This window comes from Mustela nigripes, chromosome 3, assembly GCF_022355385.1.
Source record: "Mustela nigripes isolate SB6536 chromosome 3, MUSNIG.SB6536, whole genome shotgun sequence".
Lineage (NCBI taxonomy): Eukaryota > Metazoa > Chordata > Mammalia > Carnivora > Mustelidae > Mustela > Mustela nigripes.
In genome coordinates, this window is record NC_081559.1 from 126,567,999 (window position 1) to 126,640,087 (window position 72,089).

Below are 72,089 nucleotides of genomic sequence, written 5' to 3' on the forward strand. Positions count from 1 at the left end.
GATATAACCATTCTTGGCTGCATTATAATCTCCTTAGCTTTAATTATTGTTCCTTAGAATACTGTGTCTTCCTATTTTATGGGCTTTAAAATGTATTCCCATTTTCTATTCTAAAGCAGTTCCTTCTAGTTGAGAAAGAAAAGGGCACGAACATATATGCCACATTCTTTTGAAATTGTACTTTATCATTTCAATGGTCATTGTATCTAACCCATTAGGTATTGGAATATAATATTGTGCAATCATAAAAGAAACAGAATTTTAGAAAACCACAGAGCTTAACATAAATCATCAAGCAGGATGAATTTGGGATCAAACATTAAAAAGTGTATGGACTCTGAAATAGAGTTCTTCTTTTAAGTTTTGGATAATATAGAAATATTCAGCTCTAGAAAGACAAATGCCATAGATTTCACTTTTATGTGGAAAAACAAAACAAATGAATACACAAGCAACCAAAAAGGATCTGATCTACAAATACAGAGAACAAACTGGTAGTTGCCAAAGGAAAGAAGCCATAGAGGAAGGGCAAAATGGGTGAATGGTAGTGGAAAATACAGGCTTCCAGTTATGGAATGAATAAATCACAGAGATAAAGGTACAGCATGGAAAATACAGTCATTGGTGCTGTAATAACATTGTATGGTGACAGATGGTAGCTACCTTTTTGGAGAGCACAACATATCATATAGACTCCTTGAATCACTATGTCGTACACCTGAAACTAATGTAACATTGTATGTGATCTATACTCCAACAGAATTTTTAAAAAAGAAACAGTTCTGGGGTGCGTGGGTGGTTCAGTCTGCCAAGCACTGACTCTTGGTTTCAGTTCAGGTCATGATCTGTCCTGGGATTGAGCCGCATTTCCAGCTCCCTGCCCAGCCAGAGTCTGCTTGAAATTCTCTGTCTCACTATCCCTCTGCCTCTCTCCCCTCTCGCTCTCTCACACTCTCTCAAATAAATAAATAAAACTTTTAAAAAAATGATACATGAAAGAAATACTCAGTTCTGTTTGGAGCCCTTTCATATGAAAGAGATACAAATCACCTCCATGATTATTAGTGTCCCATGAAGAAACCACTTTGAGTTATTAACTGTTTGTGACTTTATATAATTATATTCTGCCAAATCAGAGATAGCAGATAGATATAAACTTTCCTGCCAACTCTCATCCCTTGACAAAATTGGGCTAGGAGTCTATTACAGGGTTCTGTAGTCATGCTTGGATATAGCAATACAGAGCTTCCTGGCATTGGGGATGCTATATCTACATCCTTGGATGGAGAGCACAGGAGGAGTCATGATAGAGTCTCAACCCAAGTCCTCACTCTCTCCTTAAATAGCTCATCATCATTTGCTCTCTCTGAGTTTCATTTTTCTGTTGCATTATGAGACCTACTTTCTGAAAAGTAGCTTTTCTAGAAAAGCTAAGTGAATGAAATTTTTGTGCCAAATACCTAATAAATGTTAGCAGAATATTAGTTTATTTATACAGGTTAGCAAGAGGGGGGGGGTGATTAGACCAAAACATATACATAAGGTGCTGGATTGACTGTGGAATTAGGAAAGGGTGATCATAAAAACCTGAATGTCCTGTAAGAGAAGAGATGGAGTCTTCTCTAGTAATTATTTTTAAAAGCTAGAAACTTTTTCTGACTCTGTCTAGGTGCAATATTAACCCGGGGTGTGGTGGGGAGAGGCAGTATGGGAAAAGTTAAAATAAGTAGTCTGTGATGTCAAAATATGAATTTGTACCTAATAGTGGATGAATCATGTGGTCATTAGAGAAACAAAAAGATAAATCAAACCATATAAATGCTTGTGTAAAAAAGCTTTTCTGAAGTGAATTATCTCAATCAGTTGGGGAATTCAGCAGTCCCACTGGAGATATAGCCTGTAACAGAGTTCTGAAGGGATAATTCTAAAGGGTGGTTTACACACCACCACCTCCAGCAAAATACGAAGGAAAAGGTAATCACCTCTAGTGTGGCCCTCAGCCCTACAACACTGGGTTTCTCCCATTTGTTTCTCAGATGGCCAGAGTGATTAGATGGTCAAAGAGAAACATTAGTTAAGGTGGCAAAGACAGACTTTAATCAGCTATATACTACTCCAACAGGAAAGAGCCCAGCATAGGCTGACCTTGACTTGGATTTGTACAGAGGTGACTGGGCCTTTAAAGGGAGAATGAGGAAGTGGGGAGGAAGGGCTCTGTGGAGTCTGGAAAGTGACAAACTACAAAAAGCAGGAAGGGCAGGCTGGTTCATGTGAAACCTGTCTGGGTTTGTTCACTGGCTCTTACCCAACTTCAACTTCTACCCTCCCAAGAAGTAGGAGACAAGGTGTATCTTCAGGTGTCCATGAGGACAAATAGCAAATTCTTCTGGCAGCTTGAGTTTTCTCAGGCAGGCACTTTAAGTGGGGCTCAGGTCATCCTTGGGAGGTAGCTTTGAGCTGTTGAAAACTATGTTAGTGTTTGTTCAAGTCTTTATAGTCCAGGTTGGAACTTAGTTGAAAAGAGGGCTCAAAGGAGCTCAGCTAAGTAAGGCTGGGTAGTGGAGAAATTTTCTTTCAATGTACACATACATGATTATCCACATACACACATACAAATAATAGTGTTACTTACCATCAACAAACACCACTTATGGTGTTGGAACCATAGTGTTAGAACGTTTGGTCATACAACAAACGTGTTAGAGCACTTTATATCCAATGTGTGTGTATGTGTGTGTGTGTATGCACACATGTATACACAAATACATTCCACATTATGTGGTTGAGGAACCTGAGAGTGGTCAAATAACTTACCTAAGATATCACTTATTAAGTTGTAGAAGCAGCATTTGGACCCATGTCAGTCTGTCTCCAGAGCTCAGTTGGAATTACTGTGTAAACTAACTCCTGTTACAGTTCATGGTACAAAGATACAAATCCCAAGGTACAAGTGCAGAAGTGGAATGTTGAAGAATGTTGAATAAGAACTGAATATCAAGGTGACGTAGGTCACAAGAAAGTTTATTGTTCCCTCCCAGTTTTACTGACATATAATTGACCAAAAAGAAAATTAAAGTACGCAACATGATTATGTGTGTGTGTGTATGATGTTGTGAAAAGATTTCCACCATCAGGTTAATTAGAACATTCATCACCTCACATATTTACTCATTTTTTTGGTGTAAGCTGTTAAGTTCTATTCTTTTAGCAAATTTTAATTATATAATATATTATTATCAACTATAGTCGACAAATACTAAGGTACAACATATAGATCTTCAGACGTTAGTCATCTTATAACTAGAAGCTTACACCTCTTACCAGACTCTTCCAATATTGCCTGCATCCCAGCTTTTGATAAACATCATTCTACTCTGTTACTATGAGTTTGACTTCTTTTTTATTCCACACAAAAGTGGTATCATGTAGAATTTGCCTTTCTCTATCCAGCTTATTTCACTTAGCAGAATGCTCTTTATTGCAAATGGTTGGATTTCCTTCTTTTTAAAAAGATTTTATTTATTTACTTCAGAGAGAAAGAGAACACAAGCAGAGGGAGCAGCAGAGGGAGAGGGAGAAGCAGACTCCTCTGCTGAGCAGGGACTGTGATGTGGGACTGGATCCCAGGACCTTGGGACCATGACCTGAGCTGAAGATAGATGCTTAACCGACTGAGCCATTCAGGTGCCCCAGGATTTCCTTCTTTTTTAAAGCTGACATATATATATCATTTTCTTTGTCCATTCATTCATCAATGGACACTTAGGCTATTTCCACACTTTAGTTGTCATAAATAATGCTGCAGTGGACATGGGAACAGAGATATATCTTCAGACAGAGACTTGGGGGTTTTTTGGACATGTATTATGATCCATATCTGGGATTGCTGGTTGAACTGGAGGTTCTATTTTTCATTTCTTATGGAACCTCCACACTATTTTCCATACCATCGATACCAGTTTACATTCACACCAAGAGTACATACAGAAGGGTTACCTTTAGTCCATACTTCATCTGCCTTTGCTTATACTTTTTTATATAACAGACATCTTAAAAAGGGTGAAATGGTGTCTAGTGGTTTGATTTACATTTCCCTGTTGATTAGTGATATTGAGGTCATTTTCATATACCTGTTGGATTTGTATACCATTTTTGTAGATTCCTTGCCTACTTTTAAATTGGGTTATTTGGGTTTTTTGCTAATTTGCTTATTTCTTAGTTGAATTATATGAGTTCCTTGTATATTTTGGATATTAACTAACCCCTTATCAGGTATGCGGTTTGCAAACATTTTTCTATCATTCCATGGGTAGCCTTTTCATTTTGCTGATAGTTTCTTTTGCTGTGTAGAAGTTTTCTGGTTTGATGTAGTCTTACTTGAATATTTTTGTTTTTGTTGACTTTGCTCTTGGTGTCAAATCCAAAAAAATCATTGTCAAGACCAATGTCAAAGCCAAAATCATTGTCAAGACCAATGTCAAGAGCTTATCCCTTGTGTTTTCTTCTCAGAGTTTTATTATTTCAGGTCTTACATTCAAGATTTTAATCCATTTCGGGTTCATTTTTGTATGGCGTAAGATAAGGGCCCAGTTTAATTTTTTAAATGTGGGTATCCAATTTTCTCAGCACCATTTTTTCTTTTTAAGAAATCATCCTTTCCCCCATTGCATATTCTTGGCTCCTTTGTCATAAATTAATAGATATATACACATAGGTTTATTTCTGAGCTCTCTTTTCTGTTTCATTAATCTGTGTATCTGGTTTTATACCAATACTGCTATGGTTTGGATTATAGTTTTGTAATATGGTTTGATTTGAAAGTGTGGTAAGTCCAGCTCTGTCCTTTTCTAAGATTGCTTTGGCTAGACAAATACCATATGATTTCACTCATATGTGGACACTAAAAAACAAACAAATAAAAAAACAAACAAAAAGCAGAATCAGACCTATAAATACAGGGAACAGACTGATGATTGCCAGAGGGGAGCAGGGTGGGGAGATGGGAAAAATGAGTAAAGGGGTGTTATGGAACGAATAAGTCATGGGAATAAAAGGCACAACATTAGGAATATAGTCAATTCATTTATGATGGCATTGTGTGGTGACAGATGGTAGCTACACTGGTGGTGAGTAGAGCATAATGTATAAACCTGTTGAATTACTATTTGTACCTGAAACTAATGTAACATTATGTCTCAACTATACTCAAATTAAAAAAAAAAAATTAAAGATTGCTTTTCTTTTGTGTTTCCATATAAATTTTTTAGATACTTTTTTCTATTTCTGTGAAAGATGTCATTGAAACTTCGATAGGGATTTCACTGAATCTGTAGATTGTTTTAAACACTATTGACATTTTAACAATTAATTCCTCCAGTCTATGAGCACAGAATATCTTTCCACTTATTTGTGTCTTCTTAACTTCTTTCATCATTATCTCATGGTTTTTATTGCACAGACTTTTAAAAATCTCTTCTATAAAATTTAGTCCTAAGTATTTTATTGTTTTTTTATGCTATCATATATTGAATTTTTTTTCTTAACTGCTCTTTAAATTAGTTCATTGTTAGCATATAGAAATACAACTTGATTTTTGTGTATTGATTTGTATCCTGCAACTTTACTGAACTTATTAGTTTTAACTATTTTTTGGTGGTCTTTATGGTTTCCTATATAAAATATCATGTCATCTGCAAACAGAAAATTACTTCTCCTTGTTCTATTTGGATGTCTTCTATTGCTTTTCTTGCCTAATTGCTCTAGAATCGGACTTCCAAACTATGTTAATTAAAAGTGGCAAATTGGGGTGCCTCAGTGGCTCAGTTGGTTAAGCAGTTGTCTTTGGCTCAGGTCATGATCCCGGGTCCTGGGTTCAAGCCCCACATCTGGCTTCCTGCTCAGCGAAGAGCCTGCTTCTCCCTCTGCCTCTGCCTTCCTCTCTGCCTACTTGTGTTCTCTATCTCTTTGTCAAATAAATAAGTAAAATCTTTTAAAAAAGTGGCAAGAGTGGACATCCTTGTCTGTTCCTAATCTTAGAGGAAATGCTTCCAGCTTTTCATCATTGAGTATACATGGCCTTTATTATGTGGAAGTACAAACTTCTACACCGAGTTTGTTGAAAGTTTTTATCATGAAAAAATGCTAAATTTTGTCAAATGTTTTTTTCTGTCTGTTGAAGTACCCATATGATTTTTGCCCTTTGGCTTATTAATGTGATGTATCATGTTTACTCATTTGCATGTGTTGAACCATCCCCCACCCTGAAACAAATCTCACTTGATCATGGCATGTGATCCTTTTAATTAGTTTGCTAATTGTTTTTTGAGGATTTTCACAGCCTGGCTCACCAGCATCTCCTGCTATGTCTCCAATTTCAAAAGACCTTGACTGGTGAGCTTGTACCTTTGATAACTAATCAAAAGTCACTTCCGGGTCCAGGGCACAGGCTCCTTTCAGCCTTACTCTAATCTGTGGGGAAAGGCTGCTTTTCCCATGGGATCCAGTTATACCCAAATACATTTTGTTTGTGATGACTTTGAAGCATCAGATTAGCTTGACCTCAGAGCTAGATAACTTTTTTCTACCTCAGGAAAATCCAAGTTTCTCTCTTCAACATGGAAGAGTCAACTCGACATCTGGTATAATTCTCCATAGTTTTCTCAGTCTATCATTTTCCTTTCTCTTTTTTAGAGAAATATATTTTCTTTCTAAAAAAAATATAAATGTATCTAATAAATACATAAATTATTTATACTTACCTAAAAACTACATGATGAATACACTTCATGAATATTTGCTGCAGCTTTAATGAAGGCAGAGTTACTGAGTGAAGAAATAAGAACTTCTGAAAGGTTTTTGAAATCTGGTGCCAAATCACTCTCTAGAAATGTATTTATTTACTTTGCTGGAGCAATGCCTAAGAACATTGCTTTAACATTAAGAAACATTAATTATTAATGTTTATTATGTTAATTAATAACATAGCATTAAGAAATCTTAAAATAATAAAATGAAATAGGTAAGTATTTTACTTAATAAATATATTATGATCATTAGAATATTATAAATTACATACACAATAAATGTAATACTTAGTTTGTCACTTATAAGATTTCTACATTGGTTTGTAATGCCCTGGTCACCTTGAATTTTTGAGAGACAGTCTTATCAGTATTTTTAAGTGTAATTTCTTCATTGTTTTGAAGGTATTTTGAAGGTCTTTTCCCATTCAGGCAGTAAATATTCATGTATACTTTCTTCTAGGTTTTTCTTTTCCTCTCAATTTTATTTTTAAATCTAATTGGCTGTAGGTTGTAAAGCAAAGATCTAATTTGATTCTTCCCCCAAATAGTCCATTTTACAAAAAACATTAAATGATGTTAATTCGCTGATCCTCATTGATACTGTAACTTTATCATTCTTAATACTATATTTCTGAATATATATGTATATATGTATACACACACACAACGCATTGATCGATATATTCTGATATCAACATTTTAATTATTGAAGCTTTTAGTGCACTTTAGTATTTTAAGCCTAAATTTACTTGAAAGAACTGTATCTTTTATGTGGTATAAAATTTTCTTTATAATTCAATGTCATTAATTTATAATTCGATTCATTGATATCCCTACTTTTGTCTTTGCACATTATCCATCAAAGCTAAAAGGAAGTGTAATGATCTCAAATACAATTTCTAAAAGATCTTGTCTTTTACTAGGTAATGTCACATTTATGCTCATTTCCAAAACAATATGTGCAGTCTTCAATCAGGCCACAAAAAACTAGAGTTCTCATTATATATCAGGCATGTTTCTGATAAATGCTGGCAGATAAGATGAACAAGAAATCTGCCTTTGGTAATTTATTTTTAAGATTTTATTTATTTGTTTGTGTTGGGGGAGAGAGAGAGAGAGAGAGTACGAGCAAGGGGAGAGGTAGAGGGGTGAGAGAGAATCCTAAACTGACTCCATGCTGAGTGCAGAGCCCAACACAGAGTTTGATCTCAAGACCCTGAGATCAGGGCTCTGATATCACAACCTGAGTCGAAACCAAGAGTCAGACATTGAACCAACTGAGCCACCCCGGAGCTCCTGGGAACCTCTGTTGTAGTCAGGAGAGTCAATATAGGCAACACACTGTTTTTAATACCCTTTTCTCTGTCTTTTATATTCTGTATGTATTCACTTAATTTTTTTTTACTTTAATTTACTTTTATTTTTTACAGGATATGGAAGGTATATTCTATTACTAATTTTAAAAGTTAAACAATAAAATTCCATGTTTTGACTTCTTTCATGTAAGACTATAAATAAAGTCACGTTTACACATTCTCTAAATTCAGTATTTGTTTTTGTTTTGTTTTGTTTTGTTTCAAAGATTTATTTATTTATTTGTCAAAGATAAAGAGAGCACAAGTCAGAGGAGCAGCAGGCAGAGCAAGCAAAAGGAGAAGCATCAGGGAGCCCAGTGTGGGACTCAGTCCTAGGACCCTGGGATCATGGCCTGAGCCAAACGCAGACGCTTAACTGACTGAGCCACCCAGGCATCCCAGTTTCAGTATTTGTTAATAAAATCTGAAATTTCCGTCAGTTGTGTTTGTTTAGCATTTTTTTTACATTCTTTGTTCTTTCAATAATAATTTTTACTATTTTCTTTCAATTTTATGATTGGATTGTATAAAATAATTACCTAAACAATTTAATTTAAAATAATTGTCTATACAGCTATATTTTAAATGGTTTCATATTAACACTATTCTTTTATGTTATACCTTGTTATACCTATATATACCTATATATATATATATATATACCTATGTTATACCTATACAGTTCTTGAGTTCTTAATTTTGATTCATATCTCCTTTAACTAGGATATTCTTTTCCGTAATTTTTTGTGACAATTTTTTTTTGGAATTCTTATATACCTATAAATACTTTTTGTGGACTCACTAAAGAGCTTTGCTATGTATAAAATTTTTTGAATAATAAAAAATACTATAGTTTAGCACCAAATATTGCAAAGAAAAAAAAATGTGATTTTTGTTTCTTTATATATATATCACACAAATGTCTCTTTTTAATAGACATTTTTAACTAGGAATGTTCACTTAGACAATCAGTATATCTATCCTTAACAGGATTTTTTTTTTTTTTTTTTTCATTAGAAATCACAATGAGGCAGGGGGTCTGGGTGTCTCAGTCAGTTAAGTGTTTAACTTCTGATTTTGGTTAAGTCCTGATCTCTGGGTCCTGGGATGGAGCCTGCTTAAGAATCTTTCTCTCTGGGGCACCTGGGTGGCCCAGTGGGTTAAGGCCTCTGCCTTTAGGGCAGGTCTTAATCCTGGGGTCCTGGGATCAAGCCCCACATCGGGCTCTCTGTTCAGCAGGGAGCCTGCTTCCTCCTCTCTCTCTGCCTGCCTCTCTGCCTACTTGTGATCTCTGTCTGTCAAATAAATAAATAAAATCTTTAAAAAAAAAAATTTTTCCCTCTCTCCCTCTCCCTCTGCTCCTCCCCACCTCTTAAAAAATGACTGTGAGGCATCTCAAAGTGCATACACTAGTCTCTGCCATTGGCTTTGAGAAGTCTTGTTCAATTCATTCCAAACTTGCTGTATTTTTAATAAGTTTCATGTTGCCTTTTTCTCCTCTTTCCAAACTTTAAGTAAGATCTAGCTAGAGATGGTGTTGACAACTAGAGATATGTGAGATGTGTCACTGTGGGCCTCCCCAGAAGTCCCTAGTCCAAAAATTCAAGAGAAAATGCTGCATATGTAGAGTACCTGGATGGTCTCAGTCGGTTAAGCATCTGCCTTTGGCCTGTGTCATGATCCTGGGGTCTTGGGAAGGAGCCCCACATCAGATACCTTGCTTCTCCCTCTTCTTCTTTCTCTCCTACTCACGTTCAGGCTCTCTCAGTCTCAATCTCAAAGAAATAAAATCAGAAAGAAAAAAAGAAAAGAAGAAAGAAAGAAAAGAAAGGAACGAAAGAAGGAAGAAAGAAAGGGAGGAAAGAAGGAAGGAAAGAAAGAAGGAAGGAAAAGAAAATTCTGTATATGACTGGTGAAGGAAGCACTAAATGCATTCCCATCGCAGGACCATGGTAGTGTCTCTGCCCAGCACAAAACAGTCACTCCCTATGGATTGTGTTCTAGCTTTTCCTGTACTAAATTGCCTCAAATGTATGTTTTCCTGGGTCAACCATTTTCTATTCTCAAATCAAAATAATTCTTTTTTTAAAAAAATATTTCATTTATTTCTTTGAGAGAGAGAGAGAAGAGCATGAGCAGGGGGAGGAGCAGAGGGAGAGGGACAAGCAGACTCCCTCGGAGTACAGGGCCTAACACTAGGCTCAATCTCAGGACACCAAGATCATGACCTAAGCAGAAATCGAGAGTCAGACACTCAACTGACTGAGCCAACCAGGTGCCCTCAAATCAAAATAATTATTGTTTGAGGGTTCACTGCCTGCCAGGCAGAGTTACATGGTTTGTATGACTCCTTAATTAAGTTCCATTATAATTTTCTAATGATATTCCTGTTACCATTTCCACTTTCCAGATGGAGAAACAGAGACTTAGAAATTAAGTAAACTATAGAACTGTCCTTGACCCAACAGTCTGCTCTAGGGCCATGATCTTCCCCACAGCTCCAGACTAATTTGCTGAGTTGAGGTGATATTCATTCTAACCCTCATCCCATTTCTCTGACACTCATAAATGGTGGCATGAAATAGCATTTTTGATCTATGTGCATAGCTTGTGAGGCTCTTGCTATCTCCTTCCAACTCCTGAGCCTTTCCCCCCTGTTACTCTATGGCTTCCAGTATACTGAGTCACTGTCAATTTTTCCCTCCCTGTTGCTTTATGAAAATTGCAAGATCCAAAATGAAAAATGAAAATAGGCACATCTTTGATGTGGAGGTGATATCAAAAGAAAGGGATGTTCCAATGATGAATATGCATGACAGAGACATAGCTAAGGATTGACAAGGCAGTGAACAGACATGGAGAAGCATTTGTGTTATATCTCCACTTTGAGAAGGGGTGTCATACACCATTACTGTCTTTCCACTGAGCAGGATGCTCTATTTTAGGTGTGGCTTCATACTTTATCTATTGTAATTCCACTTTATGCTTTGCCTTCTCAGACTCTAAGGACAGTCAGCCTTACATATATTTTATTGAAGTATAACAGACATACCATATCCCAATATTTCTGGGTATATATCATACAGCTTTGATTTTTTATGTATTAAGAAATAAACCCATGATAAGTCTTTTATCACCATATAGCGTTACTACAATATTGCTAACCATACTCTCCATACTGTATATCACATCTCCATGACTTATTTATTTTATACCTGGAAGTATGTAACTTTCAATCCCCTTCACCTATGCAACTCCCTCAACCCTTTCCCCCTTTGATAACCAACATTTTCTTTCCTGTGTCTGTTTCTGAATCTGTTTCTGTCTTGCTTTATTTGTTCATTTGTTTTGCTTTTCAGATTCCACATACAAGTAAGATCATATGATATCTGTTTTTCTCTCTCTGACTTATTTCACTTAGCATAATAGACTCTAGATACATCCATGTTGTTGCAAACAGCAGGATTTCATTCTTTTTTATGGCTAAGTAATATTCCTCTATGTGTGTGTGTGTGTGTGTGTGTGTGTGTGTGTGTGTGTGTGTGTATGAGAGAGAGAGAGATCTTTACCCATTCATCTAATGTTGGGTACTTTGGCTGTTTCCGTGTCTCAGCTATTCTAAATAATGCTGCAATGAACATAGGGATGCAAATATCTCTTTGGATCAGTGTTTTTGTTTTCTTCTGATACATACTCAGAAGTAAAACTGTTGGGTCTTATTTTAGTTCCATTTTTAATAAATTGGTACACCCATTACAGAAAACAGTATGTAGGTTCCTCAAAGAATTACAAATGGACAGCCCTATATTTTGGCATTGTGAATTGTCATGCTTTCATCCTATGTCTTCATTTCTTCACAAGCATTCTGTTGAGAAAATGGAAGAATTTATGATATGAAGGTGAGCCAGATACCACTTTAAATGAGTAGTCTTGTACTTCAAGGAACACTTCTCACCTTTTCCTGTCTCTCTTCTGTTTCATCTGCACATCAGGCCCAATTGCAAGGTTCCTTCCTCCTGGAGCCTTGAAAGACATTTTTTACTATCCTCATTCTGGAAACCAAAATATCTATTTGCATGTAAAAGCAATTTTTTCAAATCAGTACAAAAATCTTTTAATACTTGGGGTTAGGGGCACCTGGGTGGCTCAGTGGGAAGCCTCTGCCTTCGGCACAGGTCATGATCTCAGGGTCCTGGGATAGAGCCCCTCATTGGGCTCCCTGCTCAGTGGGGAGCGTGTTTGCCCGCTCTCTCTCTGCCTGCCTCTCTACCTACTTGTTCTCTCTCTCTGTCAAATAAATAAATAAATAATCTTTTTAAAAAAATACTTGGGGTCAAGTATCAGCCTTCAGCTCAGGTCATGATCCCAGGGTAGGACTAATCCCTGCATTGGGTTCCCTGCTCAGTGGGGAGTCTGCTTCTTCCTCTCCTTCTCCCTATGCCCCTCTCCCCACACTCATGCTCTCTCTCCCTCTCTCTCTTTTTATCTCAAATAAATAAATATAATGTTTAAAAAATTTTTTAATACTTAAAATTCCAGTTCACTCGTTTGGTAATGGAACAGCTATTAACATCATTTTGTGGGATGGGAATTATTATTTAAACTACTGACTGAATTAATCTGTTGTGGTTTTTTCCACCTCAAAATCTCTGTAGTGGGTGTAAATAAATAAACTAATAATTTAAGGTTATTTGACCCAGTCTCCTAAATCTACTTGTAAATCACTCTAGTGCTTCGACACTTTATGTGGTGCTTTAGTTAATGTCACATTTAAAAAATATATTTCTTGAACATCTTTCAGTTCTGTAATGTCATCTTTCAGTTCTGTATTTTTTCCATTAAGCTCTAAAGAATCATTGTCAATAGGTTTTTCCTATTTTAATATATTTTAAAGTCATGCTCATGTATTATAAAATAGAAATCCAAAAATGCATGAATCCACGTTTAACCATTTTGTAATTAAATATATTTTTCCCATATTTTTTAAAGTATTAAGACGGCATTGTTATCTATTGGTATTTAATTCACACCCAACATCCTCTGTAACTTAAATTAAATCCTTATTGGAGACATTTATTCGAACTGTAACTGTTTTCTCTAATGAACTACCAATTCATTTCCCCACACAGCATGTTCTAATTTGTGTTTGTGGTGGTTTCTAGAAACATATGGGGACCAACTGTGGTTATGTTTTGGGATCTTCCGTACAAAAACATGATAATTGCTTTTGTTTTGCTGATTACTCTCTAAGACAGTTTGAAACCTCTTCAACTTTTTCTTTATCCCTGAAGCCTTTAATTGCAAATCCCCGTCTGTTTTATCAGATGAATTCACATGATGAGCATACTGGATGAGCTCTCAGTTAATCTGTCCAGAGGTTCTATGATCTTTAGAAAAGATCAACCCCTTGCATATAATTTACAAATTGTTCCCAGATATCAGACATCATCAGGCTTGTTATTTCCATCGTGCCCTAAACACAAAAGCAGAAGAGACATAAAAGGTAAGAGGCTTTCTGCAACATAAAAGAGAAAGCAAGATTGGCGGATCCTTTGCTTATGTTTTTTGGGGGAGTGGGGGGAGGGTGCGCAGTGGCAAAAGATAAAATAATACAAGCATCTTCTTGATTGATTAAAGTAGTGAAGTGCATTCTTTGGTTCATAAATAATGCTCTATTACTTTTCTTCAAAGACAAGTAAACCTTGACAGAGTGACCTTTTCCAGGGCAGGAGTTGTTTCAGTGCCATAAATTATACTGTAAAACGGGTGGAAATGCTACTGAGAAGTGTGTGACAAAATAAGATTAAAGATTACTATACACAAAAGATTGTTGTTTTATTAATGGATTCCTGTCAATGGGATGAAAAATCCCCGGGTTCCTACTGGATGCTGAGATCATGTCAAGCCAAAAAATTAGGAGGACATTTTCTAAAAGGTAACTAAATGTGTCAAAATAACAATAGACTGATTAGTTTGTCGCTCCTGTATTGTATTTGCTCTCCAAGCAAATTTAGTTACCGTCCACTAAGCTACACCGTCCAGAGGCATTTGCTTGCAAAGGGAAGGCTGGTGCGGTGGGCGGGCTTCAGTGCCCACTGTGCAATTTCAGGAAGGTTCCAGCGAGACTCTGCGGAACAGAAACTTGGGCGGCAGTATCCCCACCAGGACACTGTGCCTCGCCAAGAGGGAAAAGCCTATGGTAATTCTCCACCCATTCATCTGCTGAACACTCAATCTGACAGAGCCATCCATGTCACTTTGAAGAAAAGGAAAATAATCGCCTACTGACTTATGCTGTAAGCGGCTCTGAATTCTTTTACAGCACTCTCGTTTCCAATTTTACCAATTAGTAAAACAACTTGAAATTATAGGCATTAAAATACAATGAAGCATTTAAGTCTGCTTGAATTACATGAGATGCATGAGAGTTCAGGGATTTTCTTTTTTTTTTTTTTTTTTTGAAACATCAATATCCTGTCCAAATACCACGTGTGCTTCCTTTTTAATGTTTTTACTGCAGTTTTGCTGTGGTGATTATCTCCTCCCAATTTCTCCTTAAAATCAAATAGATAATCTTAAATAAATAAACAAACAAAAACTAATCTAAAGAGAAAATGGTGACAAAAAGAAAGGAAAAGAAAGGAAACATTTACAAAGTATCAGATATTCTGAATGATTAATTTCAGTATTAAAATTCATTCAAGTTTTATGGCTCTTTATTTTGTGGCAGTAGCAGACATACAATTGAGCAAAACAGAAACGGAAACAAAATCATTCTATTGAATTTAAGTTTCCAAAACTTTCCTTGAAATTTGATCTAGCATGGTTCACTTAAATAATAACTACCCTTGTTAGATAGAGCATATGCTCAGCCTGGCATGTTGCTATAAATTACTCCTTGTCACAAAGAAGAATAGGTACACCGGCTCTTTACTGCTTCGTTATTCTTTATAACCAGACACACGGTATCAGTGTTCCCTTCATTATAGGAAGAACAGAAACCTGTGCCTTCATCCACACACACACACCAATTTCAAGATTGGTGTCAGAAAGCCAAATGATGAAACAGTGAGATTAGTGTTACAATGAGCATCCGTCTACTTCTGAGACAAACATAAAACTGTAGCGAGTGCATGTGGAGCTCATGTGATGAGTTGGGTAGATATTTTGCCAATGTATTCAATAGGTAAAACAGAAAGCCTTTTCCTACTTTTGCATAGGAAAGCCTTGCAAGGAAGCCTTCTTTATTTAGCTTATGAACTGTTCAAGGACAGACTGAACTGTTGAAATTTTACTTTGGTCTTAGCACAGATCAAAGAATATATTAAATCATACTGGTTTTCATCATATACCACACTTTCCTTTAGGAAAAAAAAAAAGTGTTTTAACTAAATAGGACCTTTGGATGTACATTCTTTCTCCTTGAGTGTACAGCAAGGCTATGCTCTTCTTTAGCCAATGAGAACTCAGGCAACACAGAAGTGAATAGCATATGTGAACAATCTTCAGAAGCCAGTGCAGTCTTAGAAAATATCGACAGTCTAAAACGAGAACAACAGCAGTGATTTCAAAGATTGACATGAAGCTTTGGGGGATCCCTAACCTTGGACCCTAAAGACGGGATGGGTTGGAGGTCAAAAAAAAAAAAAGTTGTTTTAATAGTTGGTCAAAAGACCTACCCCTTTCTTTTTATCGTCAAAAACAAACAAACAAAACTCTTTCATAATCTCTTCTCCAACAGAATGTGGAAAAACTATAAGAGTCTTAAATAAGCACCAGATATAATTCTTAAGTAAGCACCTGTGGGTGCTTTGGGTGAACCAGCCAAGGAGTCTCAGAGCCTCCATGATTTCTCTGGGCCACAAGAATTATTCCCTGAAGTAGCCTGCTGTTTCTGATACTGAACAGCTAACCCCTCCTACGGCTTTAGCCTTTTGCATAGGTAGAAAATTCTTCCCACTTCCAAATTCTAGGTATTTAAGCTCCAAATGTGACAAGATTAGGAGGAAGGTTCCTAATCTCACAAAAAGGGTATCAATTTAAAGTACAAAAACTATTTTGTCGGTATAATGCTGTAGAGATATGGATTCATGAGTATCTAACTCAGTATTTGCAATTGTGAGGCTGAATTCACTGGAGTTTCATAGAATAATATCCTAATAACACTGCTACAGAATGCTTCAGATTTCTCTTGGAAGCTATAACAAGTTATACAGAAACAATTTATATCTGCTTAAACATTTATACATATCTATATGCTTATACTCAGAACTACCTCAATTTTTGTCTTAGGGGAAATCTAAAACACTGCTACTATAAATATTGAACACATCTAAGGTAAATTCAGCTCAAGAATGGCCCCTCAATCATAATGTTCCTAGTGTTCTGGGAACAACTAGGCAAACAACACAGCCGGATTTTTTCACTTCTTGATAAAGAGTGAGTGTTTGCTAACAAAGCAAATCAAAAAGGGGTGCCACGTCTCTTTGCCACATTACTGTTAATGAACTTGTTTCTTTTTTTTTTTTTAAGATTTTATTTATTTGACAGAGACACAGCGAGAGAGGGAACAGAAGCAGGGGGAGTGGGAGAGGGGGAAGCAGGTTCTTGCTGAGCAGGATCAAATCAAGTCCTGATGTGGGGCTTGATCCTAGGACCCTAGGATTATGAGCCAAGCCAATGGCAGACGCCTAATGACTGAGCCACTCAGGCACCCCTGAACTTGTTTCTAATACATACTTCTGACTGGTCTGACCATATATATCACACTATTAGCCACTTACCAATCTATTTTAATCATCATGATAAAACCAAAACATAATAAAAAAGTAGTAACATAACCCCAACACCCGAGGGTCTCAAACACTAGGAAAAGACATCAGCCTTATGCCATAACATTCAGGAAACAAAACCAAGTTCCAGATGTAGTGAAAAAAACCTACATATGTTTACAGGTTTTTAACTATGATAGAAGAAAATACAACAAAGTAGTTTTACTTAGGGATAATTAAAATATCTTTCTGAATAGGACATGCAATTTAGTAGTCATAGAGAATTATATTGGCAAATTTGACTACATTGAAATTTTACATTTTATCAAACTGAAAGCACCATCAAGAAATTTAAAATAGGGGCGCCTGGGTGGCTCTGTCAGTAGAGCCTCTGACTCTTAATTTCAGCTCAGGTCATGATCTCAGAGTCCTGGGATAGAGTCCTGCATGGGACTCTGCAATCAGTGCAGAGTCTGCTTATCCCTCTCCATCTCCCTCTGCCTTTTCCTCCGCAAATAAACAAAATCTTTTCTAAAAAGAGAGTTAAAATAGAAGCCACAGACTATAAAGACACCTTCTTCATGTACATAGCATTAAAAAGTGGTATTCCTCATACATTAAAAACCATCTCAATTTAAGCCAGTAGCCCAAGAGAAAAATAGTTCAAAGTTTGAATGCCCAAATCACAGAATAAAATAGCAAATATTTATCAATTCATTGATCGGTAGGAAAACGTAAATTAAAGGAGACACTTCCACCCACCAAATTTGTAAATATATATAGGAAAATAGTAACTAATATTTGCTTCAGTTTAAGAAGACATTTAGCAAAGGCAGTTACAATTGATGAGAGGAAACTCTGGCCTAGACACTGAATGAACAGTGAAAATATCCACCAAGCCCCACAAAACCACAGAATGGGCGGGCCAGGAAACCCAGCTCAGAAATGCTAAGGGAGTCATCAAAGTCATGGAAATATTTGCTTATTTTTTTTAAGATTTTATTTATTTACTTACTTACTTGATTACTTACTATTTATTTATTTACTTGAAAGAGAGAGAGCACAAGCAGGAGGAGCAGCAACAGAGGGAGAGAGAGAAGCCAGCTCTCCCCTGAGGAGTCCAACGTGGGGCTCCATACCCGGACCCTGGGATCATGACCTAAGCCAAGGGCAGACCTGATTGAGCCACCCAGGCACCCCTCAGATAAATCTTATATTGGATAGCCTGGACGTACTTAACCTTTTGACTTCAGTCTTTCCGGAACTCTAAACTTCTTAGAATTTTCTCACCCCCTAACCTCCTTCTTAGGATTTAATTGGCACTTGAACATTTTTTTCTTCTTTACTTACGCTAGTTGTTTAACATTGGAAATCCTTTTTTTTCCCTTTTCAAACAATACTGTCGTTTCATGTTGCTTCAATTTCTGAAAATAGTGTGTTGCTAAATATTAGTTCTTCAGGCGGAAGTAAAGGATTTAGACTCAATGTTCTTTTTAGAACCCCTTACATCTCTAAAATGCTATGACTTTATTATTTTGTGGATATTTTTCAAAGCCCTCGCTGTGTGTAGATATGTGTGGGTGTGTGGGTGTGTGTCTGTGTGCATCTGTGTAAGTGTATCTTTCCCTATCCTCTCTTTCTTTTTCAAACACTAACAAGCATCCTAATTCCAACTTGTGAAACCAAAATTTAGGGACACCACTTCTAAGAGTTTTCATTATATTTTATTCTGCTTATATTTTATATTCATAAAATCTTTATCTCCAGGATTCACCACTGAAATACATTGGTGGAAATTCATTTCACTACTATATGATACTATAATTTCATTATATAACATTTAGTATACATTATACATTAAAAAAATAAAGAACCTGCTACTTTAAGGAACTACTAAGCAAGGATGATGTGTTCATCTTTACAATAAGATGCAGGTATTCTATAAGAAAAAAGACCTTCGTTTGGAAATATTTACCTAAGGTTATATTTAAAAGCAACTGATGTTAACTGCTGCAATTTAGAACATTACACTGGGAGATTTTATGCTGGGTTATGAATTGGATAATTTCTGATTCTTTTTAAAGTTTGACTATTTGAAGTTTATAATTAGCAAATTAAGCAAATGTAGATTGCCCAGTTGGGTAAAGTCAATAGTTACTTTCTTTCCTATGCAAATGACCTCATTCTCACAGTGTTGCCAGTTCAAAATGAAACTGTTCTTGCTGGCATATTTCATGATTACGCAATAAGCATTAGTATTTTCGTATGCTGTTCATATGTTTCTGTAATTAATACTAGCTTACTAATAATACAAAAAAATACAAAGTAAGTAACCCTAGTCCCTAAGCATACACATTCCATTTCTTCAAGGATCAGGAGCAGCTTTGCCGAAGTGAACATGGTGTTGATTAAGCATAATCCCTCTGAAAGGCCACAGAAATGTGATGCAAGCTTCTGGAATTTTCCTGTAGATCAAACATGAAGAACCACCTTGGTCCCAGCATGATAAGGTGAACCTGGTACTTGAAGGATTCATGCGAATTTCTTCTGTTTATTCAACTAGTTGCATAGTTATAGCTTACTTTCAAGTATAAATTTCATAGTACCAATTAGTGTCGATCTTGGGCTGCCAAGAGTCCATCTGCTGAGCAAAGTGTGAATGCAAAATTATTTCTCACCGTGTCCCATGATAGCCTCTGTATGGTGGGACTTTCTTCCAGTTCTCAAACTCCTGCTTGGATTTTTCTTTTTCACTTTGAGAACCTCCTTTCCTTTTGTTATTGCTGACCTTCTCTGGTTTGCAGTGAACAATAGCAGCGTATTTGGCTCTCAGAGCTCAAATAGGAATAATAAAGATTTGCTACTTTCTTTCTTCAAATGGGTTTCAAGTTTTGATTGATAGCATGTAGGCTTACTGACTGATAAACACTTTCAGGATTTTATCACTAAATAGGCATGGTTATAAAATACCTACTGTCATAAGCTAAATAATGTCTGCCCAAAGATGTCCACATCCTAATACGCACAATCTTGTGAGTGTGTTACTTTACATGGCAAAGGAGGGTTTGCTGGTATGATTAAGAATCAGGAGGTCAGAGCTTATCCTGGGTTACCCAGTGAACCCAGTATAATCACAAAGGTCTTTTAAGACAGAGGCAAGAGGGTTCCAGGCAGAGAAGGAAATGTGAGAACAGAATCAGAGATTTGAAGATGTTAAGCTACTGGATTTGAGATGGAGAAAAGGCCATGAGCCAAGGAGCGCAGTCAGTTTCTAGAAGCTGAGAAGGCTAGGAAATAAGTTCTGCCCTAAAACCTCCCGAAGGAACCCGCCCTGCCCATACCTTGACTTTAGGCCAGTGAGACTTAGTCTTTGTTCTGACCTCTAGAACTCTAAAACAAATTTGTGTTAAGCCACTAAGTTATAGCAGCAATTTGTTACAACAATGAGAAACTCCTATGCCTACTGAATACTTGTTGTTGGCCTTCCAGCCAATAAGGCCCCTCTAGCTAAAGAGTTAAACTTTGGGTTTGGGGCTGTTTTGCATATTTTTTACTTATAAGAGACATTCCACTGTCTTTCCAGATCAAGGCTTATCTCTTTAAAAGGTGAAGTGTATAAATTTAAGTGGTTTGACCTTTGAAAGACTCATAAAGACACCCTGAAAAAGGTGTAAAGGTGGAAATGGACCGTCTTTAAAGACTATTGTCTGGGGGCTCCTGGGTGGCTCAGTGGGTTAAAGCCTCTGCCTTCGGCTCAGGTCATGATCCCAGGGTCCTGGGATTGAGCCCCGCATTGTCCTCCCTGCTTAGCAGGGAGCCTGCTTCCTCCTCTCTCTCTGCCTGCTTCTCTGCCTACTTGTGATCTCTGTCAAGTAAATAAATAAAATCTTTAAAAAAAAAAAAAAAAGACTATTGTCTGACTTCAACCAAAAGAGGAACAAAGGCTCCATCCAACATCCCATGATTTGGTTACACCTAAAAATGTGAAAACGTTTTTTTTTTTTTCCACGGAAATGCCCCTGCCATGCTGGTAAGCACATTCTGGATTATCTAGGTATTTATTGGAAGCTCACAAATCACCTCTCTGGGAGAACACTGTAAAGCAAATAGCAAAAAACCTCTGAAGTTAAGTTTCAGTAGTATACAGAAACAAAATAATCAGCTTAATATTCAACACACAGTATAATGAAAAGTACAGAGTATTTAAAAATATTTGTGCCATTAATACATCAGCGCATTAACACTAATAAGGCTTCCAGTTACTTTTTACTTTTTCTTCCTATTTTGTTCTTCTGGTTAGAAACTCTCATTGTCTTTCAGATATCCCTAAAACAAGCCTCTGAAGGTTCTCCTGTCCCCTCCAATAATGTGATCACAGTTCCTCATCTCCAGGAGGTCACAATCTACTAGGAAAACAGACAAGTCAATTTTTAAGACTACAAAGAAATCACCAGTGAACAAAAATGTTTAACATTAGAGAAATGTAGATTTAAAGCAATGAGAACCATGTTTCCATGATAGTGGCCCTTGAGAAGCGCATCCCATGAGGGAAGTTATGGAGGCTGTTAGCAGAGGATGTCCCAAGCAGGGGCACTTGGAAAAACAGGAGAGAGCATTCGTTATAGGCACAAACAGAGAATGAACAGAGGCCAAGTGAGTACAGCAGTTCAAGGAAGTAAAAGGTTAGTTCTAGCATAGCTCAAATGGGACACGAGAGTCCTAAGACCCAAGATGGGAATTATAGCAGAAGTCAGATCCAGAAGAGCTTGGTAGGACATACCATGGAGCATAGGTTTTATCTTATTTCTCCAGAAAGGATGAATTTTTAGAAGAGAAATCAAATTGATGTATTTGAAATAAATAGGTTACCTTGCAGACAATGTGGAAAACAGATTGAAGGGCAGAAAACAAATATAAGTGTGGGTGCTATTAGAAGGTAGAGGTATTCCACACTGTTTACGTAAAATTTTATCAGGGCAACTTACTGACAAGGTGGTGGAGGGTGATGGGAGAAGGAGGCTGATGACCCAGGTACTACACAGTTACTCTCTGCCAAGTCCAGACCCTTCATCCCCAATTTTTATACAGCAATGGGTATTGTGATGAGGTCAAAGGCTAGTTATCAAAAGTGGTGCCATTTGTGGACCAGAAGGTCTCTACTAGTTAGCTAAACTGGGACCTGCTATGTGCAACTTTAGGCAGGATCAGAGCAAGCCTTCTTGCATCCAGTCAGGGTATACATTAACCTCCACAGATGAACATGTAGCATGAACAAGATAGAGGGCCAAAGATGGAGTTGGTATTGCCAGCTCTCCAACAGGTTCTTAGAAAAAGACCATTGCTCCAGTTAAGATGAAGTAAGATGGGACTAATATCTGCCCTAGGACCTTATCAGATCCACACAGAACTTTAAAGGATGAGATGGAATCAATATACTAGATAGGCAAAATCTACAGGATTAGGTTATTGATTGCTTACAAAGATTAAGAGGGAAGAAGAAATTAGGGATGACCTCCAGAATTCCTAGATGAACAATTGGAAGGATTGTATTATCCACAAAGCAAAGAAATGGAAAGGCATATTTAGGATGAGGGTGTTATTTCTGCTTTGGGCTTGTTGCCAGGGCAGTGGTTGTGGAACAAACAATTATAGACATCCAGAGCACCATGGGGCATGGAATCTAGGACACAATTGAAAAACCTTGAGAAGAAATCAACTTAAGATTCATCAGCCTATATAGAGGTCACATTTAAAGTATGGAACTTAAAGAAATCACCCAGAGAAGAGCACACAGGGCCATTTTAAAGAGTAAATTTGAAATAGCTATTGTGGGAAATTAGAAATGGGGATGTTTAGCAATTACTAAAAAGACTATTCCATTGTCAAGGTTTGTTCTTTGCCCAACTTGTATGTTTCTTGTTAAAAAAAATAAGCCATCTCCCTCAGATGAGACTCAATAAATACGGTAGATTTGACAACCGATTAATTCACTAGGTGGAAACTTATTGTGAACATCCATTAATTGTGGTGAGTTTTGCACCTTTTAACCTATTTATTTGGCTACAATGTCTCCTGGTTGTTAAGTGTTTATTCCATTGGTTATATTTTTAACACCGTAAAATCATTTTCATGTTTGGAGTTTCTCTAATTTTCCTATAGTCTTCTGTATTTCTTAAAGCAATCTTCTATTGGAACAAGGTGCTAAGATTTATATAAATATATAAATATCATATATGAATGATGTATATCATAGCTAAGATTTTATACATTTTGTTAATAAATTCTAAATTTTTATTTTTCAGTGTCGTCTTTGTACCAACTTTCTCCCACACTTAGTGATAGAGGTCTAAGGCCATAATCGCTATTATGTTTAGTGATTATAAAGGTTTGCCTTAAATAAAGTCACTCATTTTGGTCCCAATCAGTACTTGTACTTGTTCCTAAGGAAGAGGAAATTCTTACTCTGATTATATTTGAAAGAGAATATATTATGCTTAATATTTCCCCTTTAATTATACCTTTAATTATGTTGTCTTTGATTTGTTTTACAATTGGAACAAATGGGTTAATTAAGATAATTAAGATGAACCCTAGAAAGAATAGAATCTAAACTAGGTAGTAGATATGTCATCTGAATCCAAATGGTAAAAATGTCTCTTTAATAATTCTGTAGCAAAACATGTTTCTATGAACAAGGAAATTGTACTTTACATGGCAAGGGAGATTTTCATTCATTTTTGTTGATGTCATCTAATGGCCACATGGCCTAATTTCCAAGTTACTTTAGCTAAACTTTGTTATGCTAAATAGCTGAAGTAATTATAAATTAAATAATCAGCAGACTGCCTGTGCTCACAGAAAGCCTACTTTCTGACTTCCATTGGGAAGGTCTAAATTTGTGAACTAGAAGTTAAAAACATAGTTCCTATGAACCAGTCTTTAAATTTTAACATCCAGAATTCTATGAAAGGACCAGGATTTTAAAAAGAAAAAAGAAAATCAAAGTATAGGTCTATACTCAATCCTGATTCTAGTGGGAACCTCCTTAAAAATTTTCAAAATGTATTTTTCTTTCCCTTGAAGAGTCAAGTCATTTTTAGAGCTCTAAGAAATAACCACAAAAACTAAATGCATTGGTTAGTTTCTGACATGAAACAATGAGCGATTTATGAAATTTATTTAAGGTAATAATTTGGTGTTTATATATTTTCCCGTAATATGTAATTATAAGCATTTAATATTTGTCATAAAAACAATGATCCAACATGATTCACAGGCCTCTCCTCTCTAAGGAACTGCAAGAATGAGACCATGAAAACTCTAGCAATGAGGAAAAGTCAATGGTAAGGCAATCAGCAGTGATCAATAATAAGGAATTAGCATTATTCCTAGATGCTACTATATTACGACACATGTCTGCTTGTTGTATATTCATTGATTCAATGAAAATTCATGGAGCATCTATTCAGAACTCTACCCAAGATGTGAGCTAGATGAATATGATGCACTAGGTACAATAACAAGAGTACATTTAACTTGATGAGAAATAATTTTTCTCCTAAAGACTTGAGCAAAGCACTTGAAAAAAGGTGATCTTTGGCCAGATCTTGATGAGTGAGAGGGACTTGATCCTACATTTCCTCTGAGCTCCAGGCAGAGGGTGAAGAGGCATCAGTCTAGACCAAAGATCTAAATCTAACTCTGCTTCAGAAAAACGGAAGAAGTTTTAGAAACGTCAATTCCAGTGCTTTCCCAGAAAGTTCTGTTTCAGTAGATCTAGGGTGAGATCCAAGAATCTTTTTTTTTTCCCCAAAGCTCCCTAGGTGATATTATGTGAAGTTTATGTGCTGCTGATATAATGAATGAGTAGGAAGTTAAAGCAGCTAGGAAAAAAAAAAAAAATTGCTGTGAAGATGTGCTGGGCCTGGTTTGTTAAGACCTTTTCTCTAAAATATACCCTAAAGGAGTATTCCTCAACATTAATCCTAGTAAAGGCAAATTCTGGTTCAGTAGATGACACCTAAAATTCTGCATTTCTAACAAGTTCCCTACTTATACCGATGCTGCTGGCCTCTGTATCTATTATACTTTGTAATCTAATCTGATGAATTGATGAGTAAAAAGGCACAAATAAAAATCAAGAATTTGCAGGCAAAAGGGTAGAAGGAACTTTCTTCTGATCCCCAAGCTGATTGCTTAGTGCTAGTGAATGTTGAAAACTTTCTGTATTGTCTCTTTGGCAGATATCTTAGTCAGGAGGGAAACAAGCTTGCTTTTATTAACTCTACGAATTAAATGGGGAAGTAATATAGGGCAGTGGTTAAAAAAAAATAAAGAAAAAACAACACATAGATTTTGAAGACAGACTGGCTGAGTTCATATTCTACTTCTGTATTTCACCAGCTATGATAGTGTAGACCAAAAAAAGGTAACCTCTTTGCACATTTCCTTATGTGTAAAACAGAGCTAAGAAGAGGACTTCCTTCTCTGGAGTAAGAGCAAATTACTGAGTTAACACACAGAAACTACATAGAACAGGGCCCAGCATGAATCAAGTGATGGCAGCAGCATGAGCCACTTCCTTTAGTATTTTTGTTTGTTTTCACAGATATCAATATGAAGTCATATTTAAAAATGAAAACAGAGGCACCTGGTGGCTCAGTTGGTTAAGCACCTGCCTCATGATCTCAGGGTCCTAAAATCAAGCCCCACATCAAGCTCTCTGCTCAGCGGGGAGTCTGCTTCTTCTTCTCCCTCTGTCCTTCCCCCTGCTTGTGCTTGGCGTGTGCACGCTCTCTCTCTTAAATAAATAAACAAATAAATAAAATCTTTGTTAAAAAGTGAAAATAGATTTTTTTAAATTTGTTGTTTTTGTCCCTACCCTTCCAGCTTTCTGGCAAGCCTGGTTTCCAGCCTTGTTCCTTTCCCTAGCAGCATGATGAACATGCCTTCCTTTTATTCTTCGTCTGTCTATAGCCACCATATGTTTAAAAATTTTACCTTTGCAGATTTACGTTTCCTTCTCTCATTTCAGATTACCTTGTCATCTGTAAATCAGTGCAACTCTGCCACTCTCAATATTTGTTCAGAACTGTTCTTATCAAGATCAACAAGCATTTCCTCTGGGCAAATCTTTCTTTCTTTTTTTTTTTTTTTTTTTTTTTTACATTGTTAATCACATCCTTCTCAAAATTCTACAGCCATTTCAAAGTCCTAGAAACGAGTTTCTAATACAAATCATAATCCCAAATGCTATGAAAATTCTGAACAGAGTCTCTGTCCTCTGCGGTTCTATGGGTAACCTAAATTGGGGGGCAGGGATCCAGAATGGCAAAGAGAAGGTAGACTGGTATTTCAGATATATCAAATGGCATTAATAACACACATTCGTAAGGTGGTCAGATGACTATGAAATGAAGTAAGGAAAGCAGTTTGAAAGAAGATGAAAGGCTCTTGAGATTGGGAAATTAAGAGACAAGACTGACAGCACCGTGAGGTGTGGCAACAACACACTACATCAACTTGGCAAGACTGGAACTATGCTTCACAGAATCCCCCACTTCTAGAGTTTCAGATCAGAGCTGACCAAAAGAGAGATTAACATGAGTTTGAGAAAGTCCATAAGAGTCAGCAGCCACTACTCTCTGACAGTGGGAGATGGTGAGAGACAGAGATATCAGCCATTCCTTACTTTTCCTCCACTACGCAGCCTGTTCTCTCTACCTGTCAGCTCTGCTAACCAACAGTCACGTGAAACCCACAGCACAATGCAGAGTTGCAGCCTTTTCAAGACTTCTCCAGCCATCCTGCTCATATCCCCCATCCAGGAGGGAAGCGTCTGACTTCAGGAGGGCTCCTGAGGGCCTTCCCTCATGCTGCAACTCGTCTTTTGGACTTCCACTCCCTCAGCTTTTTTCACTAGTGTTTAGATCTTATTCCTAAAATGAATGCTTTAACTTGTAGTCCACACAATAGTTTTGTTTCACAAATATCAGATTTCAGAATTAAGGCTTCCTCTCTTGTGAAACAAGAGAATGTTAAAGGTTCTCAAGCAGGAAGTGACATGGTAAATGTTGTCTTCAGGAAGATGACTATTATGGTGGTCTTCATCCGGATTTGAACTTGCATTGTGAGAGTTAGCAACTGAAAATAGGGCTAGAACCAGAGGGGCTATCATAGCAATTCAAGCAGGAGATGTTTGGATCCCCAGAATGGGGATAGAAGTAAAGGAATAATCATCAGCTTTTCAAAGTCATCGACACTGGTGTTCCTCTGAGAGTCTTCAGGGTACAAAGCAGTCCTGGCACGTGATGGAAACATATCAAAAGTTTACAGGATCTGAGAATGAATGATACATCCATAAGAGATGAGTTATACCTTTTCTTCATTAATATAAATTAAAATAAAGGAAATACTCCTCAACTTCCATTGAAATGTAAGTTCCAAAAGGCCATGAAAGTTGGGGATTCACCTTTCCACTGCTCTATTTTCAATGCCTTAAAAAGGGCTTGGCAGACATTAATGTATGAATGTATATTTATTGAATGAATAAATTAATGATTGATGACAGTGAACATCACAAACCCTTATATAAACAGGTAAAATAGCATGTTCATTGGATTGAATTCTTTGTTTCAAAAGAAAGTTTCCCCAATCAGAGATTACAGATTGCTATTCAACCACATAAACATCTCCAAATACTTGATCTACCAATTAATCTTAACTCAGAATTTCAGAGTGCAGGATCCTATGGAAAATGATTTGATGGGAAAGTCTGTGTTCTTCGTCTACAAAGGAAAGTATACATAAAATATATTTCTGTCATAGGATTCTTCATTGTTGTTACTTTTTTTTTTTCCTAAGCAAGAGATGATATTGAGGGTTTTTTTTCCCCGCCATTCAGGAAAATCATTTTTTGGCTATAAATATTAATGGATTTAGTAATAAATTACACACTTGAATGGCATTTTATTACTTAAAACTAAAATATTAAAAACCTTATTTGAAATGCACAGAGAAATCATGTAATTTAAATCACCTTAGACTTGGAAATGGACTCCAAACCACTGCTTAGAAAGAAGTATAATTCTTAAAATATGTATTTTGGTAATGGGCCAACATATTCCACAGAATCATCTAAAAAGAAAGTGGATAGGTCCTCTGGTCCACTGTATTTTTCCTCAGATAAGCAAACTATTTTTATTTGCTTTCTTAGGCCATTCTTTAAAACTAATAACATAAGCACTGAAGTTAGAATTGATAAAGACTAATTTTTCTAACTATTAAAGTAAGATTTTCTCCTCTCAGAAAATGAATTCACTAACAATGTTATAAGCCAAGAGCATAATCTTCTCAAAAATAAATTGTGCAGATCAGCCACATGAAATATATACTCTCCAAATATGCCTCCAAATCATATTTCTTTGCTTTAAAAATTTGGAATTAATAATTTAAGCACTGATATTAATTTATTTCTTGACTGTATAATAGATGAATTCCTCAGATTAAGTCTAGCTGATCATTTTAGAGATAGAAATAATAATTTTATTCAGGAATCAATCATTATCAACATAACTTCAATCAGCATTTATCAGCATCAGAGCCCAAGTCTTTGACCTAAATTGTTTTGTCTAAAATTCCTTAATTCTAATCAGTTACAGAAATACCTACTAGCCATGTCGTTTGCTTCGAGATCCTGAGGGTAACAGTAAGTAGCCTATTTTTATGTAAAGTGAAATAGGTTTTAAATTTAGGTTTTAAATCTTCCTCAGTTTAGTAATCAGAGTTGTTTTCATGTCATTTCCCCATTAAGAACTTTCAGTTGCACCCTTCATTGCACACAAAAGCAACCCTGGTTTCCTTGGTTCATTGGTCAAGGACCTCTCTCATCTACCCCAGTCTTCGTTGTTTGCCCATTTCTCATTCGTTCTGAGCTGTCCCTCTGTATACCACTCACACCAGACCTTTCACTGTTCCTGAAGATGTCTGCACTCTACACCTCCCAGGTGTCTGTGTCATATGAAGGGGACAGCTGGATTATTCTCCTTTCTCACCACTAACTTCTCCCATTCTTGAAGACTACAGGTACCTGCCCTGAGTTGTACAAAGTGTTCACACCTCTTCCTCACCTGTCCACTCACTTAGAGTGTGTACCTCTTTGCTACCTTGTCGTAGAGTCTCTTCTCTATCCATCTGCATTACCTGCTGTGAGGCTGCCATGAGGAAGGGTCTTATCTTACTCATATTTACATTTATCATCCAAATAGATAGATGTCCCACCAACAGTTGTAAGTTGAGTTGAACTGAATCGAACTGAACAGAATTGAACCCAGCTGAACTGAAACTGTCACACAGCTAGTGAGTGGCAAGGTAAGGGTGCATACTTCCATTTCTTAGGTTCCGGCTTAATGCTCTCTCAACTACAATACAACCACAATCTCATAGCGAGTCTTGCTAGCCACACTTTTTCAAATGCCATTCCCATTTTTATAATTAAAAGGAAGTACATATTAGCTGCAGAATTGACTCATAAACCCAGAGATAACAAACATTTTTTTGTTGTCAGGCTTTTTGTCTGGGAATAAACAACATACATATGTGACATTTGTCTAATATTAAATCACTCTGTATATGTTACATGGTATACTAATTTTCACTTTATAACTCAACCCTTTCCATAGCATTCCAACACATGTGATTCCATATCATGGCTCAACATCTTTTTTGTGCTATTATAGTCCAATTACGTATCCACCATAATTAATGCTATCAATTTTGCATTGGTAGACTTGAAGTTGTTTTTCACCGTTTACTATTATAAAGAAAATTTTGATAAGCATCCTTGTGCTTAAATATTTTTGTGCATCTCTGATTTGGGGCTCAAATTCCAATAGGAGAGACCCCAATAAGTTAGGCTATAGGTGATTTCACACTTCTGGAAAGTAATGGATTCCTGATAGACTTCAGTGCAAATCTAAGACAGCATTTCTCAATCTCAAGCCCCGTTACCATTTTGGAGCAGATAACTCTTTGGGGAGGCGTTCCTGTGTGCTGGCCTTTATCCATAGATGCCAGCCGCTGTCTCCATCATGCATTCATAGCAATCAGAAATGTCTCTAGAAGTCACCGAATGTCCTGAGCGCGGGAGACACCCCTCCCGCAATGAAAGTCATTGATCTAACATAATAGACTCAGTGCTGTTATATCCATCAACATTTAGATAGACCCGATTTTGGAAGAGGGAAGAAAAAAAATGGACACAGACATGTATCTCATTTTCCCAAACTGGTGAAGATCCATAAAGGAGTGCAACAAATATTTCGCATTATAGAAAGCTATCAAAATATGCAGCTTCAAAGAAATGCAAGGAACATTCCCAAACACCCAAACTATATCCAAGCATGTATAGAAAATAAGTATGAGTTTTGCCAAGAATGACACAGCTGAATATATAAAAGACGGTCTTTTAATAGCTTGCAATATAAGACACTTCACAGTAACCAGTTGAAAAATGAAGATAAAACCTTGAATAGAGACAGATTGATATGTAAAGAAAAAGAAGGAGTAGAGGTTAATGAATTATTTCTAAATCAATATAATGTAATAAAATTCTCTCTTCTGTGAAAATGTGAAATTTGCATTTATGCCCAGTGAAATATAGATGAACAGTGATTGTGCTTATTACACCTGTCACAGAGAAAAAAATCAGGGCACATTATCTACTAGTTACATTTCTTCAAAACTGATTAACCTTAATACATTTTTTCCCTTCACTGATCTCACAGAGTTTACTGAATATAGCAAGTCTTGATTAAAATTGCCCACATCTTAATTTAAGTCTCCCCTTGCTCTAACTCCTAGATCTATGATCATTTCTTTAAATTAACTCTTTAACTAATGGGAATAATGCAATCTCTTAGTCATAATAGACTTAAAAACTCAAATAGGTAGCCCCCCTCAACAAAAGATATAAAGAACTGTGGTTTTGCCCATTCGTATAGGATAGAAATTTATTATGGGTAAGAGAGAATTCTTTACAAAGACTCAGAGACAAATTTTGCTGGTGTTCAGAAGTGCTGTGTGCTTGCACTTTGAGACTATTCCAACCTACTTTCTCTAACTCGGGCATTTGTGAGTTTCCATTAGTTGACACACAATCTTTGCACGGATATTTTTATTGCTGTGAACTGAGTGTGGGACTATGTTTTTGTTATTTGCCTATTAACAATTCACTGCATTTCCCTAACAGTTGGTCTGATATCAGCATTGAGAAAACTATAAACACCCTATTATCCATTTGTCAGTTCACAGCTTAGGAAGAAAATTGACAGCTATTGTCTTTTCCTTCGGATCAGATCTACTACTCTTGCAGCCAGATCAGCACATCTGAAATATCTGAGAATTCTTTTTCATGACAAATAGACAAGGTAGTATGAAGACTAGAAACATGAGACCAAGGAATCTCTCAATTGGGTTAGTTCACTAAAATAGTAATCTCTAAGCATGCCATTTCTTTGGGAATGGAAACTTCTAATTATTATGTCTGAAATGTATTTGTCTCAATTATCACTTTTGAAAAATTCTCCATCGGAGCTACTTGGTAATAATAATTATTGGTAATAATCCTGAGCTAGGATACCAGTGCTTGTGCTTTTAATTCATAACCTCTTGGACCTTCACTTTATAATATTTTTATAGGTTAAATTTATTTTCTGTTTGTGTACACATAAAATATAATATAAAAATAAAACTGGCCTGTGTCACGTTACATGATAACAGTTGGCTCATATTTAACTCCTATATACTCCTTGATACCTTGAACTGCAGACATAATCATTATAACTCTCCACTTTCACTTACACTCAGCCCTGACTCTAGTCCTGAGGTTAAACTACTTTCTTCCATGTGGTATGTACTTCAGAGAAGGGGAAAAATTAGTATATTGAAACAGAAGTGAAATTGCAAACATTCTTCTTAGATGAACAAATAGTAATTTGTCCTTGTTGGGTTCGTCAGATGTTACATGACAGATTAAACATAGTACACATACATTTTAGTTAGAAGAAAATTACTTCTGCAAAGTTTCTTTCCTTATATAGTAAAAAGAACACTCACTAGGATCACACACATACACATACACACAAAACAGAGCTTCAAACTATAGCATACGCTCCCCTTCAAAGCACACCAAAGCTTAACTGACTTCTTAAAATATTTTCTAAGTATATTTAATTAATTTTAAACATAGAGACTTATGAGGGGAATTCACTTTATAAAATGATAAATGCTTATGTCTGGTATAAGAGAAATTATAGTAGAAATAAGTAAGCATAAGCAGAAATCTACTTGTTTTTAGAACCTGCTGAGATTCAGTTCCTCTACCGCAGATCCAAGAAAAGTGTGAAACAGAATAAATGTACTATTTTCTTTCTTGTGCCTGGAGATTACTTTAGTTGAATAGGTGACGTCATCATTTTCTTGCACGTTTTGTAATTCTAGGACAATTGCCAATGACACATTTTTCTCAACTATTCTAAGGCATCAGTTCAAACCTTGTTTACATAAAAATTTCCAGGAAAAATATTTAGCTGAAATATAGGCCCTCTCTCACTTTCTGGAGAGTGCTACCCATCAAAACGTATTAAAGGTTGTTTTTTTTTTCCCCCCATGGCAATTAATACAGAATTACCAACATCCATCATTTTTAATGCAAGTCATATTCATACCCATCAGGGAAATATATGAGAGACAAATACTTGGATTGCTTAAGGTTGGTCTCAAGGTCAATCTCAACAATCCACCAGAAACATTTAGAGGCAGCTGAAATTGCTTGTAATTTGTCAGTCATCTTTTAAAGAACTCTTCAGTAGATAAGTTGTATCTCTGTGATTTGAAATAGCCAGCACAAGTTTTGACTCAAAGAGACAGCCTTGGCCTAGGTTAAATCAAAAAGAATGTATTTGTAGTAAGGCAGAAAGGTAAGTGGTAGACATCTCCCCCGGTGCTCTTCCCCCTAGAGGGATTGATATACCCCTTCGATTCAATACAAGATTACCTAGCAATAAAACTTGCACTTATTTTTGTTTATGGAAGGAATAAACAGTGTGAAGTTTAAAAAATATTTCACCACTGAATTTTTTTTATGGAAGATTTATCTATCAAACAAATCTAGAAGAAAGTAAATTGCAGGACCTTAGCAAATTTTTAAATTGGATATGCATCCAGTTTTACAACAGATTTCAAAGATGTCAGTATGTTTCTTACATGACTTGATGATCCCTCAGTCAAGAAACCTTGAGTAAAAAACAAAATAAAATCTAAAAACTGGGAAAAAATATAACCCTCTTATGAGAAAGTACTAAAACACACTGACAATTTAGCAGCACAGATGTAGAAGAAAAAGAAATGTTCTTGGGGGCAGCAGGTGGGGGTCTGCTAAAGCAAAGAGTGACCCTATTGATTAATCTCTGAGGAAGTCAATTAAAAGACAAGGGCAAGTAGTAACATTGTCATTCAATTTTGAAATGACACCAAATTTAAAAAGAACCAGCGAGTACTTTGATGCTTATTTTTTTTTTCCATGAAGAAAAGTTGTATCAGCTCTGGTGAAGCAAATCAGATGATTTTAGAAACCACATCCTCATTACTCAGAACCAGATTCCACCTTTCAGTATTTCAGTATTATTAGTTCTGTCCCTAATTTCTTCCTTTGAAACCACTGCATGTGTTCTCAGTGGTCCAGTGACCACTACTGATGCTAATCAGGCCCCTTATGTTCATAACCATAGTGACGTTTAACACGAAGTAGGTCAGGCGAGAGAAGGAAAGTTATAACCAGGGAGTGAGTCAACGTGTGCTAGAAATATTAAACACAGACACTGACCTTTCCATTTTTAAAAAATGGCCATTAAACAGAGTTTAAAATAACTGTCTGATTTCCCATTTCTGATTTTTTTTTTAAGATTTCATTTATTTATTTGAGAGGGAGAGAGAGTGATCACGAGTAGGGGGAAGGGGCCAAGGGAGAAGCAGACTCCCCGATGAGCAGGGGAGTCTGCTGTAGGGCTCGATCCCAGGACGGCAGGATCATGACCCAAGTCAAAGGCAGACACTTAACTGACTGTACCACCCAGGTGCCCCCCTTTTCTGATTTTTAAATGATACATATTCACTGCTGGTGAACACTTACCCCATTTTGACACTGATATAGCAGTTCACATCCCCAGAAGTACTCTTCTTGCTTATCTTTTTGCTTCTGTACTTCTCTCTCTCCATGATACAAGTGACTTATCTGATTCAAGATTGGAAAGAGCCCACAATCCACTTAGACATAATAATCAGGGCAAACTCATTTCATGGAAACAAGGATGCTCCCCTCCCCTCCTGTTTATCTCAAACATAGAATAATCTCCAACTCCTCTTTTTTTTTTTTTTTTAGATTTTTTAAATTTATTTATTTTCAGTGTAACAGTATCATTATTTTTTCACCACACCCAGTGCTCCATGTAGTCCATGCCCTGTATAATACCCACCACCTGGTACCCTGACGTCCCACCCCCCCGCCACTTCAAACCCCTCAGATTGTTTTTCAGAGTCCAGACTCTCATGATTCACCTCCCCTTCCAATTTACCCCAACTCCCTTCTCCTCTCTAACTCCCCTTGTCCTCCATGCTATTTGTTATGCTCCACAAATAAGTGAAACCATATGATAATTGACCCTCTCTGCTTGACTTATTTCACTCAGCATCATCTCTTCCAGTCCCGTCCATGTTGCTACAAAAGTTGGGTATTCGTCCTTTCTGATGGAGGCATAATACTCCATAGTGTATATGGACCACATCTTCCTTATCCATTCTTCCGTTGAAGGGCATCTTGGTTCTTTCCATAGTTTGGCGACCGTGGCCATTGCTGCTATAAACATTGGGGTACAGATGGCCCTTCTTTTCACAACATCTGTATCTTTGGGGTAAATACCCAGGAGTGCAATTGCAGGGTCATAGGGAAGTTCTATTTTTAATTTCTTGAGGAATCTCCACACTGTTCTCCAAAGAAGCTGCACCAACTTGCATTCCCACCAACAGTGTAAGAGGGTTCCCCTTTCTCCACATCCTCTCTAACACATGTTGTTTCCTGTCTTGCTAATTTTGTCCAACTCCTCTTTTATCCATGAGGAAAGCAAGTGAGTAGGAAAGAGCCCTTCAGTAGCTTCTTCACAGAGAGTAACTCAATTCAGAGTGTAATAAAGATACTGTCCTCTGTCTAATCTGATTTTACCAATGTGTTGGTTATCCCCCAAATAATACAATTGTCTTTTGTAATCTGCCACAGTTTCTGAAGGTCAGAAAGTCTGACTAGGCAGAGTGAGGTCAGCCCATCTCTGTTCCATAATGTCAGGGGTCTCCGCTGGAACTGTGGCTCTTGTCAACAAAAGGCTTGTTCCCCCATGTGTCTTTCAGTTCGTGCAGACTGAGACTTTGGCCTGGCTGTGGACTACAGTAGCGACACATGGCTCTCCATATGACCTGAGCTTGCTCCTAACATGATGCCTGGCTCCTGATGAATGACAAGTATCCTCAGATAAAGATAATAGGACAGAGACAGAGACTGAGAGACACAGAAAGACAGAGACAGAAAAACAGAAAGAGATAGAGAAGGGGGTTCGTATCCTTCTATTTGCCTCAGGTCAGAAGGCACATATCATCAGTTCCACCATCTTCATCAGTCAGGACAGTCACAAGGTGAAGGAACATAGACCCACCCTCCAGTGGGAGGAGAGTCAGCCACGTTATAAGAAGAGCATGTGGAATGGGATGTATTGTAAGGGATAGTTTTGAAGAACATTATCTGCCACTAGCAGAAATAGAATAATATTATGTGTTTAACCTCAGTTGACTTCTGGAGGAAGGAGGAATTATTAGGCTGTCTTCACCTCCAACTATTATAAACAATCATTTTAGTTTCTCAAGCCTGAATTGATTCCACAAACAAGGGAATCTGCTAGAATATTTGTTTAGAATAATGTAAGACTCTGCCTTCATAGACCTGATAATCTCTGATGTCTTATATTTCCACAGGGCTTTGTATTCTCAGAACTAATGCATATTGACTACCTTACTTTATTTCTCAAAGATTCTTACGAATGATTACATCTGTTTAGCATATGAGTAAACTGAAATCTAAAAGCATTCAGGGACTTACCCAGGGTCATAGATAATGGAAACAATACTCGCAGTACAGAGAAAACTATTATTTCTTGGTCTGGTGAAGTCCTTTTCTATTTATTTACTTATTTATTTATTTATGAATTTTATTTAAATTCAATTTGGTTACCATATAGTGTGTTATTAGCTTCAGGGGTAGAATTCAGTGACCCATCAATTGCATATAACACCTAGTGCACATTACATCCCATGCCCTCCTTAATGCCCATCACCCTCTTACCTCATTCCCCATCCATCTCCTCTCTAAGGCCCCTCAGTTTTTCCCCATAGTTAAGAGTCTCTTATGGTTTGCCTTCCTCTCTGTTTTTACCTTATTTTATTTTTATTCTCTCTCACTAGACTTAAGAGGTATAATTGATACAAAAAAGCAATTCTATTACATAAAAATACCAGTTCCAATAAAACTATCATAATCTTGTCTTTAGTATTCCTCAATGCACCCTCTGCTCCCCACACTGAAGAAGCCAACTGGGATAGTTAAGGCTAGAGACTGCCAGTAACGAGAGCCGGGCCAGATGTTCAACACTAAACCTGGACTTTTCTCTGTCCGTGGTTGGAATTGATTATGTGTAAGTCAAAAGTAACAGATATTTCACTTCATTCGATGCTTTGTAGACACACCCTAAAGGACTGATGCAGAGATTTTACTGATGTAGATTTTAAGAATGCCTGAAGCCTGGCAGCTAGGCAAAAAATAAAGGCTCAACATGGCGATGTAAAGAAAAAGTCATCTCATCTTTGTCTGGAGTTCATATTAGTCTTCTAGGATTGCCCTAACAAAACAAAACAGTCTGAGGAGCTTAAGAAACAGATTCATTGTCTTGCAGTTCTGGGAGCCAAAATTGCAAGATCAAAGGTTGGCAAGCTTGGTGCCTTCCCTTGGCTTATGCAGGGCAGAGCCGGGGGGGGGGGGGGGGTGTCACTTCTTGCTGTATCTTCACATTTTTCACTTCATGTTTTCCCTGTGTGGTCTCTTTCTCTTTACATGGTGTTCTTTTTATACGAACAACAGGTTATAACTGCATGAGGGCTCACCCTAACAATTTCATCTTAATTACAGAAGCCATCACTCTATTGCCCAATAAAGTCCCATTTTGAAGTATTGGGTTAAGACTTCAATATATGAATTTGAGGAGAAGGGGTACACAATTCAAGTCCTAACAGAGTTCCATCAACTTTACTGCATAAAAACAAATAGAAAAGTCTTACTAATAACATTTAAGATAGGTTCTCATTCAGTTGTACACTAATCAGGATGAAATAATTTCCACCATATAGAGCAGAGGAGTTGGCAGAACAAAAGGCAAAAGGGGAGCCTTGGTAATCTATAAATAAATGTGGGTGTGTTGGGTTATTAGAAAGGCAGATGGTATGCATTTTCACATTGGGGCAAGAGTAACACAGAAGCATTTTCCTATTACTTTTTAGCACATCTATCCACCACAATCTATTTGCTTAGGTTGTCTCCATAACACACTTTATGTCTGGGTCTCTGTGAATGATTCCAGTATATGGAAGAACAGGATCTACTCGGAAAGCTAGCTTCATAATGGTATTGCCGCCAAATGTGCAGACAGAATTCAGGGATTTATGAATAAATAAAGGCAAACCTTCAGATACCTTGCCAAGTGAATTCAAAAAACAATTCTGAAAGCATTGAGAGAAAGGAAAATAAATTTTGATTCCAGACTAATCCCAAGACTGTGGACTTCATGACAATGCAGATTTGACTTTTAAAATGTTAGAGGAGGATAACTTGAAAATCAGTCTAGATAGTATCTGTTTCAAGTACATTTATCATTTTATTGTTGAAGTCTCCTCCTATTAGAGATATGGAAGGAAAATAAGCATCCTGTTACATCATTCTTTTAGTCTTTACAAAGGCATTAAGAGCCTAAATATATTAAGTTTTGGCAGCAATGTGGAAAATCCCGTTCTAAAATGTTTTATTATGAAAAATTTTAAACATACGGAAAATAAAATAAGATAATAAATTTCTATATATAACTTATCACTAGACTCAATAATTATCAAGAATTTGCTTCATCTATGGCTCTCTTTCAATTCCTTCCTTTCTCTTTCCTCCCTCCTCTCTCTCTCCCTCAATTAATTTGAGCCCAGCCATCATTGTACTCCTACATACTTATGGATTTCTTTTAATTATAAAAATTCTTACAATCTGTAGTAGCTCATTAAACCTCACAGAATAACAAAATTCCCTAATATCGTCTAATACCCAGTACACATTCACATTCACCCAGTACACATTCACACCCAGATCATCTTCAAATCTGTTTGTAGTTGTTTTGTTTGAATCGGGATCTGAGTAAGTCTCTCACACCATAACCACTTGTTACATTCATTAAAATATTTTTAAAAGTATGAGTCAATGAGTCCATGAGGTTGACTTGAGCTTTTCCTTATTTATCCGGCTTAAAGAACTTCTCCACCCAGAACCGTTTTGACTCTGTTCCAACATATGTGCCCCAGAAAAGCTGACCCCAAGTTTGGACCTCAAGTTGCCCAGCTGAGAAAATCTCAAGCTGGCAGAGGGAGGAGAAAGACAAATCACAGCAGGACAGGAGAAGAAAGGGATAGTCTAGGACAGGATTCATGGACAGAAATTTTACTTTTTGGAGAGAAATTAGAATTTTTTAAAAGTAAGGCAAAGAAGAGATTGACAATTGTACTCCAACTGTACTTCCAAAGTTTTTTTCCCCCCTAGAATCTAATTTTAATTTGGAACAATTGGTTATTACTGGTAATCTGTTGTAGTAAATCACTTTATCTCCATGCTTGGAGTGCATAGTGCTTATTATACTAGGACAGAAGAAGTTCAGGTACTAAATGCAGAGAAAAGACTCTCTTTTTAGAAAAGCAAATCTGCATGGGCATATAATTATAATCACAAATCATGTTAATATTTTAGTAGGCAGAATACAAAATGGGCTCCAAGATTCCCACTCCCTGGTGTATATATCTTGTATAATTCCTTCCCCTTGGGTATCATGGGACTTGTGCATGTGAGGGGATAGTTGCTCCCTTGATTAGGTTATATTATGTAAGACTCCCTTGTTGCAGATTGGATACAGTTGGAATTCAGAGCCTTTTTGATGGCCTGGAGAAAAGCAAACATCCATTTGTGAATAATCTATGGAGACTACATGACAAGAACCTCTGGCAGTCCCTAAGAGCTGGGAACTGTCCCTAGCTGACAACCAGCAAGAAAAAGGGTGTCTCCTTACTATACCCACAAGGAACTCAATTCTGGGAATAAACTGAATCAACTTCAAAAAGGACCCTGAGTTGCAGTGTGGCCAACCCTTGAGTGTAGCCAAACGACACCCTGAGCCTGACCCGAGCAAGATCCAGTTTGCCTGGACTCCTAACCCATGAAAACTGCAAGGTAATAAATATGTATTATTTCAAGAGGCTAAATTTGTGGTGATTTGATGTGTAGCAATAGAAACTAATACATTCTCTACATATTACCTACATACAAATACCATTCTCTACATATTACCTTTGCATGTATTTATATAGCATAATTATGACAAGAAATATAACAAATAACTGTTTGAACTTCTTGATCAACTTCTTTCAGGCTAGCAAAGCTTTGATTTTATTCAACATGTAGCCATGTCCTTCAGAGAAGGAGGCAGGAAGCTCAGAGTGAGGGTTCGGGTTGGCCTGAACCAATCATGGCGGCTTCGTGGTCTTGGCAGTAATTGGTTTAGGTGTGGGTGAGGGGCAAAGTTCTGAACAGTGAGACTTGAGGAGAAACATTATGTAGAGTTCTCACTGTTGAAAATTAGCACACAGGAGGAAACATTCTTTTTTATAACACTTGATTACCTAGGTATGGTGGCTGCAATTGCACCAGCTATCTTGGGTTAATAAAGAAAGCCAGTGTAAGAAAACAATCCAAAATGCTGAACAAGGCAGAATAGAAAAATAGAAAATATGAAGCTATGACCTTGATGATGTCATTGAACTCTTAATTAAAAAAACATGAAGTCACCCTACCATAAAACCCTTTGTTATTTGCGTTAATAAATAATAAATTAAGCCACTTTAGCTGTATTTTTTGTTATTTGCTGCCAAGGAAAATTTAGTGTATGTGTTTGTGCAGTATTATACACTGTGTGTGCTTGTGTGTTTATGTAAAAAAAAAAAATGCTTAATTAATGCTTATTATCAAGAGGTCTATATAAGTTACCATACTAGAGTGAAGAGACTATAACATCTAACCATGCTCTAGGCCAGCCACTGTGCTTGATACTCCCCTGCATATTTTCTTACTTATTCCCAACAGTAGCTTTTCAGTGTAGATGTATATAAACTTGCAGTGTCTCCTGGAGTCTATGGTTCATCACAAAAGTATGACATATCCTCAAACTCTTCCTAAAGAGTCCTCTTTTCTTTGCATTAACTGAAACCTGATCTTTCCCCTTTATATGGTATTCCCCCTTCAGCCTTCTCAGGTGATACAGTTGGTCTCTCCCTCAGTCTCCCACCAATAAAGCCAGACATGAAATTGTTGTCCAGTTTGGCCTTACAAGTGCTTCCAGAACTTTCTCCCTGCTTAATATATCCCATGAGATTATATCACCCACCACTTGCTCCTATTGCTTACCAACATTCAGGTTCCATCTTTTCACTTCTTTTAATTTCTTCTTCTCACTTCTCATGACGCATTAACACTCCAAAAGTACTCCTGTCTTAATTCCTGGTCATTCCAGTATGGACATAGATACTCCTTCTGAAATTGTAGCTCTCAGTCTTTTAGTTCCTCTCTCTTCATTTGACTTCCATTTATCTCAGTGACTTCTCCTTCTTAAGGACCTATCTCGGACCTTGTCCTTATCCGTACTGGCAAACTCTCCACAATCTCATTTCCATTCACCCCTCTCTGAACTCCACCTCTTTCCAGTCCACTTCTTTAGTACTCCAATGTCAACACTCTTTTTATCCCATGGGTACTTTCAATTCATTGATCACCCACCACACTTCAATGTCTCTCACCTTCATGATCTCCTCTCTTTCCTCCTCCCCTGGATTAAATTTCACATTCAGTCATTTTATTCACTCCCTAGCATAGACACTCAATTCCCTTGCCCATCCCATTTTTAATTAATAACCATAAGCCCCACCATGCTCTTAATAATAACCAGCAATCATACTATATAATGCCTTAGTTTATTTACTCTCTCACTACAACAATGGACTCTTTCCCACCTCTTCTTGCTCATCAGAACTCCAGCACTTCCTCTCCCCTCCTTGTACAGAATGAATGTTTTTTATTCCCCCCAGAGGAAAAAACTGAAGTAATAAGTAATGTCATTTTAAGGGACTAGGGACTAGACAATTTCCCCCATTAAAAGTGACCCATGAAAAAAATACACATAAAAGTTTTTTGAAGGCAAGATAAAATGAATAAGATAATGAAGAATTGAGCATTTGCTCCAAAAGAAAATAGTTCAAATAACTGAGGTTGCCATTTATCCCAAGAACATCTACCAATTCAAGATGAGGGGTGTGAGAAGCTGAGCAGCTCAATAGCACTTTCAATATCTTCTCTGGCCTAGGCAGACAGATGGTAAAAAATAGGTCCAGCCAAGAAGGTGGTACCCTGGTAAAGTACATAGATTTTAGCTACACCTTAAGAATAACTGAACCCAGAAATAGATAAGGTTTGAATTATTTCAATCCCTGAAATTGGATTAGGTGATTCAAATTGCTAGTGCCTCCCAGAAACAAAACTATATCCTCCCTGCAGGAAGATATTAGCCTCAATATTTAAAGAAAAAAAAATATGTTTACATGCAATATCCAGCATTTAATCAAAAGAACGTGCATGAAAAGAGACAATACCACATGAATTTTTAAAAAGAAAAGAAACACAGAAGGAAATAGATATACAGAAAACAGTGTTATTAGGCTTATAGAATTAAAATAACTATGCTAAAAATGCTTAACATAAGCAAGGTTGAAAATTTCAAAAGAGTACTAGAAACTATAAATGAAAGAAGATAATTTAAGACCTGAAAAATATAATAACCAAAATTAAGAATTCAATAGATAATTTTAACAGCAAATTAAACAGACCTTAAAAGAGGGCACCTGAGTGTCTCAGTTGGTCAAGCACCTGCCTTCAGCTCAGGTCATGATCTCAGGGTCCTGGGATCAAGCTCTGTGTGAAACCCAAGTTGAGCCCCACATCAAGCCCCATGTCTGGGCTCCCTACTCAGGGAGGAGTCTGCTTCTCCTTCTCCCTCTACCCCTTCCCCTCCCCATTTGTGATCTTTTACTCTCTTTTCCAAATAAATAAATGAGAAAAATATTTTTAAAAAAAAAGACCTTAAAAGAATGGTATTGAACCAGAGGCCAGGTAGAAGAAAATACTCTGAATAAAACAAGTAAGAAATATACACATGGAGAATAGAAAAGAGAGAAAAAGGAGGGAAAAAACTATCAGACATACATGTAATACAAGTCCCAGAGAGAAAGCAAAATAGGGCCCAAGACATATTTTAAAAGAGGCAAGTAAATGATTAAAATTTTTCCATAATTGATGAATTAGAAAGCTCAGATTCAAGAAGCACTGTGAGCCATGAGAAGTAAACATTACAAAAAAAAAAAAAAGTACATCTTTCTAAAATGTTGAAAACCAAAATCAGAGAAAATCTAAAAGCCACACTAGGGACAAAAAGAAATTAATTCAAAAGGATAAGAAATCAGACTACAGGAGATTTTTCAACAGAAAGAACAGAAGACCCCCAGGTTAATATCTTCACAAAGTATGGGAAGTGAATAGCTGCTAACACAGAACACTACAGCCAAACAACACATTCCTCAGAAGTGAAGGTACAACAAAGGTATTTTCAGAAAAAAAAGAACAGGACATTTAGTGCCGGCAGACTTGCACTGAAGGAAAGACTAAAAAGCATCTTTGAGACAGAAGGGAAAAGAAACGAGGTAGAGCTCAGAAACAAATTTGTGAAGGAATGAAAAGCCACAGAAATGATAAACAGGTATAAAGATTTGAACAGATACGACTTCTAAAACATGATAAATGTATAAAGCTATTTAACAAATATGTATTTGTGTATATATACGTATGTGTGCAATTGTTAAGAAAATATGTGCGCTTGGGTGCAACATTAATCAGATAGTATGGTATTAATAAAAAGGAAATGCATAGACTAATAAATTGGAATGATCATATATAGACATTTATTTTCAGACTAATGTGGCCCTTCAGAGATATGGAAAAGGAATGATCTTTTTAGTAAGTGGTGCTGAGAAAATTGGATTTCCTTATGAGAAAAAAAAAAAGACATTAATTTTGACCTTATCTCACACCATTATCAATTCCAGGTCAATTATAAATCTAAATGGGAGAAACCATCAATACAACTTCTAGAAGATAATATCTTTTTAATCAAGCATAGGAAAAGTTTTCTTGTAGTATGGGGAAAGATCTAAGCATAAAAGTAAAACCTGATAAGTAGGACTATATTAAAATTAAGAATGTCAGAGACTTGAAAGTACCATTAATAGAGTTAAAAGGCAAACAACGGAGAGTGAAAATACAGTTTCAACCTAAATAACCAGGTAAGGACTGATATCCAGAAATTACAGAGATCCCTTGTTGATAAGAAAGAGCCTCATAGAAAAAGGGGCAAGAAAAGTATCTGCATAAAAATGTATGAAAAATGTATGAAAATGGCCAATACATATATTAAAAGGTACTCAACTTCATTACTTCCTAGGGAAATGTAAAATAAAATCCACATTCACTAAAAAGGTTGAAATTTAAAAGATAACAATTGCAAGCATAGGAAAGAACTGGACACAATGGGAAGTCATGCACTGCTAGTGGAATTGCAAATGATATAAAGAAATGATAATGATTGACATTATGTCCTGGAATTGAACATGGGCATGCCTGTTGAACCAGCAATCCCACCCTAGACATGTATCAGCAAAAATGCCTTCTACACATATACATTAAAGTTCATAGCAGGCTAAAAGCTCAAAACTAGAAATGATCCAAATACCCATCAACTATAGAACAGAAAATCAAACCACACAATCTCATAGTCTAATATGCTATAGAAATAAAAAAAAAAAGTACCACAGTAACATGCAACAAAGTGGATGAGTTTCACAAACACAATATTGTCACAAATGAAAAACATTGTATATGTTAGTTTTCTTTTTTATTATTATTAACATATAATGTATTATTAGCCCCAGGGTTACAGGTCTGTGAATTGCCAGGTTTACAAACTTCACAGTACTCACCATAGCATGTATGTTAACTTTTAAAGTTCATAACTGAACTATACTGTTTTAGTTCAGAATAATGGTTACTTTGGAGTGGGAGAAAGTGTCTCAGGATTTTGAAGGAACATGTGAGGAGTTCCTGGAGTGCCTACAGTCTTCTATTGTTTGAATGAGATGATGGTCACACAGTCTTCTTAGGGTGAGAACTCTTTGGGCTGTACATTGGTATCTGATATACTTTTGTGCAATATACTTTATTTTAAAAAAATTATTTATTTATCTAAGAGGCAGATAGAGAGAGAATGCGTGTATGCATGAGTCAAGGGAGGGGAACAAGGAGGAGCGAGAAGTAGGTTTTCGCTGAGCAAGGAGCTCAATGTAGGGCTGGATCCCAGGATCCTGAGATCATGACCTGAGCCAAAGACAAGCGTTTAACTCACCGAGCCACCCAAGTGCTCCTGATGTGAGTCATTCTTAACAGAAAAGTTGTTAAAATGTCAAGCCATTACAAGAGAATTTTCAGACTCACCACCACCATAGCAATCAACATATTAGGAACCAAACTTCATATATTGTCTTGTCTTCCTGCCTACTACTAATAAGATCAGCCCCCCAGTCTGTGTACTAGATTTTAGCACTGCCTCCTCAGAAACATCACTCCCAAGTTTTCTATCCTATCTTTCCCACATCATTAATATTTTCCTTTTTAATGGATCATTTTCATCAACAGAATTCAAAAAGAAGTCATTTGTTCTAGTGGGAAAAAATACATTAAGTCAATATCATCTTCCCAACCCATTAAGGCCCAATTTTTCCAACTACTCTTATGCAGTAGAATTCCCAGGACAATTTGTTTATACTTGCCTCCATTTCCTCTCCTTTCAGACTGTCAAAAATCCTCTCAAGCAGTCTTTTCCCTCAAAACTCCATGAAAATCATTTTCATTAATGAAAGTTACTAATGCCCTCCCTAGTGACCCTCAAGGAACTTCATCCTCATCTTGTTTGACTCATCTGCAAGATTGGATGAAATTAATATCTCTCTCCTTGACATTCTTCTTTCTATTGACTCCCAGAGAGGCCACTCTGGTTTTCTTTCCACCTCACAATGGGCTTCTCTTCTTATTTTCCTCCTTTGGGTCTTCCTCTTTTACTGAATTATTTAATGTTCAAACTGAGTCTTTGTGCTCTAGTCTACATACCCACACTCTCTTCATGACCTCATCCAGGCTTAGGGCTTCATTTACCCTCTCTGTGTTGATGGCGACTCTCAACTGTATATCTCCAGCCCAAACCAAACTCCAGATTCATCAATCCAACTACCTACTTGGCATCTTTACTTGGACTTGGACATCTTAAATTCAACATTTCCAAAATTGGACATCCCCCCTTTTTTTTCTCTCCCAACCCACTCCACTGAATTTTTCCTATCTTGTTGGCAATCCCATCCTTCTAGTTACTCAGGAAACAAACAAACAAACCAAAAACAAACAAACAAACAAACAAAAACCTGAGAGCCATCCTTGATTCCTCTCTTTCCCTGAAACTGCACATTCAACCCATCAGGAAATCCTATAAGGTTCACTTTTTAAACATCATCCAGAGTCTAACAAATTCTCCCTCTGACATGTCTTCCATCCTGTTCCCAGCTGCCACGGCATCCCTTGTGGATTAGTGCAGTAACCTTCTAAAGCTCTCCCTGCCTCTACTTTACCTTCCTCAAACTACCCAAAACTGGCATCTGGAGTGATATTTTAAGTGATATACCAAGAGCTAGATTAAAATTTCCAAAGGCTTTCATCTCACTCAGAATGAAAGTCAAAGTCCTTAGATCTTAATGATCTGCTTCCTATTCCTTCTCTGTCTTCATCAGTCTGCTCTCCCCCACCCCTCTACAGCCTCCCCCACAATGGCTCCTTGCTGTTGCTCACACATGTGGTGCACATTGACATCCCGGAGCCATTGAATTTGCTGTTCTGTCAGGAATGCCAATTTTCAGATATCTGGAATTATTTCCCTCACCTACTTCAGTCTTTGCCCATATTTAATCCTCTCAATGACACTTACTATAAGCCTTCTATCTCAAATTGCAACCACTTATTATCTTTACAACACCCAATAATCCACATTTATTTATTGTGTGTGTTATGTATTGTATACCTCCTTCACTAAAATGTAAAGTCATGGGACAGCAATTTGTGTCTGTTGTGTTTGTTGATGCAATCCAACCGGCTGATACGTGATAGGTAATAAATAAATTTATTAGGTAAATGAATACATGCAGAAACTCAAAGTTCTTTTACAAGCTTTGTGAATAAATTCAAGGATGAGAAAGCCACTGGAAGATTATGAGAAAGTGAATATTTTTTCAAAGCAAAAAAAAATGAGAAAAATTAAACCTGATATTGATTTTTTAAAAGATCAGAATGAATGATGTATGACCATGTTCAGAGAAATAAAAAGTTCATTAGTTGAGCATGAAGAAGAGGTCTTTTTCCTTTCCCCAGAAAATTTGCTCCAGACTCTATCAAGGGGAGGAAGTAAAGAATATTAAGTTCAAAGTTGGAGAGGAAAAGGGAGAAAAAGGTAGAACACCACACAATCGGGAGTACTAAATAAATGGGAATAGAAAAATTAGATGGCTACTACAAAGAAATTTCCACCATCCTTCACTCTATGAAGAAAGGAAAGCCTCTGATCCTCATGTAATGTGCTAGCGTGATGTTCTCACTGGCTAAGCCAATATGCTGCATAGTTAACATATTTGTAAACATCATTTCTTTTCACTACAGAATGTTAGATTTTATTTAAAACTCTAAATCTAAACTATTTTTCTACATGATCACTAACATTAACACAAAGGAAAGCTATTTTATAAAAAATATTTTCTCCCTTATGCAAGATATTTGTAAATAAATGACAGAAAATAAGAAGGCATCCTACAACTTCAGAGTCTCAGACCTTAGGCAGGCTGAGGGCATCTCATAAACTGGACTTGCTTTAGGACAATCTTTAATTTACCAAATAATGAAAATTTCCCTGTAGCCAAACTTCTCAAAATCTTTACCTAAGCTCTCTGTCACCAAGGGTCTACTTCGATCAGGAATAGAGTAGTATGGGTAATACTATTATTGAGAATCTCAAAGAGTTTCAATGCCTTCCATAAAATAAAGGGGGTAAAGGTATATTAAATACTCTAATTCCTTCATGATATTTCTTGGAAAGAGAAGTGTTTTCTGCTATAGAATTTAGAACAAAAACCTAAATTGATTCCAGTAGAGTATTTAAAGAATAAACTCAGACCAATACATTCATTCATTTGATAACACTATCCATATAAATTGAATCCCTACTGTGTGCCGGCAAAAAAGACAAAAGCCCTCAATAAACCAACGCTCTATTTCTGAAAGAAATATTTACTGATTCTTTGAGTGAAGTGCTGTTAATGTCATGTTAAAGATAAAGAATAATCCATAGATGATGACATCCAAGAAGAGAGAAATAATCTAACTCAGATTAGGGGAGAGATAAGGTCAACCTGTCACAAATCCAAAGGGAATCATAGAAGATGATGAAAGGGGAGAACAACTGTCTCAAGGGAAGAATTAGAACAAAGGTGCAAATGCCAGGACGATCATGTCTCAAGTGTCCTTAATGGCAAGCAGTCTACACTTCAAGTTGTCTGGGGTGAGGCTGGCATGTGGATTGAATGAGAGATAAAGCTAGAAAGAAAGACATGGACCCGATTATGAAATGTTTTCTGTGCCAAACTCAGCAGCATAGACTTTCCTGAAGGCTATGAAACCCGTTAATAAAATTTAATCATGGAGTGCCATGCTTTGATTTGCATTTCATATCTCTCTGTATGTCCTGGGAAAGATGAATTGTGAAGAAAAATTTTCATCTGATGGCAGAGAGAAAATTCAGGAGGCTAATACAGTGATTAAGGCAAGAAGAGCTAAGGAAGTGAACTAATACAGTAACAAGTAGGGATGGAAAGAAGAGAATGTGTTCCAAACAAAATAGAGGAAGTAGGTAATAGGAGGTAGAGGTGGGGGCAGGGCTGAAGTAGGGAAGGGTTTAGACTAATTCCAGTTTTCTAGTTTAGGTGAGTGGATGGCATGGAAAGAACAATTTTATAGAAGAAAGAACAATTTTAGAGTTTTTGACTCATCTTTGAGCTGTAGGTAGAACAACCAAATGGAAAGGATTGTTGTGGTTTTGACTTTGAAGTTAAGAGAAGAAATCTGAGCAATGGATATAAATTAGGGCATCACCAGGTTTAGGCAAGTTTACCGATAGTGAATACACAGAAAAGAAGAGCAAAAGACCGAAGATTGGACTCTGGGAAAGACTAATATTTCAGGGTTAGATCAAGAAAGTAAGTCATCAAAGGAGACTGAGGATTAGATGCTAGAGGATAAGAGGAATAAGGAAGTCTGGGGAGGGGAAAACTCAAAGAAGGAGAAAATGACCCAGAGTGTCAGATATCAAAGAGTGATCATATAAGATAGGCAGAGAAGAAGGTGTGCATTATTTGGTGATTGGAAAGTCAATGATGACTTGGGTTAGAGTAGTTTCCACTGAGTAGTGGGGAAAGAACGAGGTGCACTGGGCTGAGGGTGAATATGTGAAGAGGTGGAAATAACGTGCTTCATTTTAAGAAGTGGGTTAAAGCCTCTGCCTTCAGCTCGGGTCATGATCCCAGGGTCCTGGGATCGAGTCCCACATCGGGCTCTCTGCTCGGCGGGGAGCCTGCTTCCTCCTCTCTCTCTCTGCCTGCCTCTCTGCCTACTTGTGACCTCTCTCTCTCTTCAAATAAATAAATAAAATATATTAAAAAAAAAGAAGTTTACCTTCAAATAGCAAGAGGGAGATGAAACAGCTCATAAGGCTAATATAATTTTAGGATCTAGAGTTTATTAAAGCTAAGTGAAATAAACCAGTCAGAGAACGACAAATACCATATGATTGCACTCATATGTGGAACTGAAGAAACAAAACAGCCAACGGCAAGTGGGAAAAAGAGAGAAGCCACAAAATACCTTCTTAATTATAGAGAACAAACAGATAATTACCAAAGGGAATGGGGTTTGGGGGCATGGGTTGAAATAAGTAAAGAGGACTAAGAGGTGCACTTGTCATGATGAGCACTGAATAATAAATGGAACCGTTGAACCACCATATTGTACACCTGAAACTAATATAACACTGGATGTTCACCACACTGGAATTAAAATTAAATTTAAAAAGTTTTCTAAAGCAATTTTGTAATGGTTGAAGAGATTTTAATACGGTAGGGGAAAACATATGGAAAACATGTTCATGCCACATGTGGACAAAACAAATGATGCAGCAAGGTTTCTAAGAAAGTACATGGAATGGCTCCAGAGCATAGGGGGAGTTGATAGTTTTGGAGGTGAACATGTACCTCATACAGAACAGAGACTCTGCTCGTAATCATCAGAACAGTAAATGGAAGAGAATAAATGGGAAGGGAAGAAAATGGCTTAATATTTCAAAGTCTCCATTTTCTCCCTATAAAATATAGGGATAGAAATACCCATCTCATGGGAATAATACAATAATTATCAAGTAAGATTTCAGAAGTAAACAGTTAGTAGAGTGCCTGGCCCCATAATAGGCTCTGTTGATTGGTAGACCTTAATATTGCATTAGAGCCACCTACTAACTTTCCACCCATTGATAAAGATTATTGCCATGAGCACCCTGTGGCATTTTTCACCAGCCCAGAGGCTGCAACTCACGAACTTGAGTGAAAGCAACAGTAGACAGGGAATGACATAATCAAGTTCTGCTTTAAGAAAGAGTAAAGAGTAAGTCAAATTTTCTTTATCTTCGTTGCTTTGAAATTATCCCTACTGATACTCTTGGGGGCACAAAAAGTGAAAGGTCCAGATCCTTCCTTAAAGCTGACAGTCATTTCCATTTTTATCTCCAGCAGGGGTTGTCCCTTAGCAGACTTAAAAGCTAACTAACAGTTGGATATGGGTGCAGCCAAAAACAAGATGAAGCTTCCTCCCAGCCCCCTTGTCCTGCTGAGCAAGGGCCCTGCTGAGCCCTTCCAACCTGGTAGCTCAGATTCCAACATTTTAGATTTAGTTGTCTCTGTATTCCAAGCTTCTGGACGTGGATAGGCATCCACTTTGAAAAACACATATATGTGTCTCTATTTTAATGTAGATTTTCTCTCCTTAGCGTTAAAGAAAAACTTTCTCTCCTAAATGTTCTTGCCAAATCTTGTATATATTATACATGTCAAATCTTATGTATATTCTACATATTTCCTAAACTGTAAGTAACTTCCTAACCACATAATAGATGTTATAAAGATCTACTTAACCAAAAAAGACATCTTTTTTTAAACACAAGCTAGATGGTGTTTTATGATTAATCACTGAAATATAAATTATCTATTTACAGCTTATATTTAATTTTCAGACTCATTGTTGTCATTGGTTTTTCAGTTTTAATTCTGTTCTAATCAAATTTAGAAAGACAATGAAACTATTCAAGTCTTTTAATTTTGTATCAACAATATAATGAGTTTATTTCTGTCTCAAAAAAAATTTCTCACTCCTCCAATTGATTTGGAGGATTATTGACATCAAGAATCCCAGAAATATAGTACTGTGATTTAGTTAAAAACAAATGTCCTGGGGCACCTCAGCGGTTCAGTCAGCTAAGCATCCAACTCTTCATTTCTGCTCAGGTCATGATCTTGTGATCGTAGGATCAAGCCCTGCATCCATTCTAGGTGAGGAGCTAGCTTGGGATTCTCTTTCTTCCTTTCCTTCTGCCCCTCCCTCACTGGTGCATGCACACATGTGCTCTCTCTCTCTCTCTCTAAAAAAGGCGGAGCTCTTATTTTACAACTGATTTCTCCTTTCTTTTCTCCCTTCCTTATTTAATTTCTTCCTTCCTTCCAACAGATGAGATTTATCTAACTGTTGATCAAGGACAATACTAGTGCACCAAGGTAAATAGGAAAAATGATGAGATGTTGCCCATGCCTTTGGGAACGTCATGGCTGTGAGAGGGAGAAACATGCTAAAAACCCAAGCAAAGTGCTAACTGAGAATAATGGGAAAAGGTGTTAATGACTTAGTGAAAGATCAAGGAAGTTTTCACAAGAGTTGTCATTTGATTTAAGTCATTAAAGATGGCTAGAACACAATCAGATAAAGAAGACAAGAGATATACGACTGTGCATAGTAGCATTATTCAAAATAGCCCCATACTGGAAACAACCCAAATGTTCATTAAGTAATAAATGGATGAATAAATTTATAGTATATCTACAGAATGGAATATTATTCAACCACAAAAAAGAATGAAGTACATGATACAACATTGATGAATCATGAAAACTTTACGTTAAATAGAAAAAGCCATTCACATAAAAACACATATTGTATGATTCCATATGGAATGTCCAGAATGGGCAGATCTATAAGAGACAGAAACAGGTCAGTGACTTTCTATAAGAGACTGAAAGCAGGGCTGGTGACTGCCAGTGGCTATGAATTTCTTTACAGGGGAAGGAAGGTCTTCTCAAATTAGATTGTGGTGGTGTTTGCACACTCTGAATTCACTGAAAACACTTTAAACAAGTAAATTTTATGGTATGTGGATCATATTTCAATAAAGCTGTTATAAAAAAGAGGTGAGAAGGGACATCTGGTTGGCTCAGTTGTTAGAACATGAGACTCTTGATTTCAGGGTCCGAAGTTTGAGCTCCACATTGGGTGCAGAGTTTACTAACAAAATAAAACAATTTTTTTTTAAAGAGATGAGAACGTGTACTTTAAACAGAAGGAAAGTCTATGCTCAAACTTAGTGGCATAAAACAGCTGAGTGAAGAGTTCCCTCTGGGAAAGAATAAGTCACATGAAGATGTGGCATATATATACAATGGAATACAACTCAACCATCAAAAAATGAAATCTTGCCATTTACAACGATGTAGATGGAACTAAAGGGTATTATGCCAAGTGAAATAAGTCAGATAGAGAAAAACAATTTTCATATGATCTCACTCATATGTATAATTTTAGAAACAAAACATAAGATCATAGGGGAAGAGAAGAAAAAATAAAACAAGAAATGATCAGAGATGGAGACAAACCATAAAGATTCTTAATCATAGGAAACAAATTGAGGGTTACTGGGGTGAGGTGGATGGGGTAACTGGGTGATGTAATGAGCACTTGGTATTTATAAGACTGAAGAATCACGGAACTCTACCTTTGAAACAAATAATACATTATATGTTAATTAATTGGGTTTAAATTTAAAAATTGGAAAGAAAAGAGAAAATAAAAGAGAAGAAAAAAGGAAAGGAAAGGGGAAAGAGGAAGGGAAGGAAGGGAAATAAAGGAAGGGGAAGGATAAGGATAAGAAAAGTCACGTGGCAAGGGGAGACATGCACTGTTGGCCTCATCATTTATTTGGTGAGATCTGTGAGCAACATGGAGGCCTCACACATCTTTACACAAAATGTGTCATAGTGTGTGTCTGGGAATAAAAATCTGGGCAGTAATTTGAAGGAACCTGAGGAAAAGACACCAGTAAGAGAGAAATCAGAGTTTGACCATATGTACAATCCTTAGTTCACCGTGACAGAGGTAAAAGAGGGGCCCAATACAAAACTCAGGCTTTCTAAAACTCACATCTCTGGAAAAAGGAGTACATAAATCATGAATAGCATATAGCATTGTTGTTTACATTTATTAGCAACACACAAATCTTCCCTTGAACACATGTGACAAATATTTGCCAAGATAAGAAATGCTATTTTTAACAAAGGGACACAATCAAAACCAAATGTACCATCTTTTATATAAGCTATAAATGAATGTATATAAGTCATGTTAATTGAAGACCAACAACATATAGTTGGAAATACTTTCATAAAAAATGTTGTTTCTAATAAACAAAGTTAAATTGTTTTCAAGAAGGCTTTTCTCAAAAATTTCTCATTTGGCAGAGTTTCTCAAAGTGTGGTTTGTGGACCATTTGCATCCTGGCCTGTGCAATTTTAAAACTCCGTTTTCTGGGCCCTTACTGAGATGTAAGGCATTGGTATTTCTGGAGGTAAAGGCTGAGAATCTGCATATCATTAAGTTACTCCGGTAGTTCTCATCTAGAGTCATAAGCAGGTTCACCTAAAGTCTCAGCAACTGGTGGCATACTTAGAAAGGAGATCATTCAAGACGGCCATTATTTAGTCAAGTTTGGTTTTTTGTTTTGTTTTGTTTTGTTTTTGTTTTTGTTTTCCTGAAAATCCTTACAAAGACAGTCCTCATCCAAACTCATCTTGTGCCTCATCTTTCTTCCACTGGAATATGAATGGCACAAGTATTAACGGCTGTATCTTTAGCACCTAGAATATGACTTTGCACCTACAAATACTCAAAACATACTTATTAACGAATAACATGATGAGGCTATGTATCTGTGTGCATATATATCATAATAACATACATATATATATATCATATAACATTTAAGAATCATAGAAATTACTTCTATATACAAACTTTCCATTTAGAGAAAATGTATACAAGGTTCCCATTTATTATTTCTTATAATATTCTTGTTTTGCTTGAAAGCCATTACATTCCAGGGTGCCTGCTTGGCTCAGTCAGTTAAGCAGTTGACTGTTGATTTCAGCTCAGGTCATAGTCTCGGGGTGGTAAGATCAAGCCCCACGTCAGGCTTCACACTCAACATGGAGTCTGCTTGAGAGTCTATCTCTACCTCTCCTTCTGCCCCTCCCCCTACTTGTGTGGTAAATAAGTAAGTAAATAAATAAATAAATAAATAATCTTTTAAAAAAGAGAGAAAAAAACTAGGCACAGTCCTATAAGCTAAAGACAAGGTCCTTTCAGAATAATAAAAGCAAGCAATGCTCACAAACAAAGGGCAGCCCATTATGGAATAATTTTTTTTTTTTATAACCAAGAACAATATTTCCCTCTGAAAGTGTAAGTGCAAATGCATGAGTTACAGCTGATCTGAGTTTGTAGGAGTTACAATTTGAAGTCTCTAGAACCTTCCAGAAGTTAGATGAAAATTCCCATTTTGAAAACCAAAGACCAAAGCTTTCATCGTGACCTATATCAGTCCCTCCACTGCAATAGGTTTTCCATGGCAACTGCCCTGTTGGTCTAGCACAACTCTAACATATATGGGGTACCAAAGATACTTTCCAGATTCCATAAGACCATTCCTATAGCCACGTCTTGCCTATATGGGCATAGACTGACAAGTAAAGGTAAGTGACTAGGAATTTATTTTATTAATTTTATGTGAAAATGAATATTTTATTTCCAGGGGATTTACTCTATAATACTGTCAAGTAAATACCAACATGGCTCAGTATGTAAAATTCACATAATGCCAACCACACACAACCAGATGCTTAATTAATGATTTAAAATACAATAATGAAAAGGCATTTACTGCTTCTCTCCAGGCCAACCTATTCTATCTCCCATATTCTGTCTCTCAAGTCACTGAACCCCTGGTTTCCCTTTCTCTCCCATCGCACACTTAAAAGAAGCCATTAGGGGACACCTGGGTGGCTCAGTTGGTTAAGCAGCTGCCTTCGGTTCAGGTCATGATCCCAGGGTCCTGGGATCGAGTCCCGCATCAGGGTCCTTGCTTGGCAGGGAGCCTGCTTCTCCCTCTGCCTCTGCCTGCCTCTCTGTCTGCCTGTGCTCACTTGCTCTCTCTCCCTCTGTCTCTGACAAATAAATAAATAAAATCTTTAAAAAAAAAAAAAAAAAAGAAGCCATTAGGTCCCACTTATTGAACCCTCTATTTCTTAATTCTGTCTTTTTTTTCCCCACTCTTCTACCATTTTTGTAGTTTAGCCCACTATTCTATCTAGCTAACTGATCACCTTATCCCCAAGAATGCTGCCTCTAATCTTGCCACACTCCCACCCACTCTCCACTCTACATTCTACTTCTTACTACTGTCTTAGGACACTGTCCTATGTATCAGCTGCCCATCCTGTTCTTTCTGTCATCCTGTGCTCTCTAACAAACTTTGGCTCATCATTCCATACCCAAGAGAAAGAATGAGCTATCTAAGTCACAAATGAGAAAGTGTCCCACCCTCATGACTGCTTTAAACACTTTGAAAATGCTCTCCACCTTGTGGACAAGATCTGAGTTCTTTTTCGAGGGTTAAAGGGCCCTTTGCCATCAAGCTCCCAGTTCCTTGTAGAGTCCTTGCCCATAGTTCAACTCTGTGAAAGAAAATGTAGAATGTTCTCTTTCTCATGTGCCTATTAGCCACTTGTATGTCTTCTTTGAAGAAGTGTCTATTCATGTCTTCTGCCCATTTTTTAAAATTTTTTATTTCTTTTCAGCGTAACAGTATTCATTGTTTTTGCACCACACCCAGTGTTCCATGCAATCCATGCCCTCTCTATTACTCACCACCTGGTTCCCCCAACCTCCAACCCCTGCCCCTTCAAAACCCTCAGATTGTTTTTCAGAGTCCATAGTCTCTCATGGTTCACCTCCCCTTTTAATTTCCCTTAACTCCCTTCTCCTCTCCATCTCCCATTGTCCTCCATGCTATTTGTTATGCTCCACAAATAAGAAAAACCATATGATAATTGACTCTCTCTGCTTGACTTTTTTCACTCAGCATAATCTCTTCCAGTCCCGTCCATGTTGCTACAAAAGTTGGGTTTTCATCCTTTCTGAAGGAGGCATAATACTCCATAGTGTATATGGACCACATCTTCCTTATCCATTCATCTGTTGAAGGGCATCTTGGTTCTTTCCACAATTTGGTGACTGAGATTCAAATCAAAACCACATTGAGATACCCCCTTACACCAGTTAGAATGGCCAAAATCAACAAGACAGTAAGCAACAAGTGTTGGAGAGAATGTGGAGAAAGGGGAGCCCTCTTACACTGCTTGTGGGCATGCAGGTTGGTGCAGCCACTTTGGAAAACAGTGTGGGGATTCCTTACAAAATTAAAAATAGAGCTACCCTGCAATTTTTTACTGGGTGTTTACCCCCAAAGATACAGATGTAGTGAAAAGAAGGGCCATTTGTACCCCAATGTTCATAACAGCAATGGCCACGTTCACCAAACTGTGGAAAGAACCAAAATGCCCTTCAACAGACGAATGGATGAGGAGGATGTGGTCCATATACACAATGGAGTATTATGCCTCCATCAGAAAGGATGAATACGCAACTTTTGTATCAACATAGATGGGACTGGAAGAGATTATGCTGAGTGAAATAAGTCAAGCAAAGAAAGACAATTATCATGGTTTCAGTTACTCGTGGAGCATAAGGAATAACACAGAGGACATTGGGAGTTGGAGAGGAGAAGTGAGCTGGGGGAAATTGGAAGGAAAGATGAACCATGAGAGACTGTGGACTCTGAGAAACAAACTGAGGGTTTTGGAGGGGATGGTAATGGGGAGTTGAGTGAGTCTGGTGGTGGGTATTATGGAGGGTATGTATTGCATGGAACACTGGGTGTGGTGCATTAACATTGAATGCTGGAACACTGAAAAGAAATAAATTAAAATAAAATGAAATAAAAATAAAACCACATTATTATCAACAAAACAACAACAACAACAAAATATTCTCTTTCCTTCCTGAAGACCTCTGTATATGCTGCTTCCTCTGCCTGAACATTCACAAATGACTTCCTCCACAAAGCTTTATCCTGAAATTGGATTGGGTGTCTATAGCAGATTATATTTCTGAAAGATGGTCATAACAGTGTCTTCTACCCCATATGCTTTTATGCAGTGTGATTTTTACTATCCTCCCAAGGTGATATGGAGTCTATGTTCCCTTTTCTAGAATCTGGGTAAGCTTATGCCTTGCTTGTAACCAATAAAATGTGGCAGAGTGATGACATACAACTTTTGAGGCCAGGTCAGAAAAGACAATGCCATCTTGCCTATTTAAAGACTTGTGCTTAGAATCTTGAGCCTCCAGGTAAGAAGTCCAACTCCTCTGATGTTTCACTGCAGTGAACAAGCCATACCACATACAAGAGGCACTCGGGAGTCACTCTGAGCCCTCCCAGGCCTGGGGCCAGATATATGAATGAATGAGCTTTCAGATCATTCTAGCCCACAGCCAATAGGTCTTCTTTCACATTTTCACACCCACCTGGCTAAAGCTTCTGATATCACAGAGAAGAGACCAATGATCTGCCATGTTGTCTTTTTCACACGATCACACTATTGGGTGGCTTTTTAGGCAATAGTAGTAAACTGAAGTGTCCCTGGGACTCTGTACTAACCCCTAATGTAACACATATCACACTGTATTGTCATTTCCTGCATCAACAAATACAGAGCCCCAGAACTGAAAACTCCACCATGCCCTCTGTCTGACTTAGAACAAATCCTCATTAATTTTTTTTCTTTTAATTTAGATATAATTTACATATAATACTCTATTAGTTTCAGATGTATAACATAATGGTTTAATATTTGTATATAATGCAAAAAGATCACCACAATAAGTCTACTTAACATTCATTACTACAATAGTTAACAAAATTTTTTCTTGTGATAAGAACTTTTAAGATATTCTCTCTTAGCAATTTTCAGATTTACTATACAGTTTTAACTATAGTCCTCATACTGCACATTATATTTCCATGACATATTTACTTTATAGCTGGGAGTTTCTACTTTTTAACTTCCTTCACCCATTTTGCCCCCTCCCCCAGGCTCCACATCCCACACTTCCTGCTTCTGGAAACCACCAATCTGTTCTCTATATCCATGAGGTCAGATGATGATGATGATGATGATGATGATGATGATTAGTTTTGTTTTAGGTTCTTTTGTTTGTTTTAGACTCCACATATAAGTGATATCATAAGATATTTGTCTTTCTCGGTCTCATTTCATTTAGCAGTAATGCCTTCAAGGTCTTTTCGCATTGTCACAAACAGCAAGATTTCATTATTTTTAATGGCTGAGTAATATTCCATTGTATGTGTATACCTACCTATATAGATATAGAAATATGACATTTTCTTATCCAGTCACCCATCTACATACACTTAAGTTGCTTCCTTACCTTGGCTCTTATAAATAATGCTATAGTAGACATTGGGGTGCAGATATCTTTTTGAGTTAGTGATTTTGTTTTCTTTCGTTAAATACCTGGAAGTAGAATTGCAAGATTATATAATAGCTCTGTTAGTAATTTTTTGAGGATAATTATTTTCTTAATAACTAAGCTTCCACACTAAAAACTTTTACATCATCTTCAACCCTTTCCTTTCTTACATTTCCACATTTTGTGTTTTCTGCTTCCTAAATGTCTTTCAAATCCATCTACTCCTCTTCACAGCAGTCCTTAGTGGAATTCACCCTCTTTGGATAGGAATTTTGAAAGGACCTTCTATCTAGTCTCACCATCACAATTCCTCCCAAAAGCCTAGACAAAATAAATCAGGATTCTGTTACTCTCCAGTGACAACTAACAGAAGGTAAACTTTCTTTGCTCAGACAACAGACTCACCCAAATCTTGCCTCACTCTACCACCCCTGACTTACCTCCTTCCTCCATCCCACATACTGTGGTTCCAGGCTCACTAAATGTATTACCCTCATCCCCAGTAAGACTCTATCTCTGTTCCTCCTCCTTAGCATACCATCTTTTCCATCTCTAATCTCAGGAATCCTTAAATCTGCCAATTCAAATAATTTCTCAACCTTCCCAAGCAGATTTTATCAGTCACCATCCATATCCTTCTACCTTGGTGATTTTTATAATGTGTTCTAATTTACCAGTTTACAAATTTACCTCACGAGAATAGTAATTCTTCAAAGTGAGGGAGGTACAACTCACTCATCCTTTTATCATCCAACATTTCCACAGTGTGTGGGACATAACTGGTTCTCAGTTAGTGTTTGCTGAATAAGTAAAGGAATGAAAATTTGAATACAGAAATTATCGTATAAGCTTCAGTCTATAAATCCAAAGCTCATCAATATTTGGAGAGAAGGGGTGAATAAGGGGAAATATGGGAAATTCACCATCAAGCATCCTATAAATACTACATTTTATAGAGAGGTGATTTTTTTTTTTTTTTTTAATTTTCACTGAGATGACCAATTTAGCTAACCATCTGCATTCATTAGAATCATGTTTTGGAAAAATCTATGGCTGTGCTGAGCTTTATATATTTTACATTTCCTTTTCAAGAAAAAGAACAGATTTTATTATTGAGCCTGAGCCTTTCTTACTATGAAGAAAGACTGAGCAAGCTATTGGGGTTATGGTTCACATTGACAGATGATAGGTCATGTTTCCCCAGACCATTGAGTCTTTCTTCATAAACCATCAAGTTGGATTGTGGGATTTTACTACTTTGAAGTGATAAAATGTGCAACATTGAAGGTATGGGTTCAAACAGATCCAAAAGGGAAAGGTAAATGGTGAGGGCAGGGAAAAGACACACTGAGTATGGAGCACTTTGATGCTGAGTTTTATGTTGGCTTTCGTCCTAAAGAATAATTCCAGAGTCCAGGTATGGCCCTGAAAGACGTGACTGGGGACATTTGCTGGCAACTCAAGCACCAAAGAGATGACTCCTGGGATACAAAGCCTCTCCTATCAAATCTTTCAGGTCCCACATGAGGAAGCTTCCCCATAACATCCCAAGATACAGTTAGCTCTAGGGAACGTTAGACCAGAGTTTCCAGTATGTGCCACAAAGGAGTCACAGAGGTACTTAGAACATAGGTCCCCTCAGCCCTTGGAGAGGTTGGAGGAGGTTCAGGTCTACTGGTTAGCCTTCCCCAGTCTTGATAGTACTGATCAAAACCACAAAAAGTACCATAGGAGTCAATAGTACTGCCACTGAAGCATTGACTTCAGCCATCTGTAGGGCACACTGATGCCCATGTTGGACAGGTCCAACTTTCCAAAAAGTCTTAAGGGGTCCATAAATTTTCTTTTCATGGCATTTATCAAGGTTATAACCTTCCAAGTTATAAAGGAAGAATTACACCATGCCTGACTTTCTCACACTCCTTTGGCCTTATAACCCCATGCAGTCCCAATAGCCAGCTCGCTAGCCAAGACCACCAGGTCTTCAGTAAGTTGAAAATACCAGAAATCATGGGGAAGAAAACTATAATGACACAACTTGCATGTATTGAATGCTTACTTCATGTCAGATGGTATATGAATATCTTAAAATGTATCAACTCATCCAATTCCTAACAGTGTTTTCTGAACAAGATTGTAGTAATAACATAGGAAAAAATTGAGGCACAAAGTAGTTAAGTTCCTTGCCCAAGGTCACCTGATCAGTAAGAACAAGGATTTACATCAGGGCAACATGACTCCAGACCTATAATCTTAACCACATGCTCTACCGTTGCAGAGTCCTCCAGTTAAATTAAAAATATGCCTCAGTGGCAAGAGCTTCTTCTCCATCTTTGGGTCTCAGAGCAGGCTTTTCATCCACTGAGAGGACTACCATTATTACCCCCCATCTAAAACAGCCCAATCCATGGGGCACCTGGCTGGGCTCAGTGGGTTAAAGCCTCTGCCCTCAGCTCAGGTCATGACCCCAGGGTCCTGGGATCAAGCCCTGCATCAGGCTCTCTGCTCAGCGGAAAGCCTTCTTCCCCCTCTCTCTGCCTCTGCTTGCTTCTCTGCCTACTTGTGATCTTTGTCTGTCAAATAAATAAATAAAATATTTTTAAAAAATAAATAAATAAAACAGCCCAATCCAGCTCCATACCAGTCCCTCCCCATCATATCTACCAATTGAGCTACATTATTGTAGACATCACTGCATGACATCATCTTATTTATCAGATAGGTATCCCTTTCACTAGGATATACATCCAATAAAGAGAGGGATCAACTTTACTTGGCTTAGCTCTGTAGCCAACAGGCTTAGAGCAGAGGCAAGCACATATTTTGTTGGAAGGATGAGTGGATGCATGGACTGATGGCGTGACAGCACAACAACTGAATTTGATCCTTCTTCCACTTCCTGCTAAATTTGCTCACTAAATTTACAAAGCTTCCCTTTGAAGTAATGTAAACTCTGTGAGTTCTTCACTGAGTAGCTCTGAGAAATAAAAGGGAAGTGACATAGAATTAAAAAAATCAAAAAGAGTGTCAGTGTGTCTCAAACTGTGTTTTTCTCAAAATGGGTATTCATTAAGACCTCAAAAGTTTTCATGGATAATTGAGAAATGCTGGATTAAATCAAAATTCATTGTGGTTCTTCTTTATTCTATTTCCCTGGGTACTTTGCTATAGTTTGCTAAAAGTTTGAGTCCTCCCCCTATCAAATTCGTATATTGAATGAAACTTAACCTAGGCAGCAAGCCACTACAGGTCCATCCTGCTGAACCATGGGGGTGACAATGCCACCCCAGTGGGCATGGAAGACAGAACATTGATCCTAAGTGGATTATCCTTGAGCCTTGATATCAAAGGAAATTTGTCCTGTTAGGTTTTGGACTTACTTGGGACCTGTCACTCTTTTTTTTCCTTTTCCTACTTCTTACCTTGGGAATGAGAATGCTATCTTATGGCTGTACCATGATTGTGTTTGGGAAACATATCATGGATCTGGTTTCAGAGGTTCACAGCTTGAGAGGAATTTGTCACAGGAAGAATTGTACCTTGAGTCACATATATATTTGCTTTTGATGATGTGTAGATGAGATCTCTGACTTAAAAGCTGATCCAGAATGAGTAAAGACTTCAGGGGCTATTGGGATGGAATGAATGAATGTTGCATGTGAGAAGGACAAGAGTTTGGGAGGCCAGAGGTGGAATGCAATAGATTTAACACTGGTATCCCCCAAGATTCATATGTGGAAGTCTGACCCCCCAGTATAATGGTATTAGGAAGTAGGGCTCTTGGAAATGTGATTAGGTCAAAGGGTGGAGCCTTCATTCATAAGCTTAGTGCCCTTAGAAAAGGGACCCCAAAAAACTCCTTCACCCCTTCTGCCATGTGGGGATACAGAGAAAACACTGCTGTTTACCAACTAGGAACCAGATGGGCCCTCACCAGATGCCAAACTTGCCATCACCTTGATCTTGGATTCCCCAGCCCCGAGAAATGTGAAAAATAAATTTGTCCTATATCTACGCCACTCAGCTATGGTATTCTGTTGCAGCAGCCCAAACTAATTAAGACAGACTTTCATTTGCTAAATAGGCACAATAAAACTGCAGCACTGTAAATGTTTCCCAAACTTTATTGACATAAATTCTTTTTTTTTCTCCCTGAGATCACCCTGTGATATATTAGGTTTCCATGAGAAATGTTTTGGAACACACTGAATCTTAAAATTGTTAGGCATTTTTATTATTGTTCTACGATTACATAAACGGATCATTAAGTTGGCATTACCTGAAGCAGAACAAATGAAGCCAAATTAGATCCCCAAATCATATTGAATATTATGGCTGGCTTGGATTAATGTGTAAAGCTTTTCTCTAACCTGGATAAATTTTAATAAATATCCTACATAGAATTCCATGATCACCATGGAATACACTGCAACCTTTTGATAACTAGGTGATTCATCATGATAAGAAATGTTTGCCAAGGAAGCTCTCATTTTATTGTCATTTATGTAGGATAATAAATTAGCATTGTACACTATAATAAGGTGTCCAATAAAGTTCTAACTCGTAAAGAAATTCCGGGCATTAGGAAGATGAGCAGCATAACTAGTTGGTATGTCCTTGTGGTGTTTAAAATGGGAAATAAAATAAAATTGATTGTTGAAGGCAGAGACTATCTTCTAAATTTTTAATATTTTGGAGTACTTATTATGGGCAAGGCCCTCTTTTAAACACAATAGCTTACTCTGGACAAGCCTCTGCTTGGTCCAGAGGCTGGTCCCTATCTGTGCCTCCCTTATAGCTTGATGGTAGGTTTTTTCTGAGAGTTACAGGGTTCAAAGGCAGCACCTGTTTCTGTGAGGACAGCACGACCAGCACATATGGGCTATACTTTGGAGATACTGTGGGTTCAGTTCCAGACTTCTGCAATAAAGCAAATATTTCACCAAAGCAAGTCAAATGAATTTTTGTTTATTTTCCAGCACTTATAAAAGTTATGTTTACACTGGTAGTCTATTAAGTATGCAACATCAGTATATCTAAAAAAAAATGCACAAACATCCATTTAAAAATACTTTATTGCTAAACAATGCTAGACATAATCTGAGCTTTCAGCTGGCAGAGAGTTTTGCTTCAGTGTGGATGGTTGCTAACTGATCAAGGTGGTGGTTGCTGAGGGTTGATGTGGCTGTAACAATTTCTTAAAATAAGACAGTGAAGTTTGCCACATCAATTGACTTTTCCTTTCATGAGTGATTTCTCTGTAGCATATGATGCTGCTTGATAACATTTTACCTCCAGAAGAACTCCTTTCAAAATTAGATTCAATCCTCTCAAATCCTGCTACCGCTTTACCAACTAAGTTTATATGATATTCTAATATCCTTTGCTGTCATTTTAACAGACTTCCTAACATCTTCACCGGGAGTAGATTCCAGCTCAAGAAATTACTTTGTTTGCTCATCCATAAGAAACAACCCCTTATCTGCTCAAGGCTGATTAAGAAATTACAGCAAATTAGTCATATCTTCAGGCTCCACTTCTAATTCCAGTTCTCTTGCTCCTTTCACATCTGCCATTACTCCTCCACTGAAGTCTTCAACCCCTGCAAGTCACCCAGGAGGGTTGGAATCCACTTCTTCCAAACTCTGGTCAATGTTAATATTTTGACCTCTTCCCATGAATCATGAAGGTTCTTAATGTATCCAGAATGGTCAGTCCTTCTCCGAAAGTTGTCAATTACTTTGCCCAGATTCATCAGAGGAGTCACTACCTAGGGCAGTGCTAATGAAATGTCTTTCTTAACAATAAAACTTTAAAGTCAAGACTACCCTTTAATCCATGGGCTACATAATAGATGTCATGTTGGCAGACATGAAAACAACATTAGTCTCATCGTATGTCTCCATCAGAGCTTCTGGGTGACCCGGTGCATTGCCAAGGAGCAATGATACTTTGAAAGCAATCTTTTTTTCTGAGCAATAGGTCTCAATAGTGGGTTTAAAATATTCAATAAACCATGTTGGAAACAGGTGTGCTTCCCAGGCTTTATTGTTCCATTAACACAGCACAGGCAGAGTAGATTGAGCATAGGGTCCTAGGATTTTCAATGGCAAATGAGTATTGGTTTCCACTTGAAGTCATCTGCATTAGCCCCTAACAGGATAGTCAGCCTGTCCTTTGAAACACTGAAGCCAGGCATTGACTAGATGCATCTTCTTCCAATAGAAGATGATCTCAATCTATATTGAAAATCTCTTATTTAACGTAGCCATCTTCATTAATTAAGTAGATCTGGATAACTTGCTATAGTTTCTACCTCAGCACTTGCTGCTTCACCTTATCTTTTACATTATGCAAATGGATTCTTTCTTTAAACTTCATGAACTACCCTCTGCTAGCTTCAGATTTTTCTTCTACGGTTTCCTCACCTCTCTGAGCTTCACAGAATTGAAGAGAAACGGGGTCTTGCTCTGGATGAGATTTCAGCTTAAAGGTATATTGTGGCTGGTGTGATCTTCTGTCCAGACCACTTACCTTTTCTCCATCCCAGTAATAAGCCTGTTTCACTTTCTTATCATCTGTGTGTTCACTGGAGTAGCACTTTCAGTTTCCTTCAAAAACTTTTCCTTTGAGTTCACAACCTGGCTGACTAGGCTTTGGCCCATCTTGAATTTCAACACGCCTTCATCACTGAGCTTACTCATTTCCACCTTTTGATTTTATGTGAGAGACTTGAGACTCTTCCTTTCTTAGAGGCCACTGTAGGGTCCTCAATTAATGTAAATATTGTTGTGTCTCAAGGAACAAGGAGGCCCAAGGACAGGGAAAGAGATAGTGAACGCCTGGATGATGGAACAATCAGAACACAATAGGTTTATCCATTAAATTTGCCATCCTATATGGGAGTAGTTCATGGCATCTCCAAATAATTACAATAGCAACATCAAAGATCACTGAACACAGATCCCCATAAAAAATACAATAATGAAAAAAGACATAAAAAATAAATACAATAATGATGAGAAATTTTGAAATACTGTAAAAACTACCAAAATGTGACACAGAGACACAAAGTATGCAAATGCTGTTGGAAAAATGGTGCCAGCAGACTTGCTTGGCTGATGGTCGCCACAAACTTTCAATTTATAAAACAACAATAACAAAACAATATTAGCAAAACACAATAAAGTGAAACATAATAGAAGGAATGCCTGTATATATGCTCCATGATCACAGAGTTTTGTTTGCTTTAACCTGTTTCTGCACAGAACCTTCTATTTAAGGGAAAAATCAAGCAGCAGAGGAGTACCAGAAAAAGATTGTAGCATTCACATATTTATAATTTTGTACCAAGATACATATTTTACTGAGGAAATTAAATATGAGGCCAAGAGTCTTTGGATGTTTGTGCACAAGTAAATGAATGTCTGGATTGTTTTTCTCTTAACCCAAATATTGTGCCATTATGTGGCCAAAGCCCGTAGACAAATCCTTAGGAATCTGGACTCTGAAGATTTTGACTCAGATCCAAAAGTCAATTAAATGAATTAAACTACAAGAAATAAGCATGCAATTCTTAGTTTAAAGCTAGCCAGTTTTAATCAACAGCCCACCAAAGATTCATTTTAAGGGATCATGGACTCTAATTTTCTGAGAGTTTAGTATCTACTCATTCTCATATTTTATATATGTGATAATTGTCTATAGTTCTTAATAGGTTTCATAATTAATATTTATGTTCTCATCTATGTCTTAATATAAATTCAATTTTCAGTTAACTTTATTGAGGTATAATTAAAATATAATAAAATACTCATCATATTTATAAGTATAATTCAGTGAGTTTTGACAAATATACACAAATATACACATTCATACAGCCACCAACCTAATCCATACTTAGGTTTCTGTCACTCCAGAACATTCTTTTATATCCCTTTCCCCCTACTTTATGCCCCAGGCAATCACAGACCTGATTTTAATAACTATAGGTTATTTTTGTCTGTTTTAGTACTTCATATTAATGCAGTCATCTCATAAATTTATCTTGTTCCGCATCCCACCTCTGTGGTTAGAATATGGATTTTTAATGACATGGAAACTGTTGAATATAGACATTTGATGGTTCTCTCCTTTGGATTCATTTCCTAAGAAACTAGCCCATTTGCTGCAAATGCCTTAATGGGAAAACATCGTCCACCAAATTTAGCATGTTGCCAAAAGTTATTTATAAGTTGTAAATTATCTAAAGACTTTTTTCTTCCTTCCTTTCCAAAATGTGATCAAAATTTCCACTTTTCAGCCAGAAGAGATATTTGCAGTAAGCATTTGCAATCTGTCTAAATATGTAACAGTACTGTTTTTTAAATTATAATTTTAATAGGGTTTTTTTCATCTGAATTAACCCAAGAGCCCATGAAAACACTCATACCATTCCCCTGTCTTCATGTTTATAATCATCCCTTATTTAAACTTTGAAACTTTTCCCCCTTTGACTCATCTTGTTAGCCAACTTTTCTCAGTTGGCTTCTCGTGGTTTTTTTTTTTTTTTCCAGTTTCTTTCTTTCTTTCTTTTTTTTTTTTTTTTCAGTTATACCAGTGGAAACTTAGTAATGTGTGTCCTAAGATAGAAGATTCTGAAATATGCTCACCATCATCCATTCTGAGTCACACCTCAGCAATTTGGCTACACATATAAATAAGGAGCAAGTTGTGTTTGAAGAGGAGAGGGGAAAAAAAGAGAGAGAAAGAAAGAGATGCTTTTTGCAGTGTGGATAAAATCTCCTGGGCTTGAAGTGTTGTAGAACAAGGGGAAAAAGACACAAACAGCAGTGTAAACATGACTGTCAACAGTATCATCCACCATCGTTCCCAAATGGCCAATGTGTCAACAAAGCAATCCCTGTTTAAGTAATGCAACGTAAAATTGCAGAAGGAAGCTGCCAAAGTCTGCAGATTGCAACTGGCATCTTCCCTTGAGGAAACAGAGAGATTCCCTGAGCACACGAAGGGAAGGATGGGTGCTCTGCCCCTGATGATCAGCCTGGGAGCCAACCCACACCTGAGGCAGAGACACGGAACTGTCAGGGGGCAGTTCATGAAGACAGAGGCAAGAAGAGCGTCCAGAAAGGCAAATGCAACAGTTGTTATGGAAATAATGACCTTATAATGGCATATAGGCAGCAATCCAAACAACAGGTATTATTATAACAGGTATTATTAAACAGGTATTATTATAAAGTTAATGCATCATTGGCCAGAAGATGGCTTAGCTGGGATTTGATTTTTATCATGCCTTCTTTCAAATCAGTTACCATTTGGGGATGTTCTTCATGCATTATTCAAGTACCAGGCATGGTCCCAGGCACTTGATAACATGTTAACCCTCTTGCTACTCCAAAGGTAGACCTCATCATCATTGTTTCACATAGAGGAAATGGAAGCTTGGGCAGGAGAGAAAATGTTTGTGAAACTGCTAGCAAAGGCAGAACGAGGATTCAGAACTTTGACTATCTGGCTACAAGCAAAAAAGTGTGAATAAGTGTGTCTTCTGCCCTATGGCTTATAGTCCCTCCACCTGAAGAAATTGGGAATTTGTTTTCAGGTGGAAAGGGAGTCCATCCTCAAGACGGAGGATGAATTCTTGTCTTTCAACCTTCAGCTACATCATTTTATGAACTACAGATGAAAGTTGGTTGTACAAGTGTGTGTCTACATGGTTTATATCCTATAAGAGGAGAAAATAATAAAATAAAAGAAGGAAAAATACTAGACAATTATTAGGAAAGTTCTCTCACCTCGACTACAGACATCGTTGCCATGTATTAAAGAGCAGACAGGTATAACAATAGTTTTCCAAAGAATTGTTCTAACATGGTAGAAGATATTCTCTAATTGTCAACATAATTAAGTAAAATTTTCTTTCAAAATATGGGCCTTTGAATTCAGTGTGTTTAACTGTAACTTCCAAAAGAAAAGTAGGAGAAAGTCATTATCATTAGTAAACATGATTATCTATTTTTCAATATTCAAGTGGGGATTATTTTGCTAATGCAAAATTTTTATAAAAACAATTGACAATAACCATTTTATAAAATGCTGAACTGGATTCAGAAAGTATTGTAATTATACATAGACTTTCAGAGGCTCTTAACTAATAATAAAGGTTACTCAAGAAGAATTTGATCCTACTCTATAAATCTAAGTCCCTTGGTGACATTGCCTTCACCAAAATAAAACGTTAAGTATACATACAATTTCCTTAATAGTATCCACTCTGAAGAGACCTATGGAAAGAAAGCAATTGACCATGCTGAGAATTTACAGTGGTACTACATTCCTCTGCATATGTTCAGAATAGCAGTCCTGAGCAGGGTCCATGTTCCCGTGTGATTTTCAGCAAGCCACCTTAGCTCAAGTTATCAGAAACAGATGACAAATGGCTAAAAATATTTCTAAATAATGCTAACCCAGCAACAGCCCAGCTGACTCATCAAGTTTGGCTAATCCTGCCGAGAAATGCTAAAATAGTCTAACCTTTGGATCAACTGTCTTGGAATGCTGCTTCATCAGAACTAAGGCTCTTGTTTCAAGTAAGAGGACAGGAACACAGCTTTTGCACCGGAGAAGCTCAAGGACACCATGTCACCCAGGCTCAGGCCCTTTCCTGTCTTCCAGGCCTTGAGGAGGGAATGACAGAGTGGAATAGCCATCTGCATCTGAACAACAGCTTTTCAGTTTAAAATTTTAAGGTTTTTATATTGTTCTTAGCTTGATTACGCTCATATATTCTCATAGGAACTTAGGAAGAGGGGACAAAAAGTCACAGAATCAGGTGCACATCTTCTGAAATTTTCTTTTGTAAGAAGCATTATCCCTGTAAGGATCTCATTCCTTCACTCTCAGAGCAGATTATTTAATCATTGCCCCCCAGGGACCAAGAGATAGGATGATAGGGCTGATCTCAGACAACAGAAAAGCACTGGAAGGTACCAGACTAGAGTCAGGGTTGTACCAACTGACTGTGCAGAACAAGAAGACTGTGTCCGCCGAGGCAAAGTGAAGTGACATCTCCACCGAAAATTGAGGGGAAGGGAAAGGAAGAGCAGGCAACCCCAGCCCTTCGTCCTTTTCTCCAGCTGATGAGCTGGATTCTTGCTTTCTGCAGGCATGTTGTCCACTGTCCCCACTTGCTGCTACTAATAATGATACCAGCAAGAAGGAAGCACAGAATCTTCTACCTTATCAAACCACAAATCTGAAACTGTCACAAAAAGTGCTGAGCTAATAATATTTATTCTGGGTATTTCCAGCAGTAATCTCTAGTGAATGTAGGCACAACTTGACAAGAAAAATGGCTTATATAAAAATTTTCATCCATCTGCGAATACTAGACTTTTTAAAATGTGTTTTTAATCTTGCCTAAATCAATCCCTGACCATGCTGAGATTTACACATTATTAATTTCGTTTGGGTCATATCTAATGTTTTCTGAGAGATTTTCTTTCTGATCTTATGCCAAGGACAATATTGTAGTCTTGTGTTCCCCCAATTTTTTAATGATTATGTAGTTTGTTTCTCAAGTATTTATTTTACTGTTATGTTCTTTTTAAATTGACTTGACTTTGCCCTGTTTTGGTGTTGCCAAATTTACATTTTCTTTTTCTCTTCAGCAACTGAAATGTTTGAATGGAATGAAGTAAATGTGATACTGTAGATGTCCTCTGTGTAAGACTGAATCTCCCATGAGAACAAAGTATTCTGCTATAAAATCTAACCTAAAAGATTGTTCCCATATCCCGATTACTCTTGGGTTCCACTGAGGCCTGAGCAGTGACACAGAGGGGACCGCATGGCAGAGAGGACAGTTTGCATGGGTCATGTGGGACACTGAGAGATAATGACAGAACCTTGTCTCTGCTACTGACTTGTTGGGTAGCCTTGGGTAAACTACTTATTCTCTCGGAGCTTCAACTTCTTCACCTATAAACCTGGAGTAATTATTCCCACTTTATGGGCTTATTGTGAGGGACTGGCAAATGTTCTCTCTTGCCTCCCACATAAGCAAAACTTCACCATGAGGTCAAGTGAACAGCCATAACCACAACACACTGAAAATTTCTACTCCTAGCACTTTACCCCCCTCCTCCTTCTGTTCCAGCCACCTTGTTCTTTCCCACCGCTTTAGATTGGCTCTTCCTCTCCCATGAATGTGTTGCCCCAGGCAACCCCCTCCCTTGGCCGAAATAGCACCTCTGCAGGACCTCAATGAGATCTACCTTACGTAAAATTATACCCTTCCTTCCTTTCCTTTTCCCTACTTTCCTTTCTTCCTTCCTTCTTACTCTTTACTTGGTCTCACCTGCTGCACTAATGTAAGTGCCACAAAGGCAGGGATATTTCTGTTTAGTTTGGTTTTGTATCACAATTGTCTAGAACACCACATTAGAGTTTTCCAGTAAATACCCTTTTCCTATTTTGCACTTTATAAGATTATATAAGACTATAGAAGACAAGGTTAAATTTAGATCTCTCACTTGGCTATCTCCGTGAATATTTTTAATGTTTGCTTAAACTTTTTAAAGTTTCTGTAATAATTTTAGATTTACAGAGAAGTTACAAAGATAGTACGGAGTTCCCGTACGTCCTTCACCCAGCTTCCCCTAATGATAACATCTTACATAACCATGGTACATTTGTCAAAACTAAGAAGTTAACGTTCTAGCAGTACTTTTTTAAACAAATGAATTGATAAAAAGCACCAACACATCTATGAAGTTTATAGTCATATGTTCAGGTCATTAACCCAAAATAGATACTGACAAGAACAGAGTGTCCTGAAATTATTTCACTTCCTCTCTTTTTTCTTTCATATTTTGTCATCTTGGAAATCCTTTCTATGTGAATAACATGTATATTTAAGGGCTTGGGTTGGTGGATTTGCAAAAGACTTTCCCACCACAGATCTCTAGAAGACCCCTGGAAATCTCTGGCAAGAAAGCTTTTAGAACTCTCATAAAAATAGCCTGTGACTGTCTACTAAACCACCAGCTGAAAAGAAAAGTTCCTTCATTTATAAAAATAGTAGGATAAAGTACAGAGAGAACATATAACATAATTCTTAATGAGAAGCTTATTTTGTCTCTAATGTGTAAACGTTTACTCATTGCCCTGGAAAGTGGTTCTAGAATGCCAAAGTGTTGACAAATTGCTAAGGACTGTGCTAAATGCCCTCATTAGCTTAAGCTTAGATAAAGTAATGCACAAAGCACCCCCGCACGCTTCACAGTTTGTCAGCGGGAGATCTGCATACTGCAGCTATCACTTTTCCCAGTCCGTAGCAAAAGCAGCTGGGAAGAGGCAAATGCATGATGGCGCTTGATCTGTGACTAAATTAGTCAGGATGGGACAGCTGTGTATTCTGCAACTGTAAGACAGTCAACATTCACAGGAGCTAGGTCTCCTCCTCTGTGAACCTGATCATGCTTGG